The sequence below is a fragment of the Rosa rugosa genome, chromosome 2 (genome assembly GCF_958449725.1).
Source record: "Rosa rugosa chromosome 2, drRosRugo1.1, whole genome shotgun sequence".
In the NCBI taxonomy this organism is placed as follows: domain Eukaryota; kingdom Viridiplantae; phylum Streptophyta; class Magnoliopsida; order Rosales; family Rosaceae; genus Rosa; species Rosa rugosa.
The window spans coordinates 13,935,026-14,007,114 of record NC_084821.1 but is presented as its reverse complement, the minus strand read 5'-3'; the positions used below and the strand labels follow the sequence as shown (position 1 = coordinate 14,007,114).

At 39.4% G+C, this 72,089-nt stretch overlaps 4 protein-coding genes and 1 long non-coding RNA gene across 6 annotated transcripts in view; 3 read left to right on the top strand and 2 right to left on the bottom strand.

The window, feature by feature from the left end:
• Window positions 1-12,351: 12,351 nt before the first annotated feature.
• Window positions 12,352-13,814, bottom strand: LOC133734791 (putative pectinesterase 11). Of its 2 annotated transcripts, XM_062162410.1 has the most exons (3): window positions 13,353-13,814; window positions 12,844-13,271; window positions 12,352-12,711 (listed from the first exon to the last, which is right to left on the bottom strand). In XM_062162410.1, the coding sequence occupies exons 1-3, from the start codon at window positions 13,719-13,721 to the stop codon at window positions 12,513-12,515; spliced, it is 996 nt and encodes a 331-aa protein (XP_062018394.1). In that variant the 5' UTR covers window positions 13,722-13,814; the 3' UTR covers window positions 12,352-12,512. The 2 variants fall into 2 exon arrangements, with proteins under 2 accessions (XP_062018394.1, XP_062018393.1); XM_062162409.1 differs by having other exon boundaries at window positions 12,844-13,814.
• A 6,431-nt stretch (window positions 13,815-20,245) lies between these two features.
• On the top strand, window positions 20,246-23,829 carry LOC133732738 (uncharacterized). The gene is made up of 2 exons (XR_009857301.1): window positions 20,246-20,744; window positions 21,351-23,829. It is a non-coding gene; the product is annotated as an uncharacterized LOC133732738 (long non-coding RNA).
• A 13,154-nt stretch (window positions 23,830-36,983) lies between these two features.
• Window positions 36,984-37,746, top strand: LOC133734213 (small polypeptide DEVIL 13-like). The gene has a single exon (XM_062161853.1). It carries the CDS (start codon window positions 37,183-37,185, stop codon window positions 37,492-37,494), a length of 312 nt encoding a protein of 103 aa, XP_062017837.1. The 5' UTR covers window positions 36,984-37,182; the 3' UTR covers window positions 37,495-37,746.
• Window positions 37,747-40,928: 3,182 nt separating this feature from the next.
• Window positions 40,929-44,003, bottom strand: LOC133732834 (laccase-2-like). Its single transcript, XM_062160420.1, has 6 exons — window positions 43,869-44,003; window positions 43,447-43,598; window positions 42,715-42,959; window positions 42,357-42,485; window positions 41,274-42,248; window positions 40,929-41,059 (listed from the first exon to the last, which is right to left on the bottom strand). The coding sequence occupies exons 1-6, from the start codon at window positions 44,001-44,003 to the stop codon at window positions 40,929-40,931; spliced, it is 1,767 nt and encodes a 588-aa protein (XP_062016404.1).
• Window positions 44,004-68,348: 24,345 nt separating this feature from the next.
• Window positions 68,349-72,089, top strand: part of LOC133730393 (uncharacterized) — an 8,976-nt gene continuing 5,235 nt past the window's right edge. The window contains exons 1-3 of the mRNA XM_062157992.1: window positions 68,349-68,565; window positions 69,439-69,685; window positions 71,068-71,170. The gene's annotated coding sequence lies outside the window, so the exon portion shown is untranslated. The remainder of the gene's footprint in view (window positions 68,566-69,438; window positions 69,686-71,067; window positions 71,171-72,089) is intronic.

Below are 72,089 nucleotides of genomic sequence, written 5' to 3'. Positions count from 1 at the left end.
CATTCACTTTCAGGTCACAAGTACAAACATACAAGGGTACAGTATCTCAACATGCAAGTCTAGCCTCGGTTTTCGCAATTAGCAATTATCAGTTCTGAAAACACATGTATCACCAGGCATCGACTAATGAACAGCCAAAATCGTACTTGCAGGCAACATACTATCTTAATATAGCATTCCACATATACAGAAAAGCCTCTAACAAGGAAGGGACAGCTCACCCTACCTGGATATGGAGTGCTCGCCCAAACTTAGCTTCGTTTCCAACTTTCGATACTTCTTCCAATTTCATGTGCACACGCTCGAGTCATTTAACAGAAATTATACCGGTAAGTAATTAATTCATAACTCACTTTAAAATTCACCAAATAACCCATGATCGATAATTATTAAAAAACCATTCCCGAACAATTCACTTAGAATAGTAAGTTCATTCGGGATATGGTGATCATATTTCTTTTGATAATAACATTCGGGTTAAATAGTTTATGTCATTGCCTAGTATTCCTTTCTTAAGCAACAACCACCCCCTTACCATTCTCAAATAATCCAAATGAAATGGCAGTTGAACCATTTGAGATATGGCGATTATACTTATTTCCTTAATCTACTTCAAGTCAACCAGTTTGACCATTTTTAACTTAACCATTAAATATTAGCAAACAAATAGTATTTACCATTCCCGAATGATCACTTTCTTATGATAACTTTGGGATATGGCAACACTAGAATACTCCGATTTTTAACCTTATTTCATGAATGTTAATCCAATATCCTAGTTAAACTCAAACAAATAAAATCCACCATTTTCATTTCCGAACCCCACTCGACATCGGTGATTACTCACTTTCTTTAACATTGGTCACAACATTAACTCATTTTCCAAAATGGTCCTTTCTCATTAATCAATTTCCTTCTATGCCAAACATAGCCATTCACACACACATAACCTCATTCACACCAACTCATTCACATTCAGCTGAGTACTATAAAAAAAATAAGTAACTATCCATTTCCACTCATTCCTTTCGATTTCAAGTGATACAATACAACCATAGCACATAGAAACTCATTTCTTTCATCATGCCATTACCTTTTTCATACCCATTGCAACTTCTCCCTCGTAGGTGGTAGCCTCGGCTAATTAACCTTGACCCAAACTCCATGGGTTTATCTCCACCACAGAATAACAGATTTAGTTAATCTCAATATCCCACAAAATTTAAATTCACAACTCAAAGGCTTGGATTTCTTACCCTATATCTGTTCTGCCAAGACCAAAATCTCCATAACGTGTTGCTCCTTGCAGTCCTCCTTTGTCCCTCATCATCCCACTAAAAACTCAAATCAAAACCAAGACCAGAAGCTCCCCTTTTCATTTGGATTTCCATCGTCTCCTCCAAGTCCAGGATTTCCAGAATATGAACCCAAACAACTCAACATCAATAACCTACTATTTCAACACTGTAACTCAACCAAAAAATTAAAGGGGGCTTCAAAAAGGGCTTACCGGAACGATAGGACTACGCCGGCAAGGTTCACGGCGGCGTCAAGGTTTCTCACGTGCCAGCGGCGGCTCTGGTCGGAATCGGAGGTCCAGGTTAGGGGCTATTCTAGACCTTGAGGTGCTGACTCCGTGCATGGTGGTCGTGTAATTCAGAAACGGCTAGGAATTGAAAAACGACGACATGCAGAGTCTCGGGTTCCGGCGAGCTCGTACGTCGTTTTCCGGCGTCGGAGTTTGAGGCTATGGTTTGGGTTTTTCTCTCTAGGGCTTGCTGAGTCTGACGGTGGTGTCGCTGTGGCGAGGGGATGGTAGGAAACCGGCGAGGCCCGAGGAACAGTGGCGTCACAGTCAAGAGTTGTCGAGTGTGGAGGCTGCCGGCGGTGCATGGCTGTGATTTCTCTTGGGTTTTGGTCGGATTCAGGTGCTGAGTTGATTGGTGGTGGCGGTGACAAGAGGTGGTGGCCGGAGATGGCGTTTTCCAGTGGTTGCAGAGTGAAGAAGAAGAGAGAGGGAACGAGAGGTCGGGAGAGAGAGAGGAGAGGACGCGGCTGGGAGAGGAGAAAGGGAGAGAATGATATTTTAGGGTTTTCTATTCCTATTTATACTAGCATGTGAGAAATGTTGAATTTGCCCTCGCGTCAAATTACGTAATACTCCCTGTTGATCGCTTTCGGGTTTTCGGGCTCGTAACTTTTATTCGTTTTTCACCAACAATTTCTCTAACAGACTCAATGTTCAAATTCGCTACAACCCAAATCGTATCCTATTCCAATTTACTTCGACAATTTGTCTCGATAAATTCTAGTAACAATTTAGGCCCAAATAAAAGAACATTGGCCCAAATTAAAGAATCTTGTCACCAAAGAAATCTTCGAACTCAACTCCTTCACTTGAGTGACCTTGTGAAAAATCTTATTGGCGAAAATTTACTTTCAAAAATTAAACAAAATTTTCGGGGGCTCACAAAGATGAGACAGAGTGGGGACAGACCATGACAATTCCTGTCGTTCCTGTTGAACATTTATGTTCTTATCTCCCCCTAACTACCGGAAGACTGTCTCATCAAAGTGACAATCCACAAATCTAGCGATAAAGAGATCGCCTGTCAAGGGTTCTACGTAGCGGACAATCGATGGAGAATCATATCCAACATAAATGCCTAATAGTCTTTAAGGACCCATTTTGGTGCGTTGTGGCGGCGCAATTGGCACATAAACTGCACACCCAAATATGCGTAAGTGTGAGACATCAGGCTCATACCCAGTCACCATCTGGGACGCAGAAAATGGTTGAGTGGCAGTGGGCCTCAGACGAATAAGCACAGTTGCATGCAATATTGCATAGCCCCAAGTAGAAATAGAGAGATTGGTGCGCATAACCAATGCTCGAGCGACCATTTGTAGTCGTTTAGTGGTGGCTTCTGCGAGACCATTTTGGGTGTGAACATGAGGAGCAGGATGTTCAACATCAATCCCAATGGACATGCAATAATCATCAAAAGTCTTTGATGTAAACTCCTCAGCATTGTCTAGTCTGATAGACTTAATAGGATGATTAGAGTAGTGAGCCCTTAACTTAATAATTTGTGCTAGGAGTTTAGCAAATGCAGCGTTCCTTGTGGACAACAGCATGACATGTGACCAGTGTGTCGATGCATCAACCAACACCATAAAATATCTAAATGGTCCGCATGGTGGTTGAATAGGTCCACAAATATCACCTTGGATTCTTTGTAAGAATGGTATATTTTCTCTAGTGTCCTTTGCATAGGATGGTCTCGATCCTAATTTTGCTAAAGAGCAGGCTTTGCAGAACGAATGATGGGCTTTAGAAACAACCAATGAGGATTTTGGTTTAGCCACGAAGTCACAATTGAATTTAGAATTAGGATTTGTAGACAAAAGAGCTGTGGTGGCGTCAAAGCCACCTTTGGGCCGCAGGGGGACGGCGGCGCAAGCCAGTGAAGGCCGGTTTTGGGGGTGAACGGCTCCGTGAGGCGCAGGGGCTCTTTCGGGGTCCAAAATCCGATTTTTACTTCTTTTCGTTCTGAATAATGGATGTCCGTGTGAAGTCTTTAATATATGGATCATCATATCACGACCTGGGTGTCCCAGACGATCATGCCAAAGCCTATATGTGTCAGAATCCCATAAATCATCTCTCATAACATGATTGGATTCAATTATTCGAATAGTGGTTGCATACAACCCACTAGATCGACACATAAGTTTCTCTAATACTCGTTTATGTCCGTAGTCATTAGAGGTGATGCAAAAGAACTCTTGTCCATTCTCACAATGTTTTTCCACATGAAAACCATTGGCTCTTATATCTTTGAAGCTCAATAGGGTTCTTCCTGCCCTAGGAGCGTAGAGAGCTTCAGTGACATTAATGATTGTGCCATGTGGCAACAAGAATTGAGCTGGTCCTTGACCATGAATCAATTTAGATGACACTGCCATCGTAGTCACTGAAGATCGAGTAGGCGTCATCTCAAGAAATAACTGCCTATTTCGAAGTATGGTGTGCGTAGTAGCACTATCCACGAGGCATTCTAGCTCTCCGGGAAACATACTTGAATGAATAAAGTTCGAATTAAAAACGACACTTTATTTCAATGAAAGCCAATGATTACGTCAAAGTTTCTAAATTTAATCCAAAAGGATAATCAAGTTTAGACAAGTAGTAGTTACTCAATCTGTTTGGTAATTCCAATTTGGTTGTGACCAGGTAAGGTAAGGCGAGATTTTGGTGGAGTGTTGCTCACTTTTAAAACTGTTCTCTCAGTTCAAACCTTTCCTAGACATCACAATTACTCTTGAGTACGCCTAGTGAGAAAAAGTTATAACCACTGTCTATGTTGATAGTTTCCAAATTTTTGGATCTGGATTGAAACCAATGACGTTTATATGGTCAAATTTTTATGCTTACGAACGCTCTTAGTCCGTAGCCTACGAACGCTCTTAGTTCGTAAAAATCAATGTTCACGGACGCTCTTAGTCCAAAGATCACGAACGCTCTTGGTTCGTATATAGCGTGAATCCCCACGATTCCGCTTTTAGAAAATCAAACCCACGTTACAGAAATGTGGGATGTAGAAGAAGGGATTTTGTAAGTCCCCGATGAAAAATAAATTTAAATTTCAGAAACGGGAACAACTTACATGTGAGAACTTACTCATGAATTTCGGAACTTGAAATTCTCAATACACGCGCGTGTTGATGCAGGCGTGTAGGATTGCAGGTGTGCTATTGATCCTAGGTCGGGGATTGCAAACGATGGCCGAGGTAAGCTGAGGAGCTGGCCGACAGATGTGTGTGCAGGGGCGCGTAGGCGCTGCAGGGGCAGGCACACATATGAGGCTAGCGTGGGCTAGGAGCTGCTGCAGTGATGCTTGAAGGTGGCAGCGGCGGTTTTCAAGGATTTTTTTTTCGTTGAAATTCAAAGCAGATTTGCCTCTGAACAGCTTTCACTTCGATTAGTGTACAAGTCTCAAAACAACTCTGATATGGCTGAAATTCGGAGGTCAAATAGAAGAGACAGAGATGAACAACTTTGATGAAGGAAGGATTTTGATCTGAGGTCCCGATCAAGATGTTTCGGGGCTTTCAAGTAGGCTGATCTGCACAGGAACGAGCGTCCTGCTGTGCTGCAGGGGCAGTAGGCGTGCGGCAATGCTGCAGGGGCAGTAGGTTGCACACGGGTGCGTAAGGGCTGCAGGGACAGCGTGCAGCGCAGGGGCGAGCAAGTGGGTAGCAGCGGCTAGTCTAGCACGGGCTAGGTGTAACGGTGAAAAAGGTGATGTTGAAGAATTTTCGGTTTTGGATTTTTGATCTCAAGATTAGGGCTCGTGCTGATAACGTGTTTAAGTAAAATAGAATTGAGAGAGATTGATGAGAGAATTGTGTATATCATTATTGAGAATAGGAGCCCTATATATAGGGATTACAAAGTACATGTTCTAATGTTACAAGGAAAACTAATCCGAGTATGACTAGGAATTCTAGAACATTCTCTCCTATTACAACCATGAAACTAATCCTAGTTTGATAAGGCACACTAAGTCGATTTTCCTTCAACATACAACTCAAAATTCTAAATTATCTCTTTCTCGCAATGGATCTTGAGTGAAAAATGTTGCTAAATTTATACCATCCACAAGTGGCCACGGGTCCATGGAAGACAAACCAAGAAAGTAAAATGCTACCTTGAGACTATATGAAGAGAGACTTCTTAGACATGGGAGAGGATCCTCTCCTGAGCTCATTATTGACCTGAGCTTCCTGAGCTTTGAAGCAGATGCCGACACGTGGATTTATCAAATCTAATGGCCTATGATTCTTCTTTTCCTTCAGTCACTTCATTCTTTCCTTCCTCTCTCTTCTGTTTTCCCTTTCCTTCTCTACTCCTCCGATTACCACCAATTGAATCCCAAACCCAAATTGAAGTCACCTTCCTCAAAACACCATTCTCCGGCCAATTCAAGTACTTGGGCATCAACACAGTCCTAATAGCTGAGCAGACTTTGAGTCCTAGTTTATGACCAGTCGATATCCCTAACCCGGATATTTTCGAAACGAGCCGGAGCGGGTCTCTGGTAGCTAACCTCCACAAACAGACGGTGACTCTCTGCCGGACCGAAATTGCATTCCGGAGAGTGGTGTCCTATTTCGCTATAGCTGAATTGAGCTCGTCGCAGATCAAATCGAACGTGGCCTTCCCCATCCGGAAGGCTTTTTTGAATTCGTCTTCCGGGAAATCGGTTAGTACTTGACGTCCGAGTAGTAGCCCTACAAATCGGAGTAGTACTCCACCATCGCTTGGACTCTTAAACCCAAATTCTACCCATCAATTGAATCCCAACCCAACTCATCCATGAAAGATTGTTGGACCTTAAATTGATAGGAAATAAGAGGAAGAAGAAATAACTGTTTAGAGCGGGAGATGATAGCTTAGATGTGGCAAAATAGAGAGAGGTTTTGTCATAAGATCAGATGAAATCTGATAAGGAGTGAAGAAGAACAGGAGAGAGAAAGGAAGGAAAAGAAGAACGTGCAGTGAAGGAAAGGGAAAACAGAAGAGAGAGGAAGGAAAGAATAAAGTGACTGAAGGAAAAGAAGAATCAGACCGTTAGATTTGATAAATCCACGTGTCGTCATCTGCTTCAAAACTCAGGAAGCTCAGGTCAATAATGAGCTCAGGAGAGGATCCTCTCCCCTTAGACATATCACCCTTTGATGAATATTATTTTGGATGTGTGTAAATTTTCTATGGTTTCTATAACAATCAAGAACGAATTTTCTTTTGTCTTTGGAAACCTAGTATCTTCTATGAACACGGCAGTTGTGTGCGGTTGAGTTTGAAAGTAATGATACACCAAGGTTGGGTCTCCAGTTTCCCGCGCTTTCACAAACCCTACGTAGAACAGGTGGCACGAGCTCGTAGAGTAAAGCTCATCAGATTGACGACACGTGAACGTCAAACCCGCTTAGCTGTCCCCATCGCAACCACAAAATGAATAAAGCCCTCCCCCAAGCAAGTGGCTCCTTCCAGAAGACGCTTTATTTACCTAAAAAAGCAACTTCCAGAGTAAGCCAAAGCCACTAGTACTTCTTCATAAAAGGACCCTTTTCCTGTCTTCTAGCTTGTGCCGATCGTTCTTCTTAAACTCGGAGCTTCACAGTTCACAGCAGTAGAGGCAAAATGGTGGTGATGATGATAGAGATGGAAGAGGAAGTGGGTTATTCTACACCCAAGCGCATGAGGAAAGAAGAGGCGGGTTACTCCACGCCCAAACGCCGTGAGTGTCGGATTCCAGAGCGGTCGCTGCCGCCTCCACCGCCGAAGAAGAAGCCGTACTTTTTGGGGGAGAAGAAGCCGGAGCCCCCGAAGGATGGTTATTTCAACTCTCCGGATATCGAAGTTTTCTTCGCAGCAATGACTCCGAGAAGCCAAACTAGCTTGGCTTAGTTAAGAAGCTAATCCCACTGCTTTTTTGGTAGTTTTTAGGAGGGTTTTTTTTTTTTTTTTTTTTTTTTGTTGAATATCTATGTATATATGGTGGTCTCGCTGATTGACTTGTTTTGTTTGGGTCATGTAAACTTGATTACCATAAAGTAAAAGGCTTGTAGTTTGGAATCAAGATATATGACATATGAAATTTTTATTTTAGTTATTTTTCTTTGATAAATTATTTTACATTTCTTGAAAAAATATAGTAGCTGTTTTACATAAGGAAATTTTATGACATGGAGTGGTCTGGGCTTTTTGTTAATTTGGTATTCAATAATTTGTAGGCCTGTGATAGGTGTTGGATTTTGTAACGAATATGATGTTCGGGTGGTTCTTGCATTCTGGATCACCCACCCACAGCAATTAACCGGGCCTGGGCTTGGATTAGCAAGAGGCCTGACTAGCAGTACGGGGATTAATACTTTTGATTGTTTTAGTCCTTATGCCATTCTAAGTTTCTAACCAGTAAGTTACAACCTTCTTTTTAAACATTAAAAAACATGTTTCGACCTTGCAGAGCTCTGCTAGGGTTGGGAGAGCGCCGCCCTCGAGCCTGGCTTCTCTGCACCTCTATCCGTCTTGTATGGAGTATAACTACGGCGTCTTCTTTGGCTATCACCGTGTCTCCTCTGTCGCAAACTCTTTCTGTGCCATCGTTGCTGGCAAGCGTGGTGGCCTGTGTCCTACCAGATTTTCTACCTCTTGATGTTGGTGGCTCAGTTAGGCCAAGGCGAGCAAGGCAAGGCTTAAAGGTCAAGGTGCGCTACCAAAGACGCGGGCAGCTCCGATTCGATCATGGCGGCGGGGCTTGGAGTGTTTTATTGGGTCGGGTCAGACTCTATCTGAGTCTTCTCTCCACGGATGGTAGCACACTGGTGGTGGACGGGCTAATCGGCCTCCGTGGGTTGTCTGGCGGCAAACGGAGAGATGCAGGGTTGTTGCTAATCTGCTGATTGATTGGTCCGACTTCCAAGATGTCGATGCTGGTTTGGCTAAATCGACTGGTTCGTATCCTCAATGTCGGCAGGTTGAAGGCACGGTGGATGTCGGCGTCCTTTCCCTGCACGAGTCGTCTGGTGGAATGGGAATCAGTAGTTTTCTTGGTCTGTGGTGCAGTTCGACCAGAGACATGGTCGCAGTTTGGTGCGACCGCGGTGGCAAGACCAGAGGATCTATTGCAGTGGCTGCAAGGGCAAACCCTAATTGGGTTTGAGCTTTGCCTTTGTTTCCTGATTTGGACTTGGGCCCTATTGGGTTGACTAAGGTTGCAGAGTGTGTGCTTATTTTGTTCTGGATTCGAATTTGGGATCCTGGTGGATTTCTTATAAAGATTTGGGATCCATAACGACATCTCCAATTGTTATAGATCTTATTTGTTAGAAATTTTAGGTCGAGAGAAGTGAAAGTTTGTTATTTTGAGGATTAATAACATTTTATCTCTTAAATTATAAGGTCATTTTTAATTTTATATTCTAGTGTGAAATTTTTTATTTGGATATCCGACCTAGGGTTAGATACTCCATTAAAAAAATCTGTGGTGACATGGCTGTTAAATGCTGAGTTGTCACTGCCACAGAGTAATTAGATTAAAGGGGAAAAAATAAATCTCAAAACTTCAAAGAATAAAATTCGTTGAGCACCCACTACCTATGTACGAAGTCATGGGTTCGAGTCACCATGAGGGCAGGAGTGAAACCCTTTGATCCTCTTTTTCATAATAAAAATAAAAATAAAAAATCTCAAAACTTCAAAGAATAAAATTCGTTTTCAGAGGTTAGCCTTGCTTTCTAGTTTCTCCAGGCCTTGAGTTGTTCTCAACCTCTCTTAATGAATGTATGATGTGTTAGGGAATTTAATCTCTGCGCCACACAAGTACTAGAAATAGAGATAGAAATAAGAAATAACCAAGCCAAGAAGACAACAAGATTTAACGAGGTTCGGCCAATATCCTTGCTTACATCATCGGAGAGTTTCACCTTCACTAATGAGAGAATTACAAAAGTACAAGATTACATCGCTGAAGTTTATGCCCAACCCAAGCCCTTGTATCCAATAGAATACCCCTTGTACATCCTCTCTCAACCTAGAAGATCACTTTACCCCAACAGCTATTCACACTCTTGAACACAACTCACTTTGCTTCTATACACGAAGACCCTTAGAGTTGCTCTTTTCCTTTCCTTGCTTGCCTCCACACAAGCTTCATCTATTTATACCATTGATAGAAGTCTCTAGACTTACTTCATCAATGCTCATACATGAATCAACCACCAATCTCCCACATTAACTCCCTAGGAAGACTAAAAAGGTCAAAACATGAATTTAACTATGCATTTCTTCCCAATGCATCTACTTGACCATGCATTTATACCTGATGCATGCACTTGACCATGCACCAATTTTCTATGCATAAATTGTCACCTTGAATACACAAACAATTAATATCATGCATTCATGCCATGCAAAATATCTCCACCAAGGAGGGATAGGCACCAAACCCAACATGATGATCCAACCCCAGTTCCTCTTCTCCTCCAGTCCTCCTTCACCTAAACATTCCTAACTTTACAATTCGAATGACTGTTTACCTCGAATGCAGTGACAGGGAACAACACCAAGCCTATCTGCGAGTTGGAGCTCTGCCGCTCGATTGCCCAATAATCAATGGCTTCAAAAACGACGATTGTCACTGTCATGATCTGCAATAAGAAAGGTAGCAGAGTTGTTGGTTAGATGTTGGGCTATATATGGACTCGAGCTTAGTGCCAGATCCAGAGTCGATCCGGTATTGCTTAGATCTAGACATAATTCAATTTGATCAAATGATCTCATTATCTCCTCCAAGATTTTTTTTTGGTGCATTATTTTTTGTGTTGAAGAGTTTTGGATCTGGGGTTTTAAATTTCAAATTGGAAGATGAATTTTGGTATAGAGTCATGCCGGAAGTAAAGGTTGCAGCGGCGGCAACAGCGGTGGTGAGGTTGTTGATGGTCGAATTGGTTTCTTGGTCTAGTCAAAACCCTGTTGAAGCGCCTCTCTAGTTGTTCATCCAAGCTCTTGAGATCCATCTGATCTGCCCTCACAGCAGTAATGGGCTTCTCCATTGTTTCTAAACTCAATTTAATTGAAACAGATTAGAGAGACTCAGAAGCAGAGAGTCTGATTGGTGGTTATTATTGATAAAGTAATCTAGGGTTCAAACCCTTATAAACCCATAGGCAAGGTCCAATTTTTCTCATGTGGGATGTATATATTCTCAACACACCCCGCATGTGTGGCGAATTTTCAAGCCATACACGTGGACAACTTTGGGTGATGTAAAGTAATTTGGGGTTTACATCCAAAACTAATTGGCAATAGATGGAGTGGCCCAAACCCTTATAAATCCATAAGCAAAGTTATATTTTTCCAATGTGGGAGTTATATTTATACACATTGTCAACACGCCCCCGCATGTGTGGCGATTTCTCAAGCCATACACGTGGACAAGTTATATTGGGTGACGGTGAGCACGTGTGACCATTGCTGAAACCAAACACGTGGGTAACCCGCTCTGATACCATGATAAAGTAATCTGGGGTTCACATTCAAAACCAATTGACAATGGATGGAGTGGCCCAAACCCTTTATAAACCCATAAGCAAAGTTATATTTTTCTAATGTGGGAGTTATATTTATACACATTCTCAACAATTATTGTCTGGCCATGTTTTGCTTCTAAAATCTGACTTTGTAGTTGTTATGTTGTGTTTGGGGATAGGGGAGTAAGCTTCTGTTGTTGCTATGTATTCATGTTGTAGGTAACATGTACGTTGGCAAATCAGAAGATGGATTTGGGTATATTTAGGTGAAGGAGGAGAAGAGGAAACAGGTTAGGTGAGGAGTAAAACCAGGCCCTGGCCCAGGGCAGGTAGGGCGATAGCCCAGGGCCCAAGTTTTGAAGGGTGACGGTCTAGGGCCCAAATTGAAGCAGTGGATGGGTAAAAAAAAAAAAAATGTATTTCTGTTAGGAATATGAGAAAAGGAACAGCAAGAGTGCAATTTTTGGGCCCCAAAGTATGCATTGATGGGCAATTGTTTACAATATATAAAAGTTGAAGCAGCTAGTGCTAGACAAAAGGGAATGCAAGAGTGCGATTAAATCATATTTTGCATTGATGGGCAATTGTTTACAATATATAGAAGAAATCATTTTAGATGAGATTTGATTGATATAAAGTGATGTAATGTTTATTTTTCGGGGTATTGGTTTTTTGTCCCCCCCCCCCCCCCCCCCGGTTGTATCATATTTTTTTATCAATATAAAATATTTTTGATTTTTTTTTTATATAAAGGGCCCAATTTTATTTTTCGCCCAGGGCCTGGCCTGAGTAAAACGAGGAGCTGCAAGTTTTGAAGATTTTGGTTTATTTATATTTTTTTTTTCCAATCTGTTTGATCTAAGTGGCAGTGCCACATCATCAGATAACAGCTAAATCAGCAATTAACTGCCACATCATAGACTAATATATTTTTTTAACAAAGTATTTTAATCGGGGTATGAAAATGTCTAATGGAGCACAGTTCGGGTATTCAAATGATAAAATTTTATACTTGGATATGAAATTGAAAACGACCTCATAGTTCAAAGGGTAAAATATAATTAATCCTTATTTTGAGGTCTGGATTTTAGTGAGTATAATCGTTTGATAGTGAGTTTTGTATATTTTTTCAATACGATATTTTTTTCTAAAAAGAGTAAAATAAATTCAAATGAAAATAATTTAATTAACTAACGTGTTTTGGGCTTTTGGCTTCTGTTTTGTACGCTCGACTCAAGGGAAGGTTTACGATACAAACTGCATTCGTGCATATATAAAATTGATCCCTCTTTAGCGTGAACAATGTGAGAGTTCCAAATTAATCTCTCTACAGATTGTTTATTCATTAGTACTTCATACACATATCCACACAAGAACGAACAAAGTCAATCAAAGTATATGTTCCTTAATTCTTAATTTTTGGTGTCATTGGCACTGAGTGCTTTCTTCTTGAAACTGGTTGGTGCTGACCTTAACCAAGCATTGGCATCAATCATGTCCTTAGTCAAGAAGGGTTCGACTTCTTCGCTCGTAAGGTCGCGTGCCCATTCTACTCGTTTCGATGTAGTTGCTCCCCGTCCAGAACATTTATACTGCCCATAGTATACGGTTCTACAAAACCAAGAACAAGAGAGATGAGATTTTTAGATTCATCCTTGTTAGAATGAAATTTTATGAGTTTCTGTTTTTTGATCGAGCAATAAAATTGTCTACTACGGCTTCGTACATCTACTAATTAAGTACCTTAATTGGTCGGCTGAGTTTCCCCAATCGTCCCAACCTTGTGGCAGTATGGCGCTAGTCATGTAAGTGAAGGCAAAGACCACTCTTGAATATGTACCCCAAGGCCTTCCCAACACTGCTGTTTTGACACCGGTGATCTTGCACCCGAAGAACATGAACCCAGTGTCCTCAGCCGGGGACATTCTCCGTTGGGCCGTTATGGCCCCGGTTCCTACCGAAAGAGAATGCAAATGGCACTTCTCAAAGAAAGAAGCAGCATTTCCACATATGAAGTCTACATCTCCTTCAATGTAACAGTTGTTGTAGTAGTGCCTCCCAGTATCATCAAGGAGGGTGTCTTGATGAGACAAAATTCTGCACCCATAGAATGCTGCTCTATCTCCAGACACCCGTAATGCCACCGCTTTCACACCAGCTCCATATGTATTCTGTTGAATGACGATGAATAAAAAACAGAACCGAACGTAAGTTTTTTGATAAAATGAGAGAATGAATATGAACATATATACCTGAATTGTGAGGTAACGCCCTATGAAATCAGAGGCCAGGACAGAGAAAGTTGGAGACTCGAATATGCCCCCACTATCGTTCCATGTTATAACCGTGTCAGCTGCCTTTGTGCCACTTATTGTTATAAACGGCTTGTCCGCCGGAACCATAACTTTTTCTTCATATACTCCGGGCTTAACCCTAATAAACACGAGCTCTGCGTTGTTGGACGCCACTGAATCAATGGCTTCTTGTATTTTCTTGTAATCACCTTTGCCCGATTGGTCAACTGTTATGAGAATCGCTGAAGTACTCGTGTTTGTTCCTTCGGCTTGAGAATTTGAAATAGCCATGAAAGCATACAAAGCTATGAATACCAAGTTCATCATAAAAGTACCACGAACCCTCTTGGACAATTGTAATCTAGTAGCTAGAGATAGAGTAAGTAGTCTCAAATGAATCAATGAATCAAGAATCAAAGAATAAATGAAGAATGTTTTGCAGTTCTGAATGACAATGATGAGTGTTGTTAGAGAATTATATAGTCGTCTCAGGTGAATGTCAAAGAAAAATTGGCCGCTTTCTTGCCGATAAAGCTTTCACAAATTTTTGAACCAGTTTCGACGTAAGTGAGTGGAGGCCAGGGCAAAAGGAAGAAGATAATGACTTAGAGAGAACGGATTTCCATAGGTAGACGTAGCCGGCAGCAAGATTTGTGCTTGAGGCTGAAGAAACAAATTAACGTTTGAAAAAAGAGCCAGGTTTGGAATAGTTTAGTATGAAAAATCTTATAAGAGAGGCGGCGGTAGTGAATTATTGATGTTACACAAGTCTTGAGGTAGCTTAAGAACCAGGTTTGGAATGTCATTTGTGTGCGATTTATTGTTGCTCACCCATTAAGTTACATATTGAGCGGGCTGCGCCTACGTTCCTTGGATCGATTGGGTGCCGCCGTGGACAATATGTATGACTTTGCTGTCAACAAATATTTTTTTTCTTTTTAAAAGAAAAATACCATGTAATGGACTCATCTCGGTGAATATGGTATAATTTTGGTGGAAATGGCATGTAAATATATATATATATATAGACACACACACACACATATCCTATCCAAAGGGAGTCCTCGCTCTGAAATTAAAGTGCGTTTTTAGAGTTTAGGGTCACTTTTCGATCGCATATCCACATCTTGACCGTTCAGTTTTTGGGTACTAATGTATAGATCAGCTCTACAAAATTTCAGTCAAATTGATGGTCGTTAAGGTATTGATTACTGCCTTCAAGCTAGTACGGTTCAGGTTGGACAGATTAAGTTCATCCATTGGTTTAGGTGAGTTAGATACCTTAAAGATCATCAATTTGGCTGAAATTTTGCAGAGATGATCTAAACATTAGTACCTAAAAAAACTGAATGGTCAAGATGTGGATATGCGACCGAAAAGTGACCCTAAACTCTAACCTCGCACTTTAATTTCAGAGCGAGAACTCGCTCTGGATAATATATATATATGAGGGCCCTTTCCACTAAGGGATCCTTTTTTTTTTGTCTTTTCTAGGGATAGGGCATTAGACCAACTTTTTGATCACATTTCGGCATCTCAACCGTTCATTTTTTAGGTCCTAATGTGTAGATCATTTCTGCACATTTTCAGCCAAATCAGTGATCGTTAAGGTATCAAACTAGATTAAATCAATGGATGAACTAAATCTGTCAAACTTGAACTGTTCATACTTATAATCTTAAGTCGCTGTTTTGAATGCCTTAACGATAATCAATTTGGCTAAAAATTTGCAGAAGTTATTTACACATTAGGACCTAAAAATTAAATGGTTAAGATGCCAAAATATGATTGAAAATTTAGTCTAATGCCATTTCCCTAGAAAAGACAAAAAAAAGGGACCCCTCACTAGAAGGGCTATATATATATATATATATATATATAGAGGATCAAGAGAGGACCTCCTTAAATTTGAAAAGTGAGGATGTTTTTATTTTTAGGATGTGTTTTAATTCTCTAGTTATCTACACACATATGAATTCTATAAAAAATTAGTCAAATCAGAAAACGTTTAACCATTTGATTAGCACAAAGTTCGTTTTAATTTTATCTAACGGATTACATTTGTTTACACAATTTTAAATGACCAAATGATTATGGATTTGGTTGATTTTCTGTATACATCATTGCATAGGAACCTAAAGGATCAATGGTTGAGATCATTGAATTAGGTCACATACTTGTGTAAAATAACCCCATAACAAAAATCCTCAAATTCTTAAAGTAAGGAGGGTCCTCTCTAGAACGGGCCTATGTACACACACGTGTCTTATATTGGATTAGTGTGATTCTAGATAGTGCGATGACAAAGTAATTTAAAACAATGTATAACTTGACATGCAGAAAGTTTACAAATGTGAACTTAATTAACTAGAGTAGGGAAGAGACATTTATAACTTGACAAAGCATTTCATTTGCTCAACCGCTTTAACTGCTCAAATTCTATAAATTTGATATTCTAAGTAAGAAAAACGAAGAAAAGTAAGGAAGTATAAATGTGTAATTGACTCAATATTCTCACTTGCATACTCTGCATTAAATCAATGCAAGATCTTGTTGCCTATATATGTGTTGGTAGTCATTAAAGTACATGTATAGCTCTATCTTGAATCTTGTTAATCGTCCAATTAATCTATTGATCGATGACATGCATGTGTCAAAGAGCACTTGCTCTAAGTTACAAAATAAAAATGTAAGGAAGAAGAAATGTAACTGATCGAATCTAGCTATTTTCTCAATTACATATTTTGTGTTAAATCAATATAAGATTTGCTTTCCTATATATGTATAGTTACTGATTAAGGTATATGTTGTTGCGGTGATCAACTCAATAGATTCTTTGTTGATCGACCAATTTATTGATGACATGTATGTGTTTTTTATTTTTGTTGAAAGAATGCATATGTGTTTATGCTCACTTAAATTCTACCAAAATTAACGTTCCGATTGGTATTGTTATTAATTTTCCCAAATATCTTATGTTCATGGATTTGAGGAGGGGCGGCGAGGCTAGATGGCTCGAGGAAGGTGGCGGTGGCGTTGCTTCCGGGGTTGGGACGGCATGGGAGGAGCTGGCAGGATGGAGGACCCATTTTCGATTTGGGCCTATTGGACTTTGGGTCTGGGCTTTGACCCTTAACCCGGTTCTATTTTATGTTTTGTCTTATTTTCATTTAATTTTATTCAGCTATGGCTCAATGCCAGCAATAATTCCCTATCTCTTTTGGGTAGGGCGATGTGGGCTTTGTCCCGGTATGCACACTTAGTGTGCCTTGTTTGGCCTAGCGAGGCGGCGAGTTATTTGTTTAATCAAATGGACGCAACCTCCTAGTGGCATAATGAAACTAAGTGTCTCCAGATTTGTTTCCGTGCGGCAACATAGTGGGAAACCTGTGCTATTTGTATTAATGCTTCTTAGTCATAGAGTTATCTTTCCGGTATGTCACCGTTATGTCAAAGCAAATAGAGTAACCATTCGTGCACTATTTGCTAGTTGATGCATGTTAGAATACATAGATTTTATAGAGACTCTTGGTATTATTTCAGGAGGTTTTCTTTATGCTTATTGTAATATGGGGTTCAGGCTCTATGTCCCCCCCTTATAGTATGCAGTTTCATTAATCAAGGCTTGAGGACAGCCGCACCACCTCTATTTCAAAAAAATAAATCTACCATTTCCAAATTATTTGAAGCATTGGTGAAACGTTGTAACTCAACTCATTGTTGAAAAACGAAATATTCACATATATGCTCTCAACTCTAACTCAACCACTTATCTTCATTCCAAAGATATGTACGTTAATTACTCATCTTATTGTTACTTTCATGCAATCCTCATATAAAATGTGACAAAATCATATCATGCATTGGTGATAAGCACGAATAACACTCCAACTCGGCATGACTGTTATAAAACTATTGACAGGATTAATTGTAATCATTCCGATGTGTTGTGTCTTTACACGTAGACCACACACTTGCTCTAATTACCTACTTTCTGTATACAATATTACTATTTTACATATGTCCTGGTCTGTTTGGATATGAGGGCAACTTCAACGACTTCAACCCTAAAGTCAAAAGCCAAAATGGCTAGGGTAGCCCAAATGCCCAATTTCATTATCTCTAACTCAAACCAAAGTGGAGTCAAAATGGCTTATCATTCATTAAAAGTTAAGTCAAAATGACTAAGAAACAAAGGTAAAAAGGTAAAATGGCTTCAGTGGGACACGACTGGGCCTCACCTTCCACTTTTCAATCTTTAACCGCAAGCCTTTACGCGCCAGAGGAAGTGTTGAAGAGAGACTCGCGCAAAACAACAAAATAATGGGGCCTGAAGGAGAAACGACGCTTGACACACAGCTGAAGGATGGTCGACATTGGGGCCCGCGTGCACCAGAAGCCGTTGTGGGCATCCAACTGTTATGAAATGGGTGGCCCTGATTCACTCTTCATTAATTCGATTCAAAATGGAAGGTCCAGATTAATTGGTACTAGGGCTGCTATTTGGTTTGGTAATTACCAAACCGACCGAATACCAACTGATGTTTTAGGTTCGGTAAACCGACTTTTTGATAACCGAGACCGATAAAACCGAAATCGAAAATTACCGAAAAAGTTGGTTTGGTTTTGGTAAATACCGAATCTACCGATTATCTAAATATTATATTTATATGCTACAGTTTTCAATACACATACATGTATATTAAGAAATAAACATAAAAACTTTTATAATAGTATGAACATTACTACATATACTACATTAATAGTACATGTATTTTAAGTAACTTAGTCAAAGATGGTTAAATAACCTAGTTTTATTGAAAATTGCTAAAATTTGATGTCATATATACAAAAGAAAGCTATAATTAGCAGATGAATACAAAGTTTATGACTATAAATTTCAAAAACCTAGTTTTGTTCATTCTAATTTATATTATAAAGAATTAGTTGTTCTAAAGTTGGTAATACCGAAAACCGAAATACCGAATTTGGTAGATATAATTAAAAACCGAAAATTTTGGTTGGTAATTGGTAGCTCAGTTTTAAAACCGAAAGCTTTGGTTTTGAAGTTGGTAATACCTATAACTGATTCGAACCGACCGAGTGACAGCCCTAATTGGTACAGAAAACAAAAATGTAAATATATAATTTCTTAATTTCTAATCTGACGGTCAGAAAAATACGGTGGATTAAATTCAGCGGCTAATAAAAAAGTAAAGGAGTTTTAAACGAAAAAAAAAAAACTGAAAAAATAAAAGAAAAATTTATGAAAAATCAGTTAATGACGATATATTATATAAAGTAATTAAATATGATATATAAAATTCATATTGTAGTTAAATAATTGTCTAAAATGATTAAAATTCTAAAATGACTATGACTTTTGACTAAGGGCTAGTTTGGGATTGCTGTGACTTAAAAAAAAAACTGTTGCTGCTGTGTTGTGAGAATAATCAGCTGTGAATTAAAATAGTTTTGTGTTTGGTAAATAATATTTTTAAAAGTGCTGTCAGTACATAAAACAACTGCAGAGTGTGTTTTGATCCACAGCAGCTTCTAAAAGCAACCTCTGGGCTGCTTCTAAAATCTGCTGCCAGTGACCTATAACTTTCAATTAAAGCTGCTTTTTATTTATTTACCAAACACGATAAAATCTAAAATTTTGAACAAAAGCTGATTTTTTTAAAAGCGAAGCAATCCCAAACGGGGCCTAAAAGGGGTTGGAGATGCAAAATCTGAATGAATAGTAATGACATTAGGGGTGTCAAATTTTGAAATGGCTATGGCTTTTGACTAAAGGGTTGGAGATGTCTTGATGTTTCATGTTTTGCATATCAAGTTTTTTACTTTAATATGGAGAATCACATTTTCAATATAGGAGATCAAAAGCTAGTAAAGCAGGAACTATAAAGAATTTGTCCTAAACTATATATGGAGTTCGAGGTATAGAACTTTATTACTTTAGTCGTTAAATTTAAAATTTATTTGTACATTGTGATTGGATTGTGCTGCCAGGATGTTGGATGGACTATTCCTGGTGGCGAACTCAGCCGCCGGAGACCCGGTCTCCATCAGTCTGGAGACCCCAATAAGGTGGCCAAGGGGACTCTCGGCGTCAATTTGGTGTGGACCTGGATTTTGCGCCTTTACCAGATGGCCAATTCTTAGGTGCGGGTAGCCGCACCACGTGTACGGTGCGGCTGCCCAATCAAATCTCAGAATTTTTTTTCTTTGTTCCGAAATTGTCCCTGATTTTTAAATGTGAAATACCCAAAATACCCCCCTGCTAGGGGAATGATTGGCCTGCCGCACCACGTGGCGGTGCGGCTGCCCCACGCAAGAATCACTCTTACCAGATCCGTGCTACCTGGACCAGATTAGGTGGCCATGAAAGGGTTTTTGGGCCAAGCCTTTGCTTCATTTCCTTAGTTACTTTGGTTTGGCTTATAGACCACAATTACAAGCGAGTTTCTTTGGGTGAATAAGTGTATAACCAACTGTGTAATAGGTTTTACTTTCTAATAATTTTCTTGCCACTTAGGTAGGCATGGCAGTATTTTGTTTTCGGGGTTTAGGCTACTCAGTGAAGTCATGCGAATATATTCATTTTCCCATAGTTATTCACCTAAAAGATTTACAGTTTTTTATTTTTCAGCATAATTAAAGCCGGAAAGTATAAAGTCGGCCTGGTTCTAACCAGTCCTAAATTATACATCTTGTAAAAGTTGGAAAGCTTGTGCGATCTGGGTCATTAGGCCGTAGATCGTACATTACTCCCACGTGTAAAAAGCCAGATCCTCAGGCTTTATATAGAAAAGCTTGCGCACACCACTATGAAGTGGCACTGTGTATATACCCTCTCTTTATATAAACTACAATCCCTAGCTTTGGTCTTGAGTCTTTCACTTAGATTTCGATCCGCATCAAATCTATTGCTTCTGCTTTTGTTTGATCCATTAGAATTTCATTCAGGTGGATCTTGCTTCTGTAGTTCCGTAGTAATGATTCATAGAATAGCTTTTGTCTGCTTTACCCATTTCTTTTAAACTTTTTTCTACTTTTACTTGGTGGATTAATTTGTCTTCTTTTTAGGGTTAGGGTTTCTGCTTTTCATGTGAAGTAATTTGCATGGGGGCGATGATCTGCTCCCCTCGGTCACAGTGATAGTCAGTTCTCGGTGGTGCGGCATCATCAAGATTCACATACTTTTAACCGGAAGTTCATGCCTACGAAGTACTGGGAATCTTGATGATGCTGCATCAGCTAGTACATGACTCTATAAGATTGAATAATTCCCAATCTTTCTCCAATTTGAAACAGGACCAGATCAGATTGAGAAGAACATATATGGTAAGGGTTCCAGCCCGATCATAAAGAGTTTTCCTGTAATTTCAGTTGATTTGAAGAGTATTGTCTAGTGAGGATAGATGTGTTATCTTGGTATATAGCCTATGGCATATCTAGCTGTTTGATTGCTTCCTTCGATTGAATTGCCTTACAGACGAGTCAAATCAGTATGAAAATCAATTATATTCTCTTTCTTCTCTTTTGGCCAATGAATCAATGATCTTACTTGACTCGAGTTTTCTATATTTTTGATCTATGCATATATTGTCCAGTTAGCTCTTAATTAAGATGAATATTGGTGCATACTCGTATAGTATGTCCAATAACTATACCTTTGCTTGATTATTTGGTTTATATTGAATTCTATGCGTTTTTAGTATTTTTACACAAATTGCACGAGGGCAGGGTAATATTGCTTCGATCATATCATATATTTTGATTTTCACTCTGGTGCAGTCGATGCAATCTATTCGACTTTTTACCTTAACGCATGATTTAGTTAATAATTTGAAGATATAATGCAGATTTCTTAACCAATCCATTGCCAGGTTTGTTTTATATTATAATATTATTTTATCTGATTGAGGCTTATTCTTTTGTTGTTATCAGATTTTTATGTAGCTTGGAGTTGGAGCTCAGATGTTTGTTTGACTCCTTGCTTCAAAGCCCTCTATTGGTGTCTAATTTATGGTTTATCCAAAAATGTCAGGAATCTGATGTTTTGTGTTTCAGAGATTTGGGGTTTCCGGTACAAAATATTGTTCTATGCAAATTGCAGGACACTTTTACACACGAACATCTTTATTATCTATATGTTTATCTTTGTGATGGATTATAAAGCTTCTATCATAAACTAGTTACTGTGGAAGTTAGAGTGGTTTAAGTTGCATAGATAACGAGAGAGAGTTGAGAATAATACAATATATAACATTTTAACATCTAGTACAAGAAAATAGGCTCCGAATTTGGTGATGATTTCTGAATAGCAATAATAATTTGGTAAAACCAATCTTTTTGTTAATGCATGAAGGACATTGAATATATTCTCTGGTTTGATGCCTGCGGCATGTGTTTTCTAAGCTAGGCAACAGGTATTGCATCTATTTTCTCCGGTTGACAGCGTGCAGCTTAAGGATCAAACAAAGTTTCGGATTCTCTTAAGAGGGCATTTGCTTGCCGCAGACTTCATTCTTCATTGCAACTTCTATTCAGAGTAGGTAGCTAGCTTCTTCAGCACTAGAGGTCAGTGCTACCCACTTTGATAACTTTGATGTTACGTTAGAGTTTATGCAGAGCATATTGCGTTATTGAACTTACTCTATAGCTAAGTTCTTTGACACCGCTTTAAGAACTTACAAGTCATGCATGGGAATAACTTAATGCCTTATTAGTCCTGACTTGCTTTGTATTCCTTGGCCTGTGTTCCACAAAGAGAATAACTGACAGTGCTAACAGGGACAACATTATATATAGATATTTATACTTTCCTGGTGATGTTTGAATATAGGCTATAGCATATACCGATGGATTTAACGTGTCAGTCATCTTTCTTCTCAAATCCAACTAGTGTTAATAGGCTATAGCACATCCATGATTGGTCTATTTCCTTATAGCTTGAATTATTCATTGCCTAATTAACATGATATCTGAGCTTGATTCACACAATTTCTTAGGTACAAAACCTCCAATCTCTGTTTGTTTTGGAGGCCGCTTTCTAAGGCTACACCCTTTGATCTTTTGTTGTATTTCTCTTTGCCTCTGCACGTGAGGGAGAGAGTAAGCAACATCGATCTATTGGTTGTCTTCCAATCGTTACCGGCCCGCGCTATTGCATTTCAAGCTCTTTTCTGGTTAGGTCTCACTTATGTAGCCAGATAGTCTATTTGTTTCTGAGTTCCTTGTTACTTCTGCAGTTACTTGAATATTACCTTTACCTTCAAAACGGAGTGAAATGGTAGTTGTGGTGGAGGAAAGTGGATGATGGATTATTGTTCCAATATTTCTACCCCATTGCCAACAAGAAGGACAACATCCATGAGGGATTGGGTCCCTTTGTGTGGGGGAGGGTCCTTCCTCATTTGATCAGTTTCTGCCTACAGAGAACTAGTCAAATACCCAGAGCCAGCAAGCACATCTTTAGTGGGTTTTTTATTGGGTCCATTTGCAGATCTGGGAGTGACATCAAAGTAATAATGGACCCAAGCAACTGGTGCTATTATCAGTTTTGATATCTAACCTCTGCTGCAGTAATCTGAGAGTATGATCGTGGCCACAAGAATACCCACATTACATGTGTTTGGGGAAATGTGATGAGGAGCCAATGAGAGTTGGTTCAGTTGGCAAGGGCGAATTTGAGGTGTAAACTCGCACAAGTTTGATCTCTGCTACCAACAATCTCTCATTTGGTGGGCAATCTAGAAAATGTTTTGCATAATTCCATACCAATGGGCTAGGCTGGGACACTGGTCAGTTTCGTAAGTCCTGTTGGGTTGAGGTCGTAGGTTTGCCCTGACCCTGGTAGTGTAGGGAAGCCTCCCTCTTACCTAAACTTTTTGTAACCAAAAAAAAAAAAAATGTGATGAGGAGCGGATATCAATCGCCAATGATTATATGGAGTTAAGAGATTCCTTTAATGGATGATGATATTCTAGAAAGAGCTCAAGGAGGTAACTGAAGGCAAGAGAGGTAAAATGGGACGGCATGAGGAGGTTACAGATCAGTGACCTAACTGGTCGCCCACCCCTAACGAAATTGGTTTTTGAGGTTCCACAGCAAGCGCCGGGACTGATACAGATCGCTTCCTCGGCTTGATCGTAATACTTTTCTGCATCAGATTATTGCTTGTTTCATTTTCGTTCTCGACATAAGGTTTCATTAAACTTTTAAGCTCGTGTTTTCACATTTCAACTATTTTTAAGTAGGTAGTCATCCAGGTTTTTTTTTTTTTTTTTTTCCCTCTAGGGTTTAAACTTAGCAATATAAACTTCTGTTAAGCATTAATTCAGCAGCTTTGATTGACCAGAGAACATTGTGAGTAAATTTATCTACAACTAAACTTAAATAAAATTTTGATACGAAGACTTTATAATATTTTATTTTCACACAATGAGATTTTTAAATGTAGTGGTTAAAATTTTATAATTTAAAATGTTTAAACAGAAGTTTTAAGTGAAAATATTTCGAATGTGAGTACAAATCAACCATCATTATTATGTGCATGCAAATTAATAACATTACTTAAGGATCTATGTATAATCAGTCAATAAACATATGATACTTGTTAAGTAAGGCACTGTTAGTCGGTCATGTTATGGGTGCTTGAGCAAAGTGTGCACCCTTTGAAGTTATGAAACCAAGTCCAGCAATGCTTACAGAAATCGGAATAAAATCAAACCCCGAAACCCCCCAGCATAATATACAGCCCGATCGATCGGTTTCAAACGTCAGACTGACATTGTTGTCTCTGGGAACCAAAATATTTTTCTGGGCTATATATGAAGGCCAACAATTTGTAACGTGAAGACCCTATTGTTTGCGCTTTTTAAATTTAATTGAACGAAGCTGCATAGACAAAATCATAGAGGGTGGGGTTTGACCAGTTTCTTTTGAGTTTTAGGGGTAGTAGAAAGGGTCCACGCCCTTCTAGGGTACCCATCTCATGCTGCTCACATGTGTGCATGTGGGTCACTCCCCAACTGCCAAATGCTCATATTCTCAATCCCACATGATTTTTGAACCGACTATAATAACTTGGTTTGACACAAAAATTTGAAACACCCTTCTTTGCTAGCTAGAAAAGTTAAAAGGGATCGATGCATTGTATACCGACCTCAACATAGCATGTGATGTTTATTTGACCCATCACAAAAATTTCTTTGACCAGGTACTCAATTTTTTTTTTTGTCATTGATTAATCTGGAGATTAAGAGGTCCCATCTTGCTAATTTTGTATCAAGTGGGAAACTGGTGGCTTTGTCATCAAAAGAGAGCAAGGGGAAAGTTGGGATTGTTCTGATCATTTCAATTTTTCATATAACCCAAACGGTAAGAAATGATTGAGAAATGAGTTGGTATGAAAATACATAAAGAGAATTCAACACCTTCCAATATAGGGGTGACTTTGTAGCAGTTTTTACGTGTTGGTTTTTTTCGTCGACTCTATAAAGATCGATCGTTATTGTACTGCTTGTTGAATTGCATAATGAATGACATTTTTAACTAAAAAAAAAAAAAAAAATCTTCCAATATAATAACTAAAAACTTTACACCACAACACCATATACTGACAATTAACATAATTATGATTTGAACTGGCCACATATATGACTTAGAACCATTCTAGCAAGCTTTTCTACTTTATTAGCTAGTTAATTTCAAAATGCATCTCCATCGATTCTCTGTATTTTATATATCTTTAAATTTACATCATTTTTCGATCTCATTATTTAAAGGCTCCTCTAAGGCCCTCAGCCTCTCATCATAGAGCCAGCAGGTCGCTCCTCTAGTTGAAATATCAGGCTTTTTTTATCATTGCCTTGATACGTATTCATATTTCAAATTTACTTTTATTTTCTGATTGAGAGTGTTGGAAAGAAAGCCAGCACTCCTAGCCCCATGCATTTTGAAGATTTATTTGAATGGCCAAAGAAAAAAAAAATAAATCTGTTTAGAACTTTAACTAAAGTAACTAAACAAGCATTTTTAAATTAGCAAAAATACTAGAAAGTCATTCTCGCTTTCTATATTTATGAGTCATAAGCGAAACAATCATTTGACTGGTTTCACTGATTTTAATTAATTTTTGAAAATGATGATATAGATTAAGCATCGGCTCCAAATCATTTTTATACCGCTATATAGAGAGTCATCTAGAAATTGATTTTCCCCGTGATAACCAAAGAACCTTAATAAAGAGTCATTTAGAGTAACATTTACTACTATTGATTAAACAAGTAGCTAAACACATATAGTACTTTGACTACTTTCATTCTTGAAGAAAATTTTGGAGTACAACTAAATGCCATAAGCCAGTGACCATACAAAGGCGCGGCCTGTGTCTAAACCATGTGCTCCTGTTTGTTTACCTTACAGAGACTTGTTAGGGTTAACTTGCACTTTTCACTAATTTAATCAAGTTGAAATTTATTGAGAAATGAGAACCCCTCTTATGGTCAAATATTCCCTTAACAATGATTCAAAGCTTCAGTTAGGGTCACATGGGAATATTATTTCCCTCACACAGATTGATTTTGATTGGTAATATGTTCACATTTAGTTTACAATAATTTTTTTTTGAGGAGATTTAGTTTATAATAATTATTTTACATTAAGTCTAGTACTTTCCCTTATTTGGGAAAATAAATTGAAACTACTGTTAAAATAGTGGAAATTTGACCAGTCAAATCCTCGGGCAAACAAAAATAAATATCTGATCACAAGAAGAAAACTCTATGGTATCTAAAATTTTGGAGATCCAAGTTGAGAGCCTGAGCAGCTGTAGCAGGAATGCAGTTGACCAGCAATTGAAGCCTCTAGCCATTTTCTTCTTTTCTCGGTTTCTTTCGTTTCTATTTGGGTTATTTTACAAATTAACTAGAAGAGAGTGTCCTAATTTTCACAGTTTTGCGTTTCTCGATCTCTAGGGTTAAGGTTTGCATGTAACTAGGGAACAAGGAGATTTTAGGATTTCGGCGTAGTATATATGAAGCTGATTTCTTGAATTTTTAGTTATTCTTAGCTAGATGATTTTCTTCTTCTTCTTCTTCTTCTTGATCGCATCTCCTTTTGAAGTTTTGTAGTACAACGATGTCAAGAATTTTAGCGGCGTTGATTTTGGACTTGGTTTTCGCTGGTGTGCACCATCTTGTACACTCTTTTCAGCATATGCTCCTCCTTAGCGGTATCTTAAGATTGATTATTGGCAGAAACAACATAAGAGATGTGCACCTAGACCTTTTGATGATGATAGTGGTTGTCTAGTGGAATGGATGAAATTTCTTTGAGGATTACATTGGTGGAGTTCCGTTTGAAGTTAGTTGCAAATGATGTTTAGAATTTGTTTTGTGAATTCGAGAAGATGCTGGATGCTTGTGGAACATGGCTGAAACTGCTAGGATTTTTTGTGGTTTGTGGGCACTAGTTGGTCCTCCGATGGTGGCCGTTGTTGATCAAGGTTAACGTACTGTTAGCTTTTTGCTACAAGTCTTCTTGACAACGAAGACTAAGTTGAGAGAATTCCTAATGGTGGCGGTTGTTTGGCGTGCACGACACACCATGTTAGAATTTTCTTTAGATTAGGTCCGGAAGATCTATGTTTGGGTGGCCTTTTGGGTCCAAAATCACTTGGGTTTGTGTTTGGGATCCATGTGGTTATTGTATAAAAGTTTAGGATCCAGGTTGTATTTAAAATTTTGAATATTAAGAGTTTTATGTTCATTTCACAGAAGTTCATGAGTTGTAACTTATAAGTGATTCAGATTAAAATAATAAATTTTAGTTCTAAAATCATTGTTTTCTATGTCATACACTTACAAAGGCCACATCAACAAATCCACCAAAATAGTAGTCCCAACTCAGTCGCACAGCCTGAAAACCAAGACATGCACGAAATAGAGATCCATAAATGGAAGGCACAAGAGATTGCCAAACCACTAGATCTACTCTCAGAGCTCTCCAATAGCTTCTCTATAAAGTATATATTACTCAAAAGTAAAAAAAACACTATAATTTTTCTACCATATCTCCAACAATTTCTTTGTTGTAGTCTCTATAAGTTATTATCTACATTTAAATATGGTATTATTGTTTAAATTAAAAAATCTAATCAAATAAATTATGATGAAGGTAAAAGAGAGTTAAAATATTCAGGATGAAACTTTCTCTCTCTTCTCGATTTCTAAATTAGGAAAAGATTTAGCGAAGTTATTGAAGGAAAATAATGATGACTTTTTCTTGTATTAACAAAAAAAAAAACTTATAAGGAAGCTGCTAGAGTTTTTTGTAAACTAGCTCAAAGTTCTTCGACTACAAGCTAGGATAAAACAAACCTCTTAACCAAACCTCTTTATGCTTATGCTTATTGTAATCAGGTGTTCAGGCTCTACGTTCCCCCCTTATATTCTGCAGTTTCATCAATCAAGGCTTGAGAGCAGCTGCACCAGCCCTCCTTTCAAAAAAAAAAAAAAAAAAAATCATTGTCCGCAATAATCGACGATAAACATAAAATAGAATTGACAGATACTGATCGATCGAGAGGAGAATTTGAATGAAGGACCAAGATGATATTAGATGACGTGAAGACTAGAGAAAAACCTTCAAGAATTGTTGGAGAGGAAATATCTCACATTAGAAAAGTGACAAAAGAAAATATAGCTTATCACTGGCCAAGTGGGTGGCTCACACCCAATTGTATCGATCTCTTTTGAGTTAAAACTCAACACCTAATATGTTGTTAAGTTGGGACAATATGGGTACAATGGTAGGCAACAGATCATGTTTGTCGTTGTTTAACATGGTATCATAACGGGTCCCTCTCCAATGACGTCTTTAATTGTCATGGGCTCAATTTGAGTTCCTTAAATTGGCCATTGAAAATATTCTGATTATATTGTTATTTAATTGGCCAAGTCTCCAATATGAGACTTGTGTCCTAATTTCCGATGTGAGAATTAAATTTATCAATTGATTTATCAAGTCTCCAATTTGGAACTTGTGCCCCAATTTTTAATGTGGGAATTCGATTTGTATATATGATTGCACATGCGAATCTAGAGCTAGGTTGCACGTGAGAGGACGTGTTGGAAAGGAAACATCCCACATTAGAAAAGTGACAAAAGATAACTTATAAGTGAATGACTCATACCCAATTATATCAAGGCCTTTTGTGATTAAAACTCAACACCTAATAGATGGTTAAGTTGAAACAATATCAGTAGAATGATGATTCACGAGTCATATCACGACAGAAGAAAAGTGAGAAAAGAGAATGAAGAAAAAGACATGGCTAGGACGTGTAGGGTTTATATTTATCACTCCATTTTATATTCATCATTGTTCTATGTCCCCCTGGAGGGGGGTGGGGATATTAACATTTTCGAGAGAATTCGTAGCATTTTTGTTTCTTGGTATATAAGATGAATGAGAGCATCTTTAACAATGCTATTCATTTTTTAGTCAAAATAGCTAAAAAGTCATTTTGATTAGCCACTTTTAAAATACATCTGCATCAATACACTCTATTTTAATTAGCTAGTTTTGAATTTATATTATTTATAGAATAGATAAAAAATAGTTCAAATATATAAATTACATAGAATAACTTAAACTTGTTATTCCAATGCTATTGATTCAAATTGTGCTTTTTGCAATTCTAGGGCAGATAATATTAACCACCTCTTCTTCTCCTGCCTCTTTACTGTGAACGTTTAGCATTTAGCTAGGATAATATTAATGATTACCATTCTTTAAATGATTGGTTTCTTTCCTGATTCGGGATGGAAACTCAAAAAGACCATTACAGAAAACCACTTTATTCTTTGCTGGAAAATTTGGGAGGCAAGAAACAATCTCTTCTTCAGACTTATTTAGGGTTTCAGTGGAGTACGAGGGAGTCGGGAATCAGTTGAGGGGTTGACAATTGGGGATATGAGGGATGCAGGTTTCAGTGGAGAGAAGGTGAAATCCATTGAGCGCTTCGATTGGATGAGAGATTTGCTTTTGAGTTGAACGAAGGTTGACTGTTGATGAAGAAGACAGTACTTGTGTTTCGGGGAGAGAAGAATACTGATGAAGAAATTGCGTTTTCATTGTGTTTTGAAGTGCTGAAAATAAATGAAGTGGGAGACAAAGTTGCTAGTCCTTACTTTAAGTTGTCAAAGATCGGGCAGTCTGCTCTTTTTATTTTGTATTCATGAATTAAACAACACATTATTACAGTTATGTCGTTTGATTCTACACACATTAAATTTGAGCTAGGCAGCAAGGAGGGGAAGCACCTGCTATGTGCAATCAAAATTTCAGTTTTGGGTGGGAAATGAGTGGCATTTGGAGGCAGATCCAAACCTCCCAATATATCTTCCTTGATCATACAACACCAAAAACAAAAACTGTTGTATGGTATTTTGCAAGCTACACTCATACAACAGATATAACTATTCTGTTGTACAATGTAGTGCAAATTTAGAGCTAAATTTGAATCCAGGTAGGAGGAAAATCTGCCTCTAATTTTTTTTTTTTCATTCACACAACGAACCATTCTTATAAGTCTTATACAATGACATTCTAGCTAAAAAATTATGAATTTTAACAGCCTTAGACGACGTAAGTTTTTTTAAACCTGTTGTATGATTCACTTTCCTTCATCACACAACAAATATATTTTTTTTATTGTGCAAAAAGTGTTGTGTGCTGAGGCTATTGGTGTAGTGTTTATCCCCTCCTAAATTCGGTTGTCCATGCTGCTGCCTCAATTGGTGACAACTACAGAAGTCACAATCCAATCAACCTTGTGCGCCCTTCTGCTTATTCAGTTCGTTCAGACCACCTAACTGTTATAAGGTGGCTCCCTCCTCCCTGCTAGTTTGCCAAGCTGAATTTTAATGGATCAGTTATCAACAACAAGAAGGATGCTGTAACTTTGTCATCAAAGATGTAATACCCCAGAAATTCATAATTATTTTTTGAGGATTTTTCAGAAATAATTCAGTAGTTGTTGGTACGAGTATGCAGTTCGAGGATGAGGTGGAAGTATTTCGGACGAATAATTACTCGAAACGTTTTATTTTTGATGGGTCAATGAGGTTGAATTTTTATTTGTTGAGTTTCTCTGAAAACTTCCTTCACGAAAGTCGTAGAGCACGTCGATACGAGTTCGTGGATATGTAGAACGTGAAAATCGGAGTTCGTATGAGAATGTTATGGTCAGCGGAAAAACCTACTAATTTCAGAAATTTTACTATAAATAAATGATTTGCTCAAATGGAAACCACTTTCCATTTCCGTCACTTTTCCAGAAATTTCCAGAACCTATTCTCTCTCTACAATCCGGCCGACCCGACCCTAACCCAGCAGTCCAACCTGACTGCATCTTTCGACTTCGGCCACCTCCAGTGACGAGACCGGCCCTATTCACTCAAATAGAAGTTTCCGTCGTCCCCGTGCCCTTCTTTTCCTCCGGCAACCACCTTAGATGGCGGATTGAAGCAGAGAAAGCTTGGAGCTTCGGGATCCAACCGGAATTTCCAACTTTGGTGACGGCTGGGCTTCAAACTAGTCTTGTTCTTTTCGTAGGAGATCCTTCCTTCGACCCTTGGTGGTGGTTTTGGACAATTCACATCGAAGCAAAGGCAACGTACGGTGAACAGTGTGTTTGAACTTGTGGCGGCGATAGGCGGCGATCTAGCCCGAGTTGGTTCAAAACCCAGGTACTTGACAGAGTTGTGTTAAGCGGATTGTGACGATTCTACTTATCTTGGTTAGCGTGTGAAGACGCAGCGGGATTTAGAGGTGAGTAAATCTCACAATATTCGCTATGAATAAGTTACCATATTGTCATGGAGTTATTTGTTTAACCATGACTATAGTTGGTATTAGTGGCATTCCTGAGTGGATGACTACGTATGTGCATATATATATTTACGTGAAATATATATGTATCAGTGCATTGTTGTGATATGAGCAATATATGATGTATTGAGTTCATCATCGTTTGGAAATAGTGAAATTGTGTATTGAGTTGTGATTATAGAATATCATTTGTTGAGGTTGCAAACAAAGATTGGAATTGAGTTCACTATTGTTTGAGAATAGTGAAATTGTGTATTGAGTGGTGATTGTAGAATTTCATTTGTTGAGATACCATGGGTCTACTATGACCATCTTAATTGGGATTTAAGATATGGTAGCTTGTGTAGGAATATCTGTGTAATGATCGGTGAAATCAGTGTGATGATTGCCATGAAAAACTTGTGTAGGAATATCTGTGTAATGATCGGTGGAATCAGTGTGATGAATCTTTGTGATGATTGCCATGTAAAGCTTGTGTAGGAATATCTGTGTAATGATCGGTGAAATCAATGTGATGATCTTTGTGATGATTTTCATGTAAAGCTTGTGTAGGAATATATGGTAATGAATCAGTGACATCAGTGTGATGATCTTTGTAATGATTGTTGTGTAAAGCATCTGAGAATATATGTGTGATGATCGGTGAAATCTGTGTGATGATCAGTAGGATGATTTCTATCTGTGTGATGATCGGTGACATCTATGTGATGATCAGTGTGATGATTGTTCTGTAAAGGAGTTGAATTGTTATTAAGTTAACAACGATCGAGAGGATTGCTGAGATGGTCAAAGCTACCTATAGATGTTAGAGCATGGAGTGGTGATGATTTCTATGACTTAAATTAGTTGTTTTAATGTAACCTCCCGAACTAAACTATACGCAGGGGCTACTATGAATTGTTTTACCTTTGTTTGATTTCTGATTTCCTTGCTACCTTCTTGGTTTTACTGTTGAGGCTTTGAATGTTTTGAAGGGCCATAGTGGTGAGGATTGTTCCCTATGGGGAGGATAGGAAGGTGATTTTATTGATTTTCATCTTTGATGACACGTTGATGACAAAGGCTTCCGGTGGGAAGGAAAGGAGTGTGATTTTTGTGACTCGTCGTTGTGTGTTTAAAAGATTTCAAACATTACTTGAGGAGGTTTTGTTTGATTGGAATTTGTGTAATTGGATGCTAGGTTGAGAATCTGAGCATGTGGTTTTAGTCACGAGTTGGCTCACGTAAGCATGATATGGGAGGATATGAAATTGATGGTTGTAGTTGTGAGTTATGTGTTTATCGTTGTTTAGATTGAGGTGACTTAAGAATGTGTTTTTGCTTTGTGGTTTTGAGTTTACTCATACAAGCTTTCATAAGCTTACCGGGTTTGTTGTATGGCAACCTTGTGCATTATTCAATGGTGTAGGGGTTAAACCTGCAGGTCAGAGAAATCGTGGCTAAAGCTGAGACCTTGTAGCAGCTGACCGGGTAGGGAGCTAATTTTGTGGTTTTACTATTGTTAAGACTTTCGCTGTGTAGTAAGCTCTGAGGAGTGGTTACTTATTATTTTGTTAACGAAATTTTATTTGAAAACTCTGTGTGATGTAATATGTGACTCTAAAGAACGAGTCTGTATTCACATTGTGGGTTCTAACATAGTTGGTTGCCTTCGTTTAGAGGAAAATTTTCTCAACTATTTTGTTGATGTCCGAACCATCACGCCCAGAGTTCATGTGTTGATTGAAATTGTATTTTTATTTGTGTTTGAAATTCAGGGCGTGACAAAAGATCACGAAGGCTCGCCTATCATTGTTGGAACTCGGAATGTTGGTTACTATCTACTATTCCAGTTGCAGAATGCAATGCTATCAAAGATGGCCTCTACCATGCTCTATGCAACAACTGCGGGAAAATTTGTGTCAAAGGAGACTTCAAGCTAATCATAGATTTAATTAATCAAGTCTGTGGCCCTCCTTGGAGAAATTGATCCCTTATCAAAGACATTCAAATCTTGGCGTCCAATTTTGAATAAATAAATTTCAAGCATGTCCCTCGTGAAGCCAATTTGTGCGGACGCAATGACGAGTTTAGGACATAGTGTTCCTAATCCAATTGTCTGGATCAAGAAGCTGCCCATGCCTGCGCTCACTGCCTTTAATTTTGATTAATTTAGTTTTGGTTGTTGCAGAGGTTTTCAGTTGTAATTTTCATTTTCTTCTAAAAAAAAAAAAAACTTAAAAGAAATATTTTAAATTAACAAAAATAATGGAGAGCCTCATCTCACTCTCTATATTTATGACTAAGATATCTAAAAGTTAAAATTGAGAGCCACTTAAGAGTCTAGTGCATGCGGCTGCTAAAATTTATAAAATATTAAACATTCTATTCAAAATAATTATGGAGCCTAAATAGAGAGCTTAATAAAGATGCTCTGAAACCGTATAAAAGAAAATAAAAAATTATCATTTAACTAAGCATAGTACAATTCAATTTCGTCGTGCACACGCATGAATCAGCACCAATGACCACTACAGAAATTGAGTTCTTTCAAATTGTATACCGGAGGCCAGCCACACACAATAATTATACTTATATATATTGCCTAAGATTTCAAACTTTCTGACTGCATGCTGATCCAAATGGGTAATGCATGTGCATGAGAATCCTAACCTCTTACATGCTACAGCTTTTATTATACGATAAAAACCCGTTTATACAGTAGTAGCCTTTGATTCAGTGGTATAGTTAAGTCGTTAAGATTATCTTAGTACGAGTTTTTAAAAATTACACAGAGCAGGTATCTGTGACTAATTGAATAATTATTATTAGTGACCTAGCTTGTTAGATGCTTGTTTCAATATTGGAAGAAGAACAAATAGGAAACGGCTAAGATTTTTTGTTTTATTTTGAATTCAATCTGCAGGCATATATGAACATGAAGCATGGGTCAAACAGTAACAAAAAGCTAGAGCACACTCCTTACAAGATTGACTGCACTATTCCAATATCAACTTGCAACCCTAAATTTAAAAAGAAAAAAATTAAAATTCCAAGATTATTTTTAACATACTTTTTATCTTGACTCATTGACTATTTTGAAGAGCATATTTATTTTTTTTTTATTTATCAATTTTAGCAGTCACACCAGATTTTTAAGTGACTCTCTATTTTAACTTTTATCTATCTTGCTCCTAAATATAAAGAGCAAGATGAGACTCTCTATTATTTTTGTAAATTTAAAACATTCTTTTTAAATTATTCTATGTAATTTATAAAAACATTTAAACTATTCTTTATTTATTTAAATAAATAATATAAATTCAAAACTAGCTAAAATAAAGAGAACTGATGCAAACATATTTTAAAAGTGGCTAATCAAAATAACTTTTTAGCTACCTTGATTAAAATTTGACTACAAAATGGCTAAAGTTGCTCTAATAATATCCACAGAGTTAGTTAAAAATCAATTATTTTTTATGAGACAAGCTAGTGTACTGGTGGGTATGAGATATCCTCATTTACAACTATTTGAACAAAAATTTACAAGTATTTGAACCAAAATTACAACATTGAGAACAAAAGTTACCATATTCATTTACACTATTTACATATAGTTAAACAAAAATTACAACATTGACAACGAATTTGTTCAAAAGCTTGTAAAAATGTCGTAAGAGGTGTAATTACCATTATTAGAACTAAGATTACAACATTGACAACGAATTTGTTCAAAAACTTGTAAAATGTCGTAAGAGGTGTAATTATCATTATTAGAACTAAAATTACACAAAGTAGGACTCAAATTACAATTTTGACAACAAAATTTGTTCTCACTTTTGTAAATGTGGGTATGAGATACCCACCAGTACACTAGAATTTCCCATTTTTTATAATAATATCCAATTAAAAATCTTGAACTAATTTTACCTCATAAATTACTAGCAATATGGCACTGTAAATATAAGAGGTAGCGTATACTGTTATGGTCACATGAAAAGAAGGCAGAGTAATAATATTGTTCCATAACTAATACCATTTTTTCAACTTTCATTGGTCGTTTACTTTCACTTTTTAGTTTTTCATGAGGTTTTATTTACATATTTTGCATCGGATTATGATGTTTGTTATATTTTGAATTAAAGATATGGTAAATGGCAAAATTAATCATGGTGTACCAAACGTAAAAATGGGGGACACAGAGATAGACAGGAAATAGGCTACGGGACAATCCGTATATTTTACCTAAAAGGAATGCTTAAAGTAAATTTGGAGCAAAAGAAAAAAATTTTGAATTTTCAAAAATGAGAGCACTCTCTGTATTATGCAGGAAGAATAATAATTGTTACAATTCTTTCACATGAGAACGAACGATTGGAGACCAGGGTCCCCCGGCAGCTGTCCTCTATTTTCTCAGAACTTGTGTGGTGTGTATAATTTCTATGGACATGGATTTTAACATGGAGCGGTACATTTGTGCCTCAGCATCGTACTTGAACAGTACGTGTTTCAAAAGCGAAATTTAGAAAGAGTGAATCTCCTCCTCAAGAATAAGGTACGTACAGAACGTTGATAACTTGATATACAAGTGGGGAAAAAAAAAAAAAAGATCGAAGATCCCAGAAAAACTAGCGAATCAGTCAATGACAGTGAGCCATGTATATGACTGTAATATCAATAAATGATCACATGTCTATATCAACCACCAATAAGAACTACCAGCTTGCATTAATTCTGACAAGTAAAAATGAAAAATTACGTTGCATGCTCATGCGTCGTCTGAAATTAGGGTTAAGTGGATTTGTAGTAGATCTGAGGTTGTGGAAGTAGGGGTTTCTCTGTTCATTTTTACTGTCTTCAAGTTATTTCTTCAAAATTTCAATTTTCATAAATTTCAATCTCGCTTGTAATATGCAAAACACTAATCGATGTTGAACTTTTTATTGATATAGAAGTCACTATTTTTGCTGTACTTATATTGCAACTTGGGTATGTTTTACAATAGAACAATTCTTAGGTTCACCCCTAGGGTGAATGAGCATATTCACCCCTATTGTCGATTAACATACTTTTATTTCATAAATTTATAATCCAACGGTCCATATCTTAAATTAGCCTTTAAAGATCAGCTCTGTAAAAAATCAATCGAATCAGAAATCGTTTAATTATCTAATTGAAACAAACAAATGGGTGGTTCTAACAACACTTACTACTATTATGATGAACCGTCCATGTATTTCATAGAAATGAATAACTGAAAGGTCTTCAATTTGATTGATTTTTTACAAAACTAATCTTTGCATTACGTTATACAACATGAATGGTTGGATTAGAAAATTATAAATTTATTATGCGGTAATCGACAATGAGGGTGAATATGCTCATTCACCTTAGGGGTAAACCTAAGAATTGTTCTTTACGAACAATTCTAATAACGGTTAGTTTCAATCATTAGTAATATTGAAAGATAATTCGATCAAAAGTATAAAGAGTTTTTTACCACTAAGGTTGAGCAACAAATTTACTATTAAATTGTGTAATTTTTGAACAAATTAAGATCAGCATATAGTAAAGAACAACAGAGATCCAAACTCGATATCATTAGTTCGTAATCACCCATACATTTGGTCAGACTTATGTTTTAAGAATCACTTAAACAAATAGCTCATTCTCTAAACAACACTATATATAATAACACCATTACCCCTCACTGTTAACCACCGACCCCATACTCTCTCACACTTCTCTCTCTCTGGCTAAGTGGCTATCAGTCTTCTTCCTCTCTTCTATCTCTGTCTCCATTTCAGACCTACATTCACATAAAGCAACCAAAGCTAGCTAGCTAGCTAGATCAAGATCAACCTCTCAGGCTTTGGAGCATTCTACATTATTCTCACATATGGATGAGAAATGGAAGCTATCGAAGAAGGAAAGCAGTTCTTCTTCCAAGTTTGCTTTCACGAGAAGCTCTTCCACAAGAAGCACATCCTCCAACGCTCCACTTCTTTCAAGAAGCTATTCCCAGAAAAGCAGCGTCTCTTCCAGTTCCAACTCCAAGTGCCCTCCTCTTCCCCGGAGCTTCTCGCAAAAGAACTCTTCCATAAGCCGAAAGTGCAGCAGCCTCGCCAAGGAACACAAGGCCAGATTTTACATCATGAGGAGATGTGTGGCTATGCTTGTTTGTTGGCACAAGCATGGAAGTGATTCTTGAAAAAGCGACTTTGATTTTGTGAGATGGGTCGGGTTTGTTAATTTTGAGATGGGTCGGGTTTGTTAATTTTGAACTCATATCAAATTTTTCTCCCATCAGATCAAGAGGAGATTGATTGCACAAACTTTCTCGTGTAGTGTATTTTTTTTCTTAAGTACTTGGTTTAATTAGATTTTCCAGTTGTAATTACTATTGAGATGGGCTATACACTGTAAGAAGAGATTACCATATATCAAATTAATACGAGTCTTATTAGCATATACCAATATGTTTGATTAGTTCATATTGGGTTCTAAACTGCTAATCCAATGACTCATAATGCTTTCAACATAAGTATTAAGAACATCCATAGAATTTCAGATTCAGTACATGTTCAATTATCAAGTCCCCAGAATCCCAAGATTCGATAGAAATCAAATCTCATCACTGACCCAATTTTAATTTCTCAGTTTTTTTTCTTCCCTTAATTAATTAATTATTATTTTTTTTGAAGAGGAAAAGATTCTCTTTGGCTGTTGGGGAGCCTCCAAATATTATAAGACAGTGGAGTAACTTCTATCTCTGCCTTGGTAATGCAAGTCATGCACCTTTTCTTGCTTTGGGAAAATTTGAGTGAAAAATTCTCTTAGAAGTGACATCAAACTTAAGTTTGATCTAATCTAATCTAGGAATGTAACTTTTTCTAACATTTATGATCTCTATGCACTTATCTCAATGTAACTTCTAATTGTTCCATGCTGGTGCTGAAAGTTAGATCTTCTTTATATAATATGCTTTGCTAGTTTCTTTCATGTCGAGTCACGAAGCCAAATGATCATATAACAATCCTTCGGATCTTCTAATTCTTCTTTCAAAGGAAACAAAGCATTAAAGCGTCAAGGAAAATACATTTGTTCTTGTAAAAGATCGGCTTGAATATACATTTTGATCCAAATCTTCTAATGAATAATAATGATGATGATGAAGATGTCACCACTTCCATTTAGTTTTTTTTTTCCATGTTTAGCCACTCACATTATTAGTAAATGATCACATCCCACTCTTTTGGTTTTCTAATTCGTTCTTCATCACTTCCATTTAACTTTTTTTTTCCATGTTTAGCCACTCCATTATTAGTAAATTATTACATCCCACTCTTTTGATTTTCTAATTCGTTCTTTTCTAACTTCTTTGATGTTTAACAAATAAATCAGTGAGTGATCTTATTGCTCATTTTATTTAAAATAAACTATACATTAAAGAATTGCACAAAATACTTTCTTTTTCTAAGAGAGTGTCCAACATATGCGATTAGGTAATCGTGAGTGAAATTGGTGTTATTAATTGGTGCTTATGAAACAATCATAAGCACAAAAGAATGAGCAAATTTTTCTCCATGCATCAAGTCTTGAAGGGAAATATTCAAAATCATGTTTTTAATGTTCACCCGTGTTAGAAATATTTTTATGGAAAGTCTTGAAATTGGTGTTATAAAACGGTAAGATGCATGCAATCCACGAAGCAAATCTTGAGGGCTGTGACATGATGCTATCGATAATTCAAAGTATAAACTTTAGGGAACCAGTCTTGGAAAACATGTCAACTATTGGTATGAGAAGAGTATTAAGTGAGTGAGATCAATTTGTAACACGTGGCAGCTGATAGTAGCTGCATGCTTAGCTAGTTAATTAGCTCTTCTTAATTAGTTAGTTTGGTTAATTAGCGTGGTTAGTAAGCTAATAGTCTGATCAATTTCTGTAGTATAAATAGCTGTACGATTGTTGTGATTAGTATGCAGAGTAAAGCAAGCTTGAACAACTTTTTGTTGGTATTTTCTCTCTAATTCTCTCTGTACCTTCGTCTTCTTCTTCTTCGTTTTCCCTTCTGCAAAACCCTAGGTCATCTTGACTGCCATGTCTATCATGGTATCAAAGCCAATATGATGCTCGATTTTCTCAAAACTATGCTCAGAACAATGATCCTTTGGAAACAATATCAAGATTTCTCACACACAGGTACTTAATCTGATATGATGCTCGATTTTCTCATAACAACACTCAGAGTTTGTTCATATTGACAAAGATCAACACTTTGGAGCCTAATTTTACTCAAATCTTCACTTTATCATACTCACAGCTTCAATTGATATACTTGTTTTGCTTAAGAAAGATGTTTACTCCAGGACACAGCTAGTTCATATTTTGTGGCTCAAGAATACAAAGGCAAGAACGCAGATCTGACAAATTGTGAGGCAAAAACAAGTGCGATTCACCTGTACCAGAGGTTGAGGCTCCAGGACTTGGATGAAAACCACCAGGAAAATGAGATGTAGAAGCATCATTAGACACCAAGTATCCCATATGAGGCTGCTGAAACACCCCACTATGATTTCCATTATTCTGTGCAACCAATGCTGAAAGAGATGCAGGAGGATCCGAGCCTTGATAAGCAAAGTTAGTCCTGTGAGAACAGTTCAAAGCAACATGACCCTGAATAGGTGTAACACTAGCTTGTTCATGTGCAGCAGAAGATGTGAGAACTTGGCCAGCATTAGCTCTCGCCTCCAATCCAGTGTTTCATTCTAAAATCAAACACTTGGACAATGATTTCCACTTTGTTCGTGAACGAGTTCAGCGCAACGATCTGTGCCTTGCCTATGTTCCTACAACTGATCAAACTGCAGACATATTGACCAAAGGGCTATCTTCTCCTCTCTTTCGCACACATTGCACCAATCTCAGGCTAGTCACCCTAGCTGAGCTTGAGGAGGGCTGTTAAGTGAGTGAGATCAATTTGTAACACGTGGCAGCTGATAGCAGCTGCATGCTTAGCTAGTTAATTAGCTCTTCTTAATTAGTTAGTTTGGTTAATTAGCGTGGTTAGTAAGCTAATAGTCTGATCAATTTCTGTAGTATAAATAGCTGTACGATTGTTGTGATTAGTATGCAGAGTAAAGCAAGCTTGAACAACTTTTTGTTGGTATTTTCTCTCTAATTCTCTCTGTACCTTCATCTTCTTCTTCTTCGTTTTCCCTTCTGCAAAACCCTAGGTCATCTTGACTGCCATGTCTATCAAAGAGTTGAAATTTTGATTTTCAACTAGTCTATCCTGGCCTATATTTTGAGCACGCGTTTATTAATTTGGCCATGAAATTAGCATATGATATTTTTAGAACATGTTTGGTACGTCTTGGAACATTCTGAATTGAGAATCAAGAATTCATGAAAAACATTAATTGATTATCCGAATTTTTATTTTTTTTACAAATTGATGATTAGAATTGACCACAACCAATAATATGATGAAACAGGTTGAAATTGCAAGGACAAATTTTAAATTGCCTTCCTGAATCGGACGGCATTGCTTAATTTCCAACGAAAGCTTCCATATTCGAACCTCCACAATTTCCTTCCATTTTCGATGGATGTTGCCAATAGTGCAAAAAAGAGTCAGGGTCAACACTTGGGGAGATCAGACGGTGGAGGAGGCAGCTTCTGATTAGGGAGTTTTCCATCTTGGACTATCCAGGCCATCCTTAGTCCCCAGCTCAAATGAATATCAAAGTGGCAGTGCATGAGCCAAACCCCTGCAGTTTCAGCCATGTCAAAGTAATTGTCTAGTTAGTATATACATAAACGTTTAATTAATTTGCATGAAGTGGTTTATGTAGAAATAAAACTTAAAAGTTAATATTCTCTTATCCGATAATTGAAATGTTATGTGAGATTAATTATCTTAAATTTCTGATAACATAATATATCAGACTAATAATAAAGTATTTCTCTACAAATTTTTTTTACCTGGATTGTCCGCTAGAAATCGAATTGCCACCCAACCCCCGGAGGGCACTCCAACTGTGTTTCTTTCAACGGGATTGACAATGTTAAAGCTAGAAGGGTCTCTATTGGCATCAAAGTTCCCAAAACCTTGTCCAACAACAAAAAAATTGAAGCCATGGAGATGGAGAGGATGGCTTTCACACCCCAAAATGCTAGTGTCTTGCATCACTAGTTCCACACTAGTATTGAAGGGCAGAACCACAACCTTTGTGCCATTCCTCACATTGGTGTTGTTTGGTGGAGTGCCAGTGTAGTTAAATGGATGGAGAGGAAAGGTAGGAAAGTCAGTGGAGTAAACTTCACTATATTGGCCAAAGAAATGGGTTTGGAGTAGTGCTATAGAAGGAAGAACAAAGGAAATGTTATTAAAAGAAGCTGCAAACTTGGTTCGGTTATTCGGCCCTTGGCATGTTTGGTTTTTGGGGCATGGGATGGTTCCTTGGCCCACTGTGAAAAAGAACTGTTTTTCAACAGATTGGGGCACCTTTGCTGGAAATTTAGCACTCGCCAGACTCCGGAATTTACTATTAAAATTTGCGACAAACAAAGTATCTCCTATTCGGGGAAGGACAGGCCTAAAAAGTGGACGGTTTCTTACTGGAATTGAAGAAGAGGGACTTGAGAGGGCTGTAGAGTATTCGAGAATTCCAGCCACGGTGGAGTTGTCGAAAGTGGCCATGCCGGTGAAATAGGGTCTGGCTAACATGAGGAAAGTGGCATTGGGGTAGTGTGGTTTTGTCTTGAGAAGCACACTGGTGGTTTGTCCAGGTGCAATGAGTAAAACATTGGTCTTGAATGGTTTTACATAGACGGCATCGGCTTCAACTGTGGTAAGGGTATGATTTGCTATGCTGAAAAAGAGTTCATCATTGACCGCAGCATTGATTAAACGCAAGAGGTATGTCTTTCCTGGTTCAACCTTTAACCTGAAAGTGTCTGAAAGCGTAACAACAACAGAAACATATCTAAAAAATCAGAACCTACTTGATGTGGAGAGTTCCATAGCCAATAGTCGTCTTATGATCAATCAACATATATACATACCTTTTCTGGAACAATTGTACAATGGCCCTGGAAGGCCATTAATCGTGTACGCATCAGAAACATTTGGACCATTTCCAGTTCGAAGAGCCTCGCTAATTACAGCCTCAGGATCAACATTCCACCACTCGCCTGTAACGAATTAGTCACAAGTAATCAACATCCGGGAGTTTTTTTGTTGCTCAACAATATATATGTTATAATGTCAGACTGTAAAACCAAATTAATCATCAGTTCTCAATTTTTCATTTAAATGTGTAATACCAAATTAACTATACGACAGCATAACGAATATAGCCAAATATATGACAAGAGATCATTCACTGCCCTAAAATCTAGATAGAAAAATTGTTTGCATTACCAAACATGATAGGAACTTCTTCATGGGGTTTGGCAAAAGGATAGGAATCATTGTGCTTAGGGAGGATGATGAGGGGTCCATAGAGAGTAGCTCTTAGCCATGAGATATGAGCATGCCAGAACAAAGTTCCTCTCTGGCCAGTGATGGTAAAGTTGTAGACATAACTCTGGTTAGTTTGAATAGGGCACTGAGTTATATATGATGGCCCATCTGCCCATCCACTTTGGAGTTGTCTTATGCCATGCCTGTATTCATATTTTACGATCACCAGAAAATGTTAATGAAAGAACATAGAAAGTTTAATGTGGAATTGTGGATGAGTAGGCCAAACTAAAGTGGAATTAAACTTGTGCAACTGTTAAGTTGAATAAAATAGAGGGACGATTGTGTTTTCCTTAAATTATAATTTTGGTCCATATATGTTTTGAATTTTACAATTTCAATCATCTCTCTATTAACATTTTTGCTCTTATGTATCATAATTTATCAATTTGACGTTTAAAAGTCATTATGTTAGTCACAAGCAATTAGTATATTTTGACATTGGCATTCTTAAGAAGAAAATGAGAATTTTTCCTTATACCCAAGAAGTTTGTTAATCTTTTATGGTGAGAATAATGTAACGACATAAATTAGTGACATATTTAGACATGTTAAAATTATAGAACTTAAACCAATGAGACAAAAACAAAGAAATCATCCCTAATAAAATGAGTCGTATCTATTTCATACCAATGTAGACTGATGTTGTTCGGAACATGATTGACCACCGTCAACAAAACCCTGTCTCCCTCCCTAGCAACAATGCGAGGCCCTGGGAACTTTCCATTCACTGTCACAATGCTTTTTGTATGGCACAACCGAGTCACATTTTTTAAAATTATCTGCATTCAAACAAAGATAAATTTATAAACTACACAAATATTCGATATGTATGTTATGTTGTCAGAAGGTCGAGTAATCTTAATAGATACATGTAGATTCTCAACATACTATAAAGATTTAGATAATATAGTAAATTCAACTATAACATACCAAAAATCTGGAAATAATAGAACGTTAATTAATTACCCCAAGACTACCCCCATCATCACATTCATTTAAAAATGAACTACCGAGATACCATATTAAGCTGAAAGGCCATTTATACTTACATCAAATTTGTAGTGCCTTGTAACAGGACCATTTCCTGTAGAAACACGAGGGAAATCGACCCAGAGAGAGCTCAGAGCAAGGAGAAAAGCCACTACAAATGTTGGTGAATAAAAAAGAAAACCAGCTGCCCCCATTTTTTGGTGTTCAAGAGATAGCTTTGGTCTTGTTTGAGCAGATCTGCAGAACTGCTCCAAGAAATTGAGGCTATGCCGACAGTTGGTTTATATACAAATGAGAAAGCCTGTGTTTTGTCAATGAGGCCAATCGGCTGTAACAGAGGTTTGACAAAGAAGACTAGAATTACCAGCTGAGCTAGCTAATGTGTCATCAAAGTTAATCTCATAGCTCTATCTGTCAATTCTATATATGCTGATCTCTCAATTTTTGTTATCCCAGATTTTTCCCATCGATCGTTATCCTCAATTGAAGCTAGACGGTTCTGTTCTCATAAATTCCTTATCCCAAAAGTTGTTTGGTGTGCATGGCTAAGCATTACTTCTGTAATTACAAGTGTGGAAATTTTTATGGGGAAAACATAATAGACACGTTGTGTTTCCTCAATTTAAAGTAGATCTGGTTTTAGTTGGCACTACTAGCAAAACAAGTAACTCACACAAATTTAAATCACACAAATCATTCAATAGCCACGGATATCCATGTGAACTAAGTAGAATTAATTGAGCCCACATTAGTTTATGCAGTACCAATAATAACAAAAAACTGAGTGAAATAACAATTCATACAGATTTCAGTGTGAAAGCTAAGATACTTTCTCATCTATTCACATGGTTGTACGTGTGTAAGCCAGTTCAGACAGATTTGAGTGTGAATAAAATATTTTATTATTTAGAAATCGTTGTTTTTTTTGTTATACGTATTATACAACGACAGTCTTCCGTAGCTAATTTTGATACAAATGTCTGTATGAAATGAACATCACACATATATCGGTGTGTTTGGCTCTAGTTTTGTTGCAGCTGGTCAACGGTCTCTTTTCTACGCGGGCGTACTAGTACCGTTTGGGTGCGGTCGTCGGGGGTGTCCCTTGACCTGACTTCTTTTGAGCGATTGTGGACGAGGAGAGCACCAACCACGTCGCAGGATTCTTTGTGCCTCGTGGTGAGGACTTTTGCTAAACTTCTTCAAAATCACACAATCGATACTCGACATTGTAGATCGAGCAGAGCCAAAATCACTAGGGTGGGGAGAACTTGCTAAAGCGTGACTTTAGCTTGGCTGGTTTGCGAGGGCGTTACCCTTGCTTGGCTGGTTCCGTAACCGTTGTGGTCGCGGTACTACAATCGGCTCCAGAGGAGACTAGGACTGAAGCACGTTGACAGAGGGTTTGGTGGCACTGACAGTCGGCTCCTGAGGATTCTGGGAATGGAGTGTGGTCACCAGTAAGAGAAGGAGAGGGGTTGCTCCGAAAAGGCTTGGATGATCATAGAGATGAATTGACGAGTTGTGTGTGTTCTGTTACTTCGTCGTAGCCTCTATATATAGGCTGCCAGGCCAAAATGGTTGGCCTTAAACAAATCATGATGGAACACTAATGGAATTATGGAGCACTAATGGAATCATGATGGTTAGATTGAATGCTTCCCCACGTTCATGCTTTTAGATTCAAACATTGCCCCCCAGACCTCGAAGTCAAAGGTCTTTGTCTTGACTGAAGAGGTCTTGAATCAGCGCTGTTCTTATAATGTCGTTGCTCCAAAGCCACTTTTATTAGCTTGATTGAAATTTCTTGACTGATTCCATATAGGCCTCTAAATAGGCCATAAAGCTTGAATGCACTAGGCCAAAAAACGAAACAGACAACAGACATTTTTCGTTGTGGGATATGGACAATGTCCGTTGTGTATCGACGCGTTGTGTGATGAAAAATGGCACAACGGTTCTGCACCGTTGTATGACGTACAAACACACAACATTTTTTTGTTATCAGCGTTGTGCCTTCCCTCGGCAGATGCCAGGCACAGCTGCCATGCAGCCATGCTGCGCATGGCAGGTGCATGCTTCATACAACAGAACTTGTTTCCAAACTATTGTTGGAAAGCCTAGTCAGACAACATTTTTTTGAATTTTACTGTCGTCTGATTTCTACTCACACTTCAGTTGTAGAGTATGGTCGTTGTGTGACTTAGTTTTGGACAACGTAGTTCAATTTTTACAGTTGTGTGATTGTAAATGAGAAGACATAATTTTTGTAAAACCATTGTGTGATATATAAAAATGCGTTCTGTAGATACCCAAATTGTGTGTATTGAGACAACGTTGGATTGCCATTTATTAAAATCGGTTGTATGATCATTTTCATTTCCTGAAATTTGTGCATTATTAATGCTCAGTTTTACCTAATGAACAATGATCAATTGAAAAAAAAAACTGATTGCAAACATCAAATGATTAATCGAACTCATACTATAAACTTCAAATGTAAAAAGAGAGCATTTCCCAATCATCCAAACCAACATTTAAAGAACAAAAGCATTCTAACCAAATGAGTATTCACAATTGATTTTGCATTCAACTTTTTGAGGTGTGTAGCACTGCCCACGCCCAACAAACATGACCGGAGCTCCAAATATGTAAACCATGGAAAATGCAGCTCCAACCTACACAATACATTGATTCAGTTATTCACCATTCAATTATATATAATCCAAGCAATAAAAGAAGGCATAAACTAATATCCAAAACTATTTACAGTTTACTTACCTCATCGTCTATAGTATGAAACAGTAACTAAGAAAAGTAAATCTTATTATTTTCTTCAATGCTATATTTAATCTGCCACCAAACCTGCACTTAAGATAAGATCTGTAATTAAGCCTGAATGTGCTTTCAAATTGACAAGAAAATTAGTAATTATGCCTCAACTTTTACAAAGCAGTATCAATGATCAAAAACAATTCTTATTTGATTCTTAGAGGAGAACACTGATGTGGCAAGAAATAGCCCTTTGTTTCTACAGAAATTCAGAGGAGACCATGTTTCCCTGTCATTGAATCTACCAATTTTTTTGGTTCTGCACATAAACTCAAGTAATAAGAAAATACATATATGTTTTTACCAATTCTTTATATATTTCATTACGGTAGATTTCAAACCAATAAATATAGAAAGCCACAAACACCATAATACTTCAATGTGAGCAACTGCACAGGTACCCAAAAATGATAATAGCAGGATTAACTTCCTTATTTCATAATTGTTCACAAGAATAGAAGAAAAGCACAATATTTAAACCTCTAAATAGCATGCTTAGTTGTCTCACGAATGTCTATATAGTCCTGGAAAAAGTAGAACATAGTACAATGAAACACACATGTTCTTCAAGTTATCTCAATGATCAAAAACTAGTAGCCAGAATCAACTTTATCCTTTACATATATAATTGGTACAATGATTTAGCAGACATGTTAAAAATTAACAGAGTATGTAGAACAAATGAAGAAATACAAAAATAAACCTTTGCCCAAGTTAATGGCAGAGTTGAAAATGGTGACTGTCCAATCTCAATGTACAATTTTCAGTAGCAAAACATTTTCCACATTCCCTTATTTTGCCAGAAAACAAGTCTCACCTTGCTGCTCATATACATTATCTAGTTTCTGGCCCATAACTAAATTATAAACTATGTCTTCCAATGGCAGGTACAATACGAATAATAAACCATGAAAGTGGAATATGACAATCAATTAAGAGTTTTTATAGAATCAATTGAACAATTGACCAACTGAAAGACATCTGAACATGTCACCATATTCGAACCTGACAACATGCAAACCACGGATTTTACTAGCCCAATTATTACAACCAAAGACCACAATGATCCCTTGGAGTAATCTGGAACAAGTAACAAAGGGAAAACAGCCACACACACCTTTGACAATTGTGCGCACACACAAAATGCCTCTACCCAAATTCTATTACAAAAAGCTAGTTAGGCAATAATTCATAGAACTAATTAACCCAGAAACCAAGTTCCACATAAATCTAGGCTAAGCTCTCAATGAAATGGGAAAGTAACATAAACAAGAGTTCACATAGTTCATAAACCGATTTTTTGCCATACTACTACAAACATTTTAATTAGCCAAGGATGGTCCTTTTAAAAAACATCAGTAAGGGTGTGCCTTAACTTGCACATATCAAGTTCCACATCATTTGAATAAAGACTTTCACTAATTATATATATTGCAGTATTGCACTACTCCACAGGGAACTAAAAATGTACTCTAAATTGCAATTTGAAACTCCATTACTAGTCTACATAAACCTAAACACAAAATCAAATTTATTAAAAAAAAAAAAAAACACATACAAAATCAAACTGCATTTTATGCAGTGGAAGAAACTACTAAAGATCAACACAGCTAGCTAGTTTCCACTCTTAATAGAAGCTAGGAACCACCCATTTAAACATAAATAGATAGAAGCTTGCGGTTTATAACATATAGCAGGAAAAGAAAATCCTCAAATCTATAGAAACCAAAGTCCAAAGAGTGAAGCAGAATCTGATTCTTTCTCAAAACACCTCCACTACTGCCCATTTGTAATCTTCAAGATCGAGTCCTGCTATTTTATTCTAACCAAATAACCCCACCACCAACAGCGAGTTACAATCAACCCCATAGAGGTTTAGCTTTCTTTTCCCTACCAGAACCTTACGCTGTACTGATTAAGGAAACAAAAAAAAATAATCTTTCTATACAACCCAAATCGCATTAGGGACTTTACCCACAATCCTAGGCTAAGCTCTCAATGAAATGGGGAAGTAACATAAACAAGAGTTCACATAGTTAAGTACCATAGTTTTCAACGTTTAGGGCCATTGTAAGCTTGATTTATATATTTCAATAAACAAACATGAGTACAAACAGATACAAGCCAAAGCTATCAGGTACAATTGTAATCAAACTAAACAACTATAAGGGCCAAAGATAAGATATACTAGACTCTCTTCAGATCAGATGACACAGATCTAATTGTGCAAGAGGAGAATAGAATCCAGTGCTAGAATAAAATCGACACAGATCCAATTAAATAAGCATCAAAACTATGAACCATATCACTAAGCAAATAAGCATCAAAACTGTGAACCAGAAACTACACAAAAACGAAAACGAATAGAAATAATGCATACCGCCAAGATATGTATGAAATGAAGCCAAACAAGTATTGAAGGTATATTCATCAGCCATGCCGCGACCACTTTAGTTGAAATTTCCACAACAGAGTCAGTAACCTATCAAAATCACAGTAAAAAATGAAAAACGAATATCGAGAATGAAATTCATACTTTAAAGATACTAAAAACTCTCACAAGACTCAAAATCATACAAGAATCAATAGATGAAGAAATACTGCAGAGCCATTCAAACAGAAACTCACACACAGAAAAAAAAAAAAAAAAAATCTACAAAGAACAAACCCTAACCTCGAGTTGTGAAGACGAAGGCGACGAAGGTAATGGAGTCTAGGGTAGAAAAGCTCGGGTCTTGGATGAGGATCAAACTTGTAACGGAGTTGAATGGAGTCGCCGTCACTCAACTACAGGATCGCACTGGAGCCTTTGGCCAAGTACCTTTGGCGACACCGGAGACTTATCTGGCTAAGTCATGGGGAGAGGCAGCGCCGCCGTCGAGTTCCATCAAGGCTGATTTAGAAATCAAATTCACATAAAATCAAACACAGAATAAACCCCCTTTTCGAAAACCCCAAAACTTAATACAGATCTATAGATCCGAGAATGAACAGATGGAGAAGAAAGGTTCCTAGTGACGCCGAGAACCAAATGTTCTGCTTTCGTGGGTGTTACGGGTTTTCTCTTGGATTCTGGGTAGTCTCGGATTCGAGTGAAGAACTGGAATTGTAGTTTGGAGAGGGGTGGGCTTTTAAGAACTGGAGATGATGCCGAGATTGTGGGGTTTTGGCTACGGTTTTGATTGGATTTGGTGGAAGAAGGTGTCGGAGCCATTAAGTGGAGTTAGGGTTGATTTGCAGAGAGAAAAGTGAAATTAGGGACAATGAAAGCTTGAGAGAGAGAGAGAGAGAGAGAGAGATGTTGAAGAATGAAGAGGAGTCCAGGTTTCTGGAAAGAGAGTGAGACTTTGAGGAGAGGAGAGTCAAAACTAAAAAGGCTCGAAGAAAAACCCTATTTTGTCAAGGCGTGGAAACGGAGCTATTTTGTCCAGTACATATAAGTTAATAAAAATTTGTTCATGAGGGGGGGGGGGGGGGGAATGAGGGTGCGATCCAAATCATCCCAATATATCTTTCTCACTTGGACAACACAAAGTAACAAACTGTTGTATGATATTTTGCAAGTTACTCTCATACAACAGATTTAACTATTCTATTGTACTATGTAGTACCAATTTGGAGCCAAATTTGAGTCAAGTTAGGAGGGAAATCTGCCGCTATTTTTTTTTTCATTCACACAACAAACTATTCTTATTAGTGTTGTGCAATCACCTTTTACATAAAAACTTCAAAATTTTTATGGTCTTATACAACGTAAGGTTCTTAATCGTGTTGTATGATTGACTTTCCATCATCACACAACATCTTTTTTTTTTCGTTATGTAAAAAGTGTTGTACATTGAGGTTATTGGCCTAGTGATGCCACAATCTGAATTGCCTTTGTCATGAACTGACTTAGGGCTGGGCACGGTCCCAGACCGACACTGTTTTTAAAGGGACCGGGAGAGGAAGTTCGGGCCGGGCTTGGACATGTAGAACTCCGGGACCGACCTAAACCTGGACCGAGAATATTCGGGCCGGTTCCTCCGGGTTTTCGGTTCGTGACAGAGTCAGCAGAAGTACTGCATTTTGGCACCAAAACTGTCCAGTCTGTCTTGCTGCTGCCTGAAACTGTCCTGCATTTTGGCCTGCTGCCTGCTGCTGTTTAAACTTTAAAGCTGTTTAAAACATTCTTGGCATCAGAAGTTCAAAAATCCAAGAGTAACCTGTAAAGCTGTTTAAAACATGCTTGGCATCAAAAGTTCAAAAATCCAAAAGTAAACTGTAAACAAGTAAACATCAAGGATATACAACACAACTACACAAGTATAAAACTATAAATACTGCAAATCTGCAATGAGAAGTAAGAAGTTGAGAACACAATGAGAACAATCTCAATCCACATGTGCAGCAAGAAAACAATCAACAACAGTTACAACACAATAACTTATTAACTCAAATACTCAATAAGCCACGAACTTCAGGAGACACCAAGTTCACTCAAATGCTCAATAAGCAAATAACTGAAATAAGCAATGCAATTCTCCAACTCAGGAACTCTCATTGTCTCAACAAAGAAAAAAAATTAAAAATCCGATGATAAGTCAAGAAACAAATCAACAATTCCATGTTGAATGCTATGCAGCTGCTCTTCAGCCTCTTATTCTCCTTTCATTTTTTTTCCCTACAGAAAATCACAATTCACAAATACACAATTGACAATTCAGTGGAGGAAGATAATGACACAATGTATTACAACAATACAATTTATACTTGAATCCAATGAAACTTAGTAGGACTAAAAACAAAAAAGGCAGTAAGGCACACATTTTGAATTTTTTATATACCTTTAGATTTTCTTGATGGTAGCAGCACCTGTTTTGCAGACTTTGAGGTTCCAGCAGCTCCTGTTGAGGGAGTCGTAGCAGCACTTTTTTTGGAGACTTTTGCAAACCTGGAGGTTCCAGCTCCCATTGTTGGGTCATCTTCACTTTCGACAGCTACTTGTTTTCCCTTTGCTACATCTACAAAAAGTGAAACAGCATGTACAATAAGTGAAAGTCAAAGTCCATCTAAAAAAAAACTACACAACAATCAACAGCAAGCATACCTCTTTCCATTTTTTCATAAAACTCAAGCTCTTCTAGGCTTGGATAATATTCAATGTCGGATTGATCTCGTTTTTTGATCCAATTTTGCAAACAAATCAATGCTTCCACAGTTGTAGGAGTTAAAGAACTCCTAAAAGGGTCAATGACTCTCCCACCGGTACTGAATGAGGACTCAGATGCAACCGTACTCACTTGGATTGCAAGTACATCCCTTGCAACAAGAGCAAGGTTTGGATATTTGCAGCCGTTTATCTTCTACCAATCAAGCAGCTGCCATTCATCATCTTTGGGATTCTCCATAGGATCAAGTAGATACCTGTCAACTTCACTCTCAACAATGACTTCGTCCGATTCAGCTAGAGCTCTTTGCCAACTTTCTAACATCTCAACCATTTTCCCGGACATTTTCGTGGTCTTCTCCTTGGACTTGGACTTGGAAGATGTGGCTGTTGCTTTTGTGCTGTTAGAAACGATGCAGCTTGTTGTAGTGCTGCTCCTATAACTTCTAGACTTTGAAGAGGCATTGCTTGATGATCTATAAAGATCAATTAAGGATACCAACAACTCCTTCACTTCATTGGCCTTGGCCTTTGCTTCGGCAGCATCAAACTGGAGATGAGTTAAACATATGTGACTAATGTTTTTCAACTTGAACCTAGGATCCAACACAAAGGCAACTAACAGCAACTGATTCATATCTTCAATCGTTCCAAAATACTTCCTAAATTTTGCTCTCATCTTCACTGCCATCTCCATCATTAGCTCTTCAGTTTCACTTCCATCACTCATCTCTGGAGGCACAAAGAGTGCATCAATCTCTGCTTTGATTGCTACAATGTCATGAAAAGCTTTATGAGCAGTGGGGTGTTTGGTTACAATGATTCTCATTGTCACATCATAAAAAACCCTCAAGAACTTCACAAAGATTTCAGCTTTATCCGAATCTACTTTTACTGGTGGCCTAACTCTTTTTCTTGGTTGAACTGATTTTCTTGAACTTGTATTTCAGTCTCTTCTTCCTCCTCAACCTCTTCATCTTCATCAAAATAGTCTTTGTACTTATTTTCTTCCTCATCACTCATCCGATCAAAAGCTGGCTTCACCTCCAAAGCTATGTCAAGCATCAAAAACGTGGAATTCCATCGCGTTGGAACATCCAAAGCTGGATTTTTTTTAGAATCTATGTGGCCTTCAAGCGTCTCCTTTTCAACACACACCTTGAAGTAATCCAATCTGTTAGAACTACTTCTAATATATTTGACGGCATTTCGGATTGCAGCACAGCTTCTATCCATAATTCTCAAACCAGCCCTAACTATAATGTTCAAGATGTGAGCCAAACACCTCACATGCATGAACTTGCCACCAAACATTGGGGGGTTCTTCCATCCAGCCATCTTCCTTTGTAGATACTCGATTGCCACCTTATTTGCACTAGCATTATCAACAGAGACTGTCAAAACCTTGTCTATCCTCCATTGCAGCAAACATGTCTCTAACAACTTTCCAATTGTGTTGCCCTTGTGATTAGGAATTACACAAAACTTCAAGATTCTTTCGTGCAAATTCCAACCACAATCTATGAAGTGTGCTGTTAACACCATATAGTTGATGTTCTGTACAGATGTCCAAGTATCTATTGTTAAGCACATTATATGGTTCCTTAAAACCATCCAAAGCTCTTCTTTCTTCTCCTCATACATCTCCAAGAAACACCTCACTATTTTTCTCCTAGAAGGCACCTCAAATCGAGGAATTGCTACCTTGCAAAACAACCTAACCCTTCATTCTCAATGTGACTAAATGACAGTTCATCAATAACTATCATTTGAGTCGCAGCTTTGACACAAGCTTCTTGTCGCCACCCTTTATTCACCTTCAAGCTAGGTTCAACTCCACCATCACTAATCAATAGTTGTTGTGTGTCTTCTAAATCCTCCCTTCCAGGATACTTTTAACACACCTTTTCGATATGTCTACGCAAAGTACTTGTACCATTAAACGAAGAATCAACAGCAAGGTCAGCGGCGAAACTTGCATTTTGCCCGTTTCTCAAATCCACATTCCTCTTTCTTCCCATCTTTTTCAATGTAGAGTGTTCTGTCATACTTCTCGTAATGATTCCATACATTTGACCTCGGGGCAGCCTTCTTCGTTTTATTTTCTCTTCTTCTCTTTTTCGGCTCACCTCAGGATGCCTGAGTTGGAGTTGGAGCTTCATGCTCTTTGGAAGCTGTAGCTTCTGGTTCCTTGTTCTCAGGTTGCTGACACATAGCTACTACATCATTCCCAACAGCTTCATCTTTCTCACCATCAGATTGAGAACTCAATGAGTGACTTGAATCACTTGAGGTTGCCATCAAGTTTGAAAGAATGAAATTGTAGCACAAAGTCAGGAAGAGGATAATCCCATCGGCCAAATACAAATGCTTTTAAGTTTCAACAAAATCGAAATACAAAGTTACAAACCAACTCAGAAGTGAGAACAGAGAGATCACAATTTACAAATTTACAATTTACAAACCAACTCATTCTCTGAACAGACAGATAACAAGCAAATTAGCAAAATTGTTAAACTGTTAACAAGCAATGCATTTTTGAGAAAACAGAGGTGAGATTCAGAGATTACAATCCAAGTGCAAAATAGAAAACAAAATCCAAGTGCAAAATCCAACAATCCAATTGCAAATCGAATAGACTGGTGGCCGAGAAGAGTACCTAGAGTCCTAGACTGGTGGCCGGAAGCCTGGGGTGTTTCGTTCTACAGCTCGAGGCAGAGGTGAGAGGCGGAGCTGAGAGCCGATCGATTTGGGTGAGACTGTCAGAGGCGGAGCTAAGACTCTGAGCGCCGATCGATTTGGGCGAGAGACTCAGAGGTGAGAGGCGGAGCTGAGAGCTGATCGATTTGGGTGAGAGGCGGAGCTGAGAGTCTATCGATTTGGACGAGAGACTCAGAGGTGAGAGGCGATCGATTTGGGACTGTCGTATATGGTTTACCACTTTACCGTTTTCGTACCAATCTGCTGTGGTCATGTCCATACTATTAGTATAGACTTCGAAAAATATCCTATAAATGGAAGACAAGTGTATTATTCGGGTTTTCTGGTCCACAAATTCAGCAAAAGTAAATGACCGGGACAAGACCGGGAATTATGAGTTCTGGGACCGAACCGGAAGTTTCACTCATTTTCAGTTTAAAACACGACCCGAACAGGCCGGTCCGGGTCGGTTCTGTTCGGTTTTTCTGGTTTTCAGTTAATTATGCCCACCCCTAGAACTGACGCTTTCTTTGCCAACTTTATTGCACCCCATGTATCTGATGTCTGGTATGCAGTGAATTGGTGAAACTTGGGCAGGTTGTAGGAGATCAGAACTTGAGCGTGCCCCCATGCGAAGGAGAATGTTTTTGATCGCAAATGAGGATCCTTCTCTTCCTTGGTGGTAGCTTCGCCATGTGTATAGTAGCAAGTATCTGCCTTGTTCGCTGGCTCTCTATTGATTTTCTCAAATGTAGGTGTTGGAGCCACTTCGCTGGCTAGATCAAGTTTGATCAAGGCCTACAGTACTTGGCGAAATAAGATGCAAAATAGCAAACAGTTTGCTGTCATTTAATCCTTCGCGAGTCTTATGCTGAAGAGGATGATTGAATCATGGCTATCGACATCGATCATGACATGTGACCAAGTGAAATCACCATACTTGCTGCAACTTTAGCATCTAAAACCCCATGGGTTTTAATCATGATACTAAAAAAACATCAGGCCACTATGCTGGTCCTGTGGTTGTAGGGAAATGTGCAATGCCATCTCTTCACCGCCGCCTCAGATGCAATTCTCAAGATGGAATAATGATTAATTAATTATCAACTAGAGCCACTCACTGTCCCAGCTAATAAATTAATCCCCAAAAATATCTTAGCCACAAATCAAGGTGTAGTGGAGAAGTGTTCCTTGCGAACAAATTTTCTGACTATTTCCTTTAAGGAAGATCTGAGTAAGGAGAAATCTTCTCAAGAGAGATCTGAGTGAGGAGAAATCTCTTTGAGTTTGGCGAAAATGTTCTTTGTGAACACTCACTGACTTTCTCCTTGAGCTTGATTTAATGAGGACCCAAGACCTTTAAAATGTTTCTCCAATATTTCTATGAGGAGAAATCTCCTCGAAGCAGATCTGAGTAAGGAGAAATCTCCTTGAGTTTGAGTCTCTGTTCCATCACTTCAGCTCCTCATCTTGAGTTTGAGCCACATGCATGATAATTGAGTTGACCATTTTGAGCATATTTTTGATCACTTTCATGACTGTGGTAGCGTCCAGTAGCAAGACCGCATCTCTCTTGGCCAGATTCTCTTGGAGGCTTTTCTTCTATCTTGCTTTTCCGGAGAAACCCAGAAGCAAACTGTTTCAAGTTCTCTCTTTCCTCCAAACTTCGTCTTCCATTTCCGAACAAACCCAGAAATGGCACCCAAGAAACCATTTGTTATCGATCAGGCAGATGGTGGAGGTGATAATCAAGCGAGTCTGGGTTCCATACCTCGCGATCGTTTGCCAGATGATGCTATGACCTATTATGGGCTTCCCATCCGCCGTCCCATAGTGGCTCTTCGGCAGGTGCCCTGTGATTTTAGTAGTTGGGGGCCAAGGAGGAAAGTATGTTTCTGGCCTACCATCACTCCCGAGGAAAATGTTTGGTATCAGGAGGTCCGAGCGAGAGATTCGGCCCATTGGGATGCAGTGGGTATCACCCAAACCATTGATCTATGCTTCTGTCTTTCCCATAATACCAGCCCTGCACCGCTAGCCGCCGCTCTTTGCTTCTGGAACACCTCCAGCAATACATTCGATTTCCTGTTCGGGCAGATGAGCATAACTCTGCTGGATGTTCTTACCATCATGGGGTTGCCTATTGACTTTGACCCCTATGTGCATGGTTAGTTTGATGGCATTCAATTTCCTTTGAGAATGGATATGGCTGGTCGGGGGCATCGCAGCAAATCCTACCCATTCTGGCGCGACTATTACTGCACCCAGTGTGACCATACTGGAGGTATCGCATTCCTGAAATTCTGGTTTTGCAAATTTATCTTTTGCACTTCTTCCAACAAACCTACTGAGCCCTGGAATTCTCTGGCCACTGCTCTCTACAATGGCATTTGCGTTGGCCTTGGGCAACTTGTATTGGGTGCGTTATATCGCTCCCTTCATAAAGCCATAATGTGCCCATTCGATACCGACATTAGTGGCCCTTTCTAGATCCTCGCCTTCTGGCTACAGATTTATTTCCCTCGCTTCTGTCGCGGTGATATTCCAAAGGATCCTCCAGTCGATTCCCTTATGGGGAATTGGCTTTGCCGCAACTTAAGGTATCGAGCTCTACCCTACTCCGAGTGTTTTATTTACTTGTACTTGCTGGAACAGATGCCGGACCCAAAAATAGTCCTTTCTAGGCGATTCCCTCCTCCCCTTGATGATGGCTTTCTGCTCAGTGGACGGGATCATAGCGAAAGAGCCCTCCTGGCCTTTCGTCGCACCATCTCCTGCTTGGATATTCGTCTTGCCACCGACCGCATAAGCTACGAGCTCTATGCCCCTAACCACTTTGCTCGCCAATTTGGGTTGGCCCAGTTGGTACCCTGGCCTCTGGTTGATTCTGCCAATTAGTACACCTCTTGGCGGAGATTAGCCCCGCTTGGGTCTGCCCCCTTTTAGAGTCAGTTTACTTTGATAGTGATTCCCCCTAGGGTCAGAGCGCTGTACCCCCTCAATGATGTTGACGATGATTATGCTGATTGGTGGAAAGAAGTGTTCGTGAACTGTTGGGACCTGCCTTATGACGAACTCTTCTCCCTGATCTTTCGTGGCATGGGTAGTCCTAGTCCGGAGGACAGCGAGATTCTTGAGCCCTTCTCCAACCATACAGCACAACCCCCGCGACTTATTCTACCTTCTTGCTCATCGCGTCCAGGGATACAAATCCACGAGCCTGGGGCAACAATAAGTTTTTGTCTTTCTTCACCATTCCTTTTCCTTGTCTTGATTTTTCCGCTCTTATTCCTGAGTGTGTTTTGCAGCAAACTTCCCGGAGCAGGACAGCCTCTGTTCAGGCAGGGAAACAAAAAGCAATAGCAGAGGAGACTCCTGAGGGAAAGTCTTCTCATGATGAAGATCCCGCTGAGGTAATTTGGTTAAGAATGATCCCAAACTTGTATATTTGGTGCTTCCCCCCTTTTTGAGTTGTGATTCTTTTCTCGTACAGGCCACTGCTGTCTTCACTAGCAAACGCGATCGAGCTTAATTCGTCGAAGAGAGTTTTGAAGATAACAAACCTTTGGGAATGCGATTGGTAAACTCTGGCCCCTGTAGAAGAGCCAATTCTCTTGCAAGTTCAAGCACCAACTAGCCCTGTGGCGCCTCTTCCCTCTCCCACATCTACATAGCATCCGCAAGGTCCTACCATTCTAATAACGATCTCCGATGACGACTCCCAGAGCATGAAAGCGTGGAAAGCCACTCTAAGGTTTCTGCCGCTTATGAGGAACTAATGATGACAGAGATTCCCACAGCACTAGAGGTCCAAGAGGTGAATGAAGTGAGGCCTCTTCCTCTTGGTGACCATGTACCAGATATCAACCCAACAGCTCGAGAGGTAAGCCATTGTGGCCAATGCTTTCCATTTCCCTTTAGATCCAAACCCGCTCTCTGACATTTCTGAACCTGACCAGGATTCTGTTTGTACCAAGGAGGTGGTCCTTGACGCCGAAGATCTAGCCGGCGGGACGTACATCCCAGGTTTGGGGAATGAGGCGAGTAGAGGTGGTCTCTTGATTTCGGAAATAGACGAGGCGAGCGTTGAGGCCGAAGGTTCTGCTCTCGGAGCTGCTAGTCTCCAACACTCTACTGATGAACCTCGCATTGAATTTCCAGAGTCTCCCGTGGCTGAGATGTCGGACCAAGCTCAGGGGGTCGTTGAGGGAAATTATGCTGAAGATGAAAGAATTGAGGAACAAATCGACCCTCTAGCATTGGTGACTTATGATCGTGCTGTGAATCCTCCGCCTCCTCCTCCCACTAGGCTTGAAAACCTAGCTCGAATCCTTGAGGAAACTCCTCCTACCACCGCTGAACTAGCGAGGACAGAGCTTCGAAACCTTTTGGGATAGCGGTGGCTGGGGTCTGAAGAGCATGTGGTCAATCCAACTCAGCTCGACACTATAGAGAAGCTGTTGAAAGACCTTGACGTGGCTCGCGCTCACCAATCTGCCGTGGAGGCTCGAGCTCGTGCGGCCTGTGTGGTACGGAATAACCTCGCTAGTCAGATGGAGACTCTTCGCAGCACCTTGAATGATCGGGCCACTCGTATGGGGGAGATAAGGCTCCAGAAGTTAGACTTAGAAGCCCAGATCCGACATTTTCAAGCTCGTTTAGCCCATGTGAACAACGAGCTCAGCGCGGAGGAAGCCCAACTGGACGTTCCCTTGGCTGCCTCCGAAGAATTGACTCGCCGCTTGGCCCAAGATGAAGAACGAGCCTTGTTGATTGAAAACGGGGCCCTTGCTGCAGGCCTCCAGGTTGAGGTGCTTTGTGTGAAGCTTGATTTTGCGGGCCGATCACTTTAGGCCTCTTATGACTTATAGTAGTCATTTACTTAGGCCCAATTGTAGTGCAAAATATATATATATATATATATATATATATATATATATATATATATATATATATATATATTCTTCTTGTATTACCGATAGCGTCTTTATTTTTTAACTAATATTTATCTTTTGGATCCACTTGCTGGTCCCAACTCAAAACTCTTTGTTTTATCTTCTTAATGAGTCTTTAACTTCACATTAACTAACTGTTGAAAACTCCACTGTGAGAAGATAATATTGAAAATGGAACAGTTACCTCCTCGAAAACCGTTCGGTTCCCCCACGCGCCAATAATCCATTCTTTTCCCAGATTTAGGGCAATTTAATCAAGATTTACTGATACTTAGTTTGACTCTTCGACTGTCTATCTAAGGATGGAGATTTGCATGCCCTGCTCCTATAAATAGGTGCATTATGGGGATGGGAACGTTCACACCAAAAACCTTCCTCTGAGTTTCAGATCCTCAACAATGGCCTTTCAATCTTTGCTTCTCTTTCTCCTTCTTCACAAATCTTCCCCTCAGGCCTTATGGCGTAATATCAATCCTGGGTTAGGCCTTATGGCGTAATCTCAGGCAACCCCTTGTTTCGGCCTTCTGGAAGTCTAGATGGAAAATGCCAGGCTTTAGATTGGTTTAGAAACGCGAGGGGGCTCCAAGTTTAGGATGTCTGGTCATGCGACATCATCTTTGTTAGAATCCCACACGCGGAGCGAAACATGGAAAGGGAGGAAGGCCACTTTGTGGTTCATCTTTTCTCCTCTGTTTCCTTCCTTCTGGACCCGGCCCGTGTTGTGCTTTCCAGATGGAAGGGACTTTGGTTTTCCCCTCATTCTCCCCCTCTCTCTTCTTGATAAAATCTTGGAGGGATGAGGAGGGATGGACTCTTTGAAGGAATGGGTTCAAGCTACAGAATGGCTGTTCCCATACTTTACGTCCAACTAATGGTGGTTACCAAGGCTAAAGGGGGTGCAAAGACTCAAGCCGATATTCGGTTCCTTCACTCTCTTCCCCTCTGGGAGATAATGGCGCAGCTCAAGACATTGGATTCCATAGCTGCTTCCAATTGAGGGGGCTTGGAGGCTCCATTTTCTTTTACAAGAGTCTCCCCTTCTCATGGATAATGGTGTTTGCCAAGCCTATGTTGGGTTCCTCTGCCGCTTCCATTTGAAGGTGGCGCGGGGGCTCCGTTCCTCTTCTTTTTCCTTCCCTGAAGTCTGCCCCTACTTGGGATAATGGCTTGGCTCAAACTGATGTTTGGTTCCTCAACTGCTTCCATTTGAAGAAAGATTTAGAAGATATCTGAAGATTCCTGTTTTGTATTTTAGCCACCTTTGGCTTTGTAATGAATGTACTGCTTTTGGCCGCAAAACCACTTTATGAATACAATAATATTTTCTTATCCTGATATTCAAATATCCGTGAGGAGACAATAATTGTGTCTCGCAAGGCCCCAAATATAGGCCCCCATAGTTGTATATTGAAAATATATGAACTTTTAAAATATGCTCCGCGTCAAAAAGAGCCTCGCGGCGAAGGTTTTGAGAAAATCCACACCTCGACCCTATTTTCCGTGAAGGTGTTTTCTCTGCGAGAGAAGAGACAAAGCTCAAAAAATTTTCCAGAGCTGCTGACTCGGCTTAGTATAGTGTAGTGTTGCCCCCTAGTGTTGCTAGGCGTAGTGAAGAAACGATTATGGGCCTAAAAAACAGGCCTTCATGAAAGGGCTTCGCGAGTGTAGGAACACTAGAATTGCCCCCATGTCTTATGCGAAGAAACTGTCTACGACTGCTCCGAGTCCCAGACATTGGGAAAGTATTTCTTCAAGTATCTGCCATTGATAGGGTTATGATGGACATCTCCATCCAGGTCCTTGAGATGAAAAGCTCCTTTCGCTAAGATTTTATAGATGATGTACGGGCCTTCCCATCTTAGAGTCTATTTGCCGCGACCATCTAACTTTTCGCCAAGCGGGAGAACTGCTTTCCAAACCAACTCTCCTTCGCTGTAACTTCTTCCCCGCATCCGCTTGTCATAGGCGTGAGCAACTCGTTGCTTTTCCATGACGAAACTATCTAAACCTCCAAGCGCTTTTCGCTAAGGTCTTCATGTTATTGCCACATAGCCTTAATGTAGTCTTCTCTAATGAGATGATGTTGCTCTTGAACTTGTAATGATTGGATGTTGACTTCCAAAGGCAGGACTGCATCATGGCCAAACATCAAAGCATAAGGTGTTGTCGCAGTGGGATTCCGCTTAGATGTGCGGTAGGCCCAAAGAGTCTCATAAAGTGTCTCATGCCATTGTCGCGGATTAGCTTCCAACATTTTCTTCAGCAAATTGATGATGATCTTGTTGCTAGCTTCCGCTTGACCGTTAGATTGAGCAAAATAAGGACTGGAATGGACTAACTGTATTCCCTATTCTCTTGCCAGTTTATCAATTTCACCACCCATGAAAGCTGCCCCCCGGTCCGAAATAAAAAATTCTGGGATACCAAATATGCAGATGATGTTTCTGAGCAAGAATTGTAGCAACGTTCTACCAGATGCTTCCTTCAAAAGTTCTGCTTCAACCCACTTTGTAAAGAAATCAGTCGCGACGATGATGAACTTGTGTTGAAGTGATGAACGTGGGTGAATCATCCTAATTAAATCCAGCACCTATCCTTGTTAACGTTAGTGATCCGTGGGATCTCTAGTTAGCTTTAGAGAGAGAGAGAGAGAGTGACACAAGATGTATAGTGGTTCGTCTCCCGCCTTAGCGGGAAACTACGTCCACTTGAATGTTACACTAGTATGTTGAGCCTTGCGACCCAAGGGGATTACAAAAGATGTAATGGAATGATGTTTAAGTGGGAGGAGCCATTCCTTTTATAGGTGAAGGAATGCTTCTCCTTTACATTTTCTTAGATGTGGGATGACTAAAATCACTATTCTAGTCTAGAAAGCATGTTTGTGAAGGCAACTTTGCAAGGCCGGGAAGGTGGCTTCCCGCGACGGTTTTGCCACTTCCGAATACCATGGTGTAGCTTGAACATAGGGCTACAAGATGCAAGTAGCGGTTGGGCCTCACCATGGCTTGTGGGTGTCCCAAAGAGGGTGTTACTTATGCTTGGTGAGATAGCAAACTAGCCTTGCTAGTAGAGGTATCTACAAGTCCCCGAAGTCCACAAGTAAGAGAAGCTTCTTGGTTGGGGAGTTATAACCACGAAGTCATCAAGCATAAGTAACCGGGCGGCATGGAGCCCTACAAGTCCCCGAACTCCGTAAGCAAGAAGGGACTCGTTAACCTGCACAACAAAGATAAAAAATAGTTATATGTAGAATGCTTGTTGCATTGGGCAACAAATGTGAGTTGCATTGATATGCGTTGGCATATACGAATGTATAAGGTGCGTGATACATGGTCGTGTGAGCATATGGATTGCATATGATAAATGTGTGACGCGCGCAAGGAGACGAACGAGGTCGAGTTTGACGGGGTTACGCTCGTGAGATGTAAGTTACATGAGTGCCGCGAAGGTATGCATTTGTAACTCATGAACGATGACCGCGCGTACGGTTGTGTCTGTTTGGTTTTCGCTCGTATTAATGGAACGCGAAAAGAATTTGATTTGCCACGGTCGGTAAACGACAAATGGTAGAAAAATTCAATGTTCCATTAACGTGTGTTGTGTCGAGTAGACATGAGCGTAAAGCTCGAGGATTGCCGGGAAGGCATGAGCGGAAAGCTCGTGAGCGGGAAACTCGGGGTTGCAGGGAAGGCATGAGCGGGGAGCTCGTGGGTTGCCGGGAAGGCATGAGAGAAAGCTCAAGGGTTGCCGGGAAGGCATGAGCGGGAAGCTCGTGGGAGGCATCCCGAGCTTTCGCTCATGCCTTCCCGGCAACCCTTGAGCGGAAGCTCGTGAGTTGCCGGGAAGGCATGTGCGGAAGCTCGTGGGTTGCCGGGAAGGCATGAGCGGAAGCTCGTGGGTTGCAGGGGAGGCATGAGCGGAAGCTCAAGGGTTGTCGGGGAGGCATGAGCGGAAGCTCGTGGGTTGCCGGGAAGGCATGAGCGGAAGCTCAAGGGTTGTCGGGAAGGCATGAGCAAAAGCTCGGGATGCCGGGGAGACATGAGCGGAAGCTCGTGGGTTGCCGGAGAGGCATGAGCGGAAGCTCAAGGGTTGCTGGGGAGGCATGAGCGGAAGCTCAAGGGTTGCCGGGGAGGCATGAGAGGGAAGCTCATGAGCGGAAGCTCAAGGGTGCCGCGAAGGCATGAGCGGTAAGCTCGTGAGGGGAAGCTCAAGGGTGCTGCGAAGGCATGAGCGGTAAGCTCATGAGCGGAAGCTCGGGGGTGTAGCGAAGGCATCAGCGGTAAGCTCATGAGCGGAAGCTCAAGGGGTAAGCTTGTGAGAGGAAGCTCGGGGGTGCCCCGAAGGCATGAGCGGTATGGTCGTGAGCGGAAACTCGTGGGTGCCGCGAAGGCATGAGCTGAGGCACGAGCGCGAAAAGCTCGGCGGTACCGCTGAGGCACGAGCGCCAAAGCTCGGCGGTGCCGCTGAGGCACGAGTGCCAAAGCTCGGTGGTGCCGCTGAGGCACGAGCGCGAAAAGCTCGGCGGTGCCGCTGAGGCACGAGCGCGAAAAGCTCGGCGGTGCCGCTGAGGCACTAGCGCGAAAAGCTCGGCAGTGCCACTGAGGCACGAGCGCGAAAAGCTCGGCGGTGCTGCTGAGGAACAAGCGCGAAAGCTCGGCGGTGCCACTGAGGCATTAACGGGTAGCTCGAGGTGATGTCCTGAGGCATGAGCGTGACCGTTGCTAATTATGTCGGGATGTATGTACAAGTCCCCGAAGTCCCCAGTCAAGGAAGGTGTTCTTGCGGGTTGATACCAAAGCGTAGCTTTGTGCCATATATCAAGCATAATTAATGCGAGTGCGTCGTGCATCTAGAATTGGTTGGAGCGAACGCTTTTGCCCTTTCGGGTGGGCCCTTGCTAGGCCCGCCAGGGAGTCCCCTACTCCCCAGCCACGACAGACCTCCGGATGGTCAGTAAATTGTTTGTTGAGGGGGAGCTGCACGGAGCAGAAGGTGTTGGGTAGCGAGCCCAATCTTTGGTACCCAAGCGTCGGGGTTAACTGTCGGATCAATGGCTGCAATGGGCTGTGTTAACTAGTCCCTTTACTATTTCTCGGAGGAGAAACTTGACTGCAATGTCGCGTAGCGGTCATTGTCATTATGAGGCGTTGCCTTACCGCTTAGCGGTGACCATAGACTCGTAAAGTTTGTACTTGTATGAAACATGACAAACAAATAGAGCAAGTAATAAAATTTTGTTTGAGTGTCCCATATTTATTTAATTTTGCAATTAAATAGAAGCATGGCATGTGCAGCATGTACTTGTAGTGTGGATGCTAATAACATTTTGTAGGCATGCTTAAGTGTCATGGAGACATGTATAGTCATGGCGAAGGCTCTAATTGCAAGAGCGTAAGAGATAAGATGTAATTACTTATCTTATGCCTATTTGGAGGCTAGCGGAGTTGGCCGAGCATGACGGTCCATTGCTTGTGGCGGATAAAGCACTCCGATAATGTCTGTCAACTCGTAGTTGCGGTTGAATGCTCAATAGAAATAGTTGAATTTCCTTGAAACAAAATAAATGATTAATATGTGGATTTGTGAAATCAACATAAATAATTTGCATATGTACTTTGATAAAATTGTAAGCAAAGTGTATAAATAAAGTAGTGGTAATGATAACGAATGGCATATTTGACGGTGTGCCGCTAATATGAATTTCAATTTGGCAAAGTAATAAGCTCCGGAGTCTTTATATGTCATATTGATGCCAAATACAAACAATGAACCACAATCAAGACATTGGGTTTAGACCAAAAGTCGTTGCTATTGTGGATGTGCAATTATAATGTTGAGTAGATTAAGGGTGAGCATGTTATACGTGTATCGTAGTTCATATAATTAACCTCCACGGTTAATTCATATGTGGGCATGTTCTGCTAACCAATTTGGATCGCAAGTATATATATATATATATAGCCATATGTATGCATAGCTCATACTATCACGTGCAATTGTGGTGCTATACAAGACAAGCACAGTCATGAGACTTGGACTAGTCACGTGCAATTATGACACTAGTTTGTCAAAGGGAAGCATATATGAATAGCTCATACTTGTGTAGGAGATGACTGACAGCAGTTAAAACATATAATTGTTCATTTTGACAACTAACCGAATAGGAAGTGTATGTGTCCACAGGTGATGGGAACGGCACAAGTGGCCCATACATAAAGAGATATATATGTATGTGTGTGGAGTGTACACATGCAGGTGTCTCCCAGATTATGCAAAAGCCAAAGAACATAGTGCTTGAATAGTAAGGAGGAAACCATAAATCGAAGGGAACTTAGCTTGTCAATGTACAGAGTAAACTGCTTGATGGCTGGGTGCGAAGAACACAGCCCAGATAGCACCGGACACATGCTTGAATGATCGGTGGCTGCTGCAATTGAGATTTATTGAAGTGATCGGTCAAACTCGGATCGAGTGAAGGAGTTGTTCAGCGCCTGATGCTTGCGGCTGGCGTACTGGCGGTTGTCGATACCAGGTACCGCCTGAGCTTTCTATCGCTGGTCAGTAGCCAATAGTCGGCGTACCGCTGGGTTGCTGCTGGAGCAGCTAAGGCTAGCTGGGTTGGTTACCGCTGGTGCTGGCGGAGCTGTACGTAGTGGTTGGTGAGTATTTGCTCTACGATGGTTGGAGCCTTGGCCGGCGATGAAGCTAGGCGGAGATTTTAACCAGCGGTGAAACTATGGGTGAAGTTCAACGGTTAAGTTCGGCGGAGGATCTCAGTGATGGATCCAGGCGGAGCAGAGCTAGATTTTGTCAGCGGAGCTTGTCCGCTAAGCTTTGGTCAGCGGTGCTCTGTCCATGGCCAGTGGAGGCAAGCTAACGGAGATAGTCCGGCGGAGCGGAGCTCGGTGCTCGGCGGAGACCACCTAACTGTGAAGCCCAGCGGAAGAGTTTGGCGGTGAAGCTCATCGGAGCTTTGGCTAGTGGGTGAAACTCAGCGGAGGAGGATGTCAGCGGGGGTTGCCCAGTGGTTAAGCACAGCGGGCAAGCTCGGCGGATGTGTGGGGCAGCGGATCTTTTGCCGGCGAAGGTGGCTGGCGGAGCTCTTGCCGGCGGAGGTGGCTTAGCGGAAGATCATGGCAGAAGCATTCAGCAGACTGTCGGCGCTGGAGCGTCAGCCATGGTGATTGTGGCACTTAGCGGTGTACGGTTTTGCCGCTGATGATGATTGAAAGAGTGCTGGTTTGACCGGAAGCTTTTCCGCTGATAGAGTTGAGCGGAAAAAGTGCCGCTGACTGGAGTTGGCGGTGGCTAGCCTTGCTGCCACTTCAACAAGCTGCGATTGATGGTTGGAGATGGTCAACGGTGCCCGGTGGTGTTGCTGGTTGGTGTTGTCGCCGGTGGTGGTGCCCAGCGGACAAGGCCTCACTGTTGGTGTTAATGATCGATCGAAAGAAGAAAGCAGAGTGTCCAAAGGAGCCTTGTGGGTGCCATGAGTAGATTGGCAGAATTTTTTTTTTTTTTTAGAGCAAGTCAGCGTTGACCTCTTGAGTTGGGCGTTGACCAATCATGTTCGGCGTTGACCGAGCATTGACTTCGTTTTTGACTTGAAACCTTGCAACCTAGCAAGCACTAGGAACAAATTTATGTTTGAAAATTTTTTTTGTTACCGCCAAGGATGGATAGCGGCGGATGTAAGGCTTGATTGAGAATACAAGGCAAGGAAAGTTGAGTCCTTCTAGCGCCAATGTTAACGTTAGTGATCCGTGAGATCTCTAGTTAGCTTTAGAGAGAGAGAGAGAGAGAGAGTGACACGAGATGTATAGTGGTTCGTCTCCCGCCTTAGCGGGAAACTACGTCCACTTGAATGTTACACTAGTGTGTTGAGCCTTGCGGCCCAAGGGGATTACAAAAGATGTAATGGAATGATGTTTAAGTGGGAGGAGGCATTCCTTTTATAGGTGAAGGAATGCTTCTCCTTTACATTTTCTTAGATGTGCGATGACTAAAATCACTATTCTAGTCTAGAAAGCATGTTTGTGATGGCAACTTTTCAAGGCCGGGAAGGTGGCTTCCCTGCGACGGTTTTGCCACTTCCGGATACCGTGGCGTAGCTTGAACATAGGGCTACAAGATGCAAGTAGCGGTTGGGCCTCACCATGGCTTGTGGGTGTCCCAAAGAGGGTATTACTTCTGCTTGGTGAGATAGCAAACTGGCCTTACTAGTAGAGGTATCTACAATCCTCTTGCGGGCCAAGGCTTTATAATGGCCTGCATTGGAATATTAGGGACATGCTGGACGTGCCCATGGGCTTGGCAGTCCAAACAACGTTTAGCGAACGTGATACAATCCTTCAAGATACTGGGCCAAAAATATCCATGTCGTCTGAGTAACCAACGCATCTTTGGACCTGCCTGGTGAGCGCCGCATATGCCGGAGTGAGTATCTAGCATGATCTGTTTCGCCTCGCTGCCACAAACACACCTGAAATCTATGCCATTTCCTCCTCTTCTACGCAGCTCATTATTTATGAGGAAATAGTTGCACTACCAGAAAACTGATCATTTACGACGCACATTTTACGGCGTGCATTTAATGTGCGCCGTAAATGAGTACCAATTACGGCGCACTTCTATGCGGGCTGTAAATGATGTATGAATTTGTTCTTTTACAGCATGCTTTTGGCGTACGCTGTAAATGTCTTTTTATAATTCACGGCTTGCACAATGTGCAGGCCTTAAATGAGTAATTTTGATTCTTTTACGACATGTTTATGAAACACTGTAAAAGAGGCGATATACTTTATGATTTTTTTTTTGGGCAATCTACTTTATGATTAGCACCAAAGTTTTTAGCTTTCCCTCCTTTCAGTTTTCCCAATTCTCTCAATTTCTAACACGATAAGAGAAACATGTTTCTAAAAAAGAAAAGAAAAAGAACTCAGATAAGAGCAAGAAAAGGCGAGAACGGCCGCCGGCGGAAGACGGTTTGCAAAAGATTGCTCAAGAACAGCGGTGAATCTAGGGTTTTGTAGAAGGATACCCGATATCCACTTCTAGTTCCAGGTGAACTCTTGGCGAGATTGCACAATTTCAAGAACTCCCACCTCTTATTTCTGGGTATGATTCTTTTTCATGTTCTTCCTAGCTGTAATTGGCAATTTTTGTTCTCGTGGCCTTTCTTTTCTATTCTGTCAAATCTCTTGGTTTGATAAGCCTTATAGATCTACTTTCTGTTTTACGAATCTCATCGATATAGATCAGGGTTGCAAATGGTCTAAGCTCAGCTCAATCATATTTCATATAGGAAGGTAGGTAGCATATGTTGTGATTATGATACAATACGCCTTGACCAAATCATGGCGCAAGTTGAATTTGTCTTTTTACTCACTGATGGCATGCAAGTTCCCGAGCTTGCACATGCATCTAGCATGTCTATCTGTATGCAATTACCCAGGCTAGTGAGACTAGAAACTTGTTTTATTTAGACTTTTTTGTATCATTAATTACATGCGAATTAGGCAACGGATATGTGATCTAACTGGTTATGTAGTCTGGGAAAATCATATATTGGGATTGTGATAATTGTACATTCAAATCATATATTGCTCAGTTGTAATTTTTCTTTCTTTCGATTTTTGTGTTCAAATGGGGATTGCAAAAACAAGTATTGGGTTACTATAATCCTTAAGAAATGGATCTTCATGTGGGTTATACAGGGTTTTCGTTCTTTTCTCAGTTTTATGTAGTTTCATACTAAGTTAACAGGGGAATTGAAAAGGGAAATTCGATGTAATTTTATTGTTATTTCAGTGTGTGCCGTATTATTTGTGAGCATATTGTTTTCGGTTGTCATATTCAAATTATCATGTAGTTTCTGTGATTAGTGCCTTGTCTTTCTATTATCGATGCAGCTATTATTTTTTCTTTTATTTTTCTAAACCATTGAGATGATCGTGGGTCTAATGCCTTGATTCCTAATTTGCTATACAGACAAAGAGAACCAAGAAGGCTGGTATTGTCGGGAAGTATGGTGAAGAAGGATTTTCTGTAACTTTGTGTTTGGGGACTGCAGATTGTATAGGAGTGCAGCCGAAAGACAATTTTGTAAATTGTTGCGAAAAGAATCTAGAACCCAGAATAAGATTCTCTATTTCATATCACTTGTGTTCAAGACTCGAAGCATATCGTGTCAGGCCGACAACAACAACAACAAGAGTGACCTGCATCCGCTGCTTTGGTAAGTCCCTCTTCCAATTTAATTCTCAAACGCTTAATTATATTGTTGAATCTGTATGAATATGTGGTGATTTATTTTGTATGGGAACAAAATTGTGTAACTGTATGAAAATTTGGTTGTGTAAGCTTCAGTTTTGTTTTTGGTTGTTATAATTTGTGATGTTTTGATTAGATGTGTTATGTATGAGGCTGAAGTTTGGGGATTTGGGTATCAATTTGGGGTTTCTTTGCTAATTGGAGATGGCTAAGCTTTTATCTGATGATTGCATGTCTTTAGATTGACAGAGAAACTAGGGCTATTGAAGTTATTGTTATGACTAAGTTTTGGTATGTTTGGATTTCTTGAATGAATTGCTATGTTGCATTTATCTTAGACTAGTCTGAGAAGTGAATATCTATGTGTGGATATATATATACATGCTTTCAAAGGCCAGATTTTGTGCCACCAGGTTGTTATAAGTTGTCTTTCTTTCCAAATACTCATTTGGCAACAGGTCACCTATTTGGTAGCTAGCTCTTTTATTTTCTGAGAAAGTTGCCGATCTGTTAACATTGAGCCTTGTGTTTCCCTACTTACTTATATCCAAATGTCGTGAAATTTTGATATGTTTTTGTCCTACTAGTTAACAAAGGATCTGGAAAGTTTCATCTTATTTCAATGTGTGCTGAATTTTTGGTGATTTTTCTTTTATGTCTGGTCTGTTTTTGGCAAAGTTCCAGAATTTTTAGTGTACCCTCTAACTTTCTGCTGAGATTTGAACTTCTATTTGAATCATTTAACCTCTGGTTTTTGTATATAGTGAAACTAGACATTCCAATAGTTGTTTCAAAATTGATGGATTTTCAATTGGTCTTAAAATGAATTTTTGGTGAATTTTCTAAGTTGACTTTGCTGCTGCTACATTTTTTTTAAAAACCTGACAGTTCAGTCTATTTACATCCATCTTTTCCCTTACTTCTCGAACTCCGATTAGCTTGAAATTTTAGTATGTTGTACATTGATATGTCAGCTTTCATTCTGGAGAATTTCAATTTCATGTTTGGGGTGTGACACGTGGAGTATATGGATGTCAATTTGGAAAAAGGAATTAGAGTGATTGATCTTGAAGCTTGCTAGTACTTTGAATTATTGTGGTGAATCTCACAATAAATTCCCTTTAGAACCAAACCTGAGACAAAACTGAGTTCATATTTAAAAGCTTTGTATAACTTTTAGAGAAAAATGAAGAAGACGGTACAGAGAGAGAAGACATGTTTTACTAATTTAGAAGTAGAAAATATGGGGGCTATTGTATTTGGTCCTTTAATTGAGAAGTATCAATTAATCAACCGTTATTTAAGGTACTAATCTTCTTTCTTTTCCATTTTTCCTTTCCTATCTAGAGAACTAGTCATAGCAATTGGTCAGCTTTTCCAAACCATAGGGAGGATCTAAGCAGGGAAGACGTCCAGACTTCAAATAGAGACAGTGAGGAGACTTTGTACTGTAAGTGACTTTACATTTTTCCTATATGTCTTGTTGTTTTAAATATTAGTGATAGCATTGATGTCTTTAGCACTAGTCCCAGCAATTGCATGTTCTATTTATATCCTTGACCTATAGTGATATTTTCTCCTTTACAGCATGTATAGAGTTTAATCTGTGGAATGTTTGTGTTCTGAAAACAATACAGAGGGGCTGTTTTACTGAAAACAATACATTATGGACAAAGAATGGGTCAAATTTGAAAGGTTAAATTTAAAATTCCCAATAAACTAAAATTTAGTTTAAAAAGCATGTTATACACAAGGTAACATTAATTAGTTTTTTTTTCTCTAGAAACACCATGGAGTATAGACATGGAGTACGTAAATTCGTTGATACTGTTCAGGTGAGTTTGGGGAATCCAGAAAGAATTAGGTGTCCTTGCATTGATTGCAGAAACGCAAAACGTCATAACTATAACATAGTTTACGACCACTTGATTGTACCGGGGATGAATCCTTTATACACTAAGTGGATATTTCATGGGGAAGGGACGACAATTGCAGGAACACATGATAACACTGAGATTCCAGAAACATATCGAATGTTTAGGGATGCATGTTTTGAAAATGATGATGTTAGGGAACCTACAAACAACGAATATGTGTTTGATTATGAAAATTTATTAGAGGAGGCAGAACTTCCCCTCTATGGAGGAAGTGGCTGGACAAAAATGTCTGCAATAGTAGCCTTGTATAAGTTCAAGGCAAGACATAGTCTATCAAACACTGGTTTTGATGAACTTCTTGAGATGCTTGGTGGGTTTTTAGCAAATGATCACATTCTTCCGAATTCTTTATATTCAACAAAAAAATTATTGAAAGCATTTGACCTTGGTTATGATAAGATACATGCTTGTGTGAATGATTGTTGCTTATTT

Excerpts from the sequence above, each read along its gene's own strand:
- LOC133734213 (XM_062161853.1), top strand. The coding sequence starts at position 37,183 with ATGGATGAGAAATGGAAGCTATCGAAGAAGGAAAGCAGTTCTTCTTCC.
- LOC133732834 (XM_062160420.1), bottom strand. The coding sequence starts at position 44,003 with ATGGGGGCAGCTGGTTTTCTTTTTTATTCACCAACATTTGTAGTGGCT. Across the intron at positions 42,960-43,446 it reads AACAACATCAGTCTACATTG|GCATGGCATAAGACAACTCC; the intron begins GTATGAAATAGA and ends ATATGAATACAG. Across the intron at positions 41,060-41,273 it reads ATTTCTAGCGGACAATCCAG|GGGTTTGGCTCATGCACTGC; the intron begins GTAAAAAAAATT and ends CTGAAACTGCAG.
- LOC133734791 (XM_062162409.1), bottom strand. The coding sequence starts at position 13,721 with ATGATGAACTTGGTATTCATAGCTTTGTATGCTTTCATGGCTATTTCA. Across the intron at positions 12,712-12,843 it reads AACTCAGCCGACCAATTAAG|AACCGTATACTATGGGCAGT; the intron begins GTACTTAATTAG and ends TTGGTTTTGTAG.